General features: G+C 40.3%; 1 protein-coding gene across 1 annotated transcript; it reads left to right on the forward strand.

The window, feature by feature from the left end:
- Positions 1 to 12,412: 12,412 nt before the first annotated feature.
- On the forward strand, positions 12,413 to 14,741 carry LOC110500663 (alpha-2 adrenergic receptor-like). Its single transcript, XM_021578152.3, has one exon. The coding sequence runs from the start codon at positions 12,740 to 12,742 to the stop codon at positions 14,039 to 14,041; it is 1,302 nt and encodes a 433-aa protein (XP_021433827.3). The 5' UTR covers positions 12,413 to 12,739; the 3' UTR covers positions 14,042 to 14,741.
- The last annotated feature ends 57,348 nt before the right edge of the window (positions 14,742 to 72,089 follow it).

A 72,089-nucleotide genomic window follows, 5' to 3' on the forward strand; every position in this document is an offset into this window, starting at 1 on the left:
ACGATAGTCTGTTTCAGGCATGAAACACAACAAACAAGAATCCGACAAGGACAGGAACAAAAACAGAGAGAGATATAGGGACCTAATCAGAGGGAAAAGGGAACAGGTGGGAAACGGGGTGAATGGGTAGTTAGGAGGAGACAAGGAACAGCTGGGGGAAAGCGGGGGAGAAAAGGTAACCTAATACGACCAGCAGAGGGAGACAGGGTGAAAGGAAAGGACAGAAAGACACAACATGACAATACATGACACATGTTGGAAAGGTGGCATCCTATGACAGTGCCACGTTGAAAGTCACTGAGCTCTCCAGTACGGGCCATTCCACTGCCAATGTTTGTCTATGGAGATCGCATGGCTGTGCGCTCGATTCTATACACCTGTCAGCCACAGGTGTGCCTGAAATAGCCTAATCCACAAATTTTAAGGGGTGTCCACCGACTTTTGTGTAAATCTGAGGAACAGTGGAGACAGAGCATTCAGTTTGGTCCTTCATGCATGAAAGTTGCAAAATAACCACTAATAATACCCAGGAGTCAAAATGGAGTCCACTGACACTACTCCTAATATTGACACCCTGAGCGGAAATAATTTTGTCCTTCTCTCGTTTTACGGGTGTTAGAAATATTATGAATAAATGAATAAACAATATCCCCATTTCAAATAGAACTGTAACTAAGTAAACTTATACTCTGTTTTATTATATCTGATTAACAATATGAGTTCATAAGAAAGGATTGTGTGACACAGACAAGGAGTAATTAAAGTTAATGAACACCATTCCAACTAGGAAGAAAGAAATGGTTTGTGGATTAAGTAAACAGATAAGGTAGTTAACCTATGGTTGAACCGACGAAACTGAGCTCTGGGGTGTTTTAGATAAGGAAGTGAGTTTTCTGTTAATTAGAACTGTCAGCTAAGTGGTGATCGATAATGTTGAGGGGTCAAAAGTTAATTCAATTATGTTGTGTGACCTGGGAGTGTGTTAGTAAGTTAGAATGAACTTTTAACCTCACTTTGTCACGGTCGAGAGGAGGGGATTCTGTTAAGCAATGAAATGACGTCATGTCATTGTATATAAACTGTTGCTCGTGGTAACGTGGCAGCGCGCTCCGAGAATAAATTCTGTTACCTATTATTGAAATGGCTGGTCTCCGTCTATTTTATGCAAACAAGAATCTTACAAATTCTCATAAAATAGATTAAGGGTTTTCAATTAATGAAAACACATTGGCATAATTAAATTACAGTAACAACGGGTCAGAAAACCAAACCAATATTCAAAGAATAGCTCCCAGAAATGATTCAGGCAACCTGTAAAGACACTGAAGCAAATACCCTGTCTATCTTAATTGGGGGAACCCCTGTGGTTAAAAAAATACACCATGGCCCCAGAGCATTCACGTGGCACAAATGACCCATGCTGACAAACGGTCTTTAACCTCCAACCCAGAGTGATCGCCACTCTGCACGCACACACACACACACACACACACACACCCTGGGGTAGACCACTGCATCTGTCTGTTCCATGTTAAAACCTCTTAGATGTAAAGTCCCCTGGATTGCATTGAGCGATAGCCCTGGTTCCTAAGGACACAGTAGTATATTTTCTGAGCCTGTGTTACATAGGATGTGAAATCTGAAACCACTTGAAGCTGGAATGTCCCTCATACAATTTACAGTGCCTTGCAAAAGTATTCATCCCCCTTGGCGTTTTTCCTATTTTATTGCATTACAACCTGTAATTTGAATTGATTTTTATTTGGATTTCATGTAATGGACATACACAAAATATTCCAAAATGGTGAAATGAAATGAAAAAAATAGAAAACTGAAAAGTTGTGCAGGCATATGTATTCACCACCTTTGCTATGAAGCCCCTAAATAAGATCTGGAGCAACAAATTACCTTCAGAAGTCACATAATTAGTTAAATAAAGTCCACCTGTGTGCAATCTAAGTGTCACATGATCTCAGTATATATACACCTGTTCTGCAAGGCCCCAGAATATGCAACACCACTAAGCAAGGGGCACCACCAAGCAAGCGGCACCATGAAGACCAAGGAGCTCTCCAAACAGGTCAGGGACAAAGTTGTGGAGAAGTACAGATCAGGGTTGAGTTATAAGGACATCAAGAAAAACGCTATGTCTGGCGCAAATCAAACACCTCTCAACACCCCGAGAACATCGTCCCATCGGCAGGGACTGGGACACTGGTCAGAATTGAAGGAATGATGGATGGCGCTAAATACTGGGAAATTATTTTCCATTAATTTGTACCTGTTTCAGTGTTGACGCCACCTGGTAACTCACCTTGACGCCACCATTTCCGGTCACAACTTGTAGACTTGTTTACGTGCTGCTGTGCAGTTTGTTGTTAACCTTACTTTGCTACCTGCCAACTTTACGGATTTTACTTTTTAATTACCGTTTTAGATTTTAATTTTTTCCCAGCTTGACTTTTTCATTCAAGGACTTCAGGACCTCCACCAGCCGAATCTAAGTGGTAACATTAACATTATGCCTTGTAATTGCAGTCGCTCTACTAATAATATACAGGAGAACGATCACCTTATGGCGAGGATAGCCATGCTGCAAGCCCAGCTTCAGACGCAATCATTAGGCAAGTGTAATTTAAGTTTAGGAAAGGATGAAACTGCGTCTGTGCCACCAGTAAGTACAGATAGTAGTATAAATCCCCTCGCACAGTCCCCGAGCCGGACAATTTTCTCATGGCTTCTGGAAGGAAATGCTGTAGGAATGCTCAACCGGTGTCGCTCATTTAGTCGACAGAAACATTCAACCGGTTTTCCCCATTAAGCAGCGGGTCGGAGTCAGAGACCAAGCCTTCTCTGGTCTTTCCTCTTCCCGTTACGGGGTCTGAGATGTCGAAGCCTCCCACCATTAGCTTTGTCAAATTGAAAACCCTAGTCATTGGCGACTCAATTACCCGTAGTATTAGACTTAAAACGAATCATCCAGCGATCATACACTGTTTACCAGGGGGCAGGGCTACCAACGTTAAGGCTAATCTGAAGATGTTGCTGACTAAGGCTAAAACTGGCGAGTGTAGAGAGTATAGGGATATTGTTATCCACGTCGGCACCAACGATGTTAGGATGAAACAGTCAGAGGTCACCAAGCGCAACATAGCTTTAGCGTGTAAATCAGCTAGAAAGATGTGTCGGCATCAAGTAATTGTCTCTGGCCCCCTCCCAGTTAGGGGGAGTGATGAGCTCTACAGCAGTCTCACAACTCAATCGATGGTTGAAAACAGTTTTCTGCCCCTCCCAAAATATATAATTTTTTGATAATTGGCCCTCTTTCTGGGACTCACCCACAAACAGGACCAAGCCTGGCCTGCTGAGGAGTGACGGACTCCATCCTAGCTGGAGGGGTGCTCTCATCTTATTTACAAACATAGACAGGGCTCTAACTCCCGTAGCTCCACAATGAGATAGGGTGCAGGCCAGGCAGCAGGCTGTTAGCCAGCCTGCCAGCTTAGTGGAGTCTGCCATTAGCACAGTCAATGTAGTCAGCTCAGATATCCACATTGAGATCTTGTCTGTGCCTCGATCTAGGTTGGGAAAAACTAAACATGGCGGTGTTCGCCTTAGCAATCTCACTGGAATGAAGACCTTCTCCATTCCTGTCATTATTGAAAGAGATTGTAATATCTCACATCGCAAAATAGGGCTACTTAATGTTAGATCCCTCACTACTAAGGCAGTTATAGTCAATTAACTAATCACTGATCATAATCTTGATGTGATTGGCCTGACTGAAACATGGCTTAAGCCTGATGAATTTACTGTGTTAAATGAGGCCTCTCCTCCTGGTTACACGAGTGACCATATCCCCCGCGCAACCTGCAAAGGCAAAGGTGTTGCTAACATTTACGATAGCAAATTTCAATTTACACAAAAAAACAAGTGCGTTTTCGTCTTTTGAACTTCTAGTCATGAAATCTATGCAGCCTACACTTTTTATAGCTACTGTTTACAGGTCTCCTGGGCCGTGTACAGCGTTCCTCACTGAGTTTCCTGAATTCGTATCGGATCTTGTCGTCATGGCAGATAATTTTCTCATTTTTGGTGACTTTAATATTCACATGGAAAGGTCCACAGACCCACTCCAAAAGGCTTTCGGAGCCATCATCGACTCAGTGGGTTTTGTCCAACATGTCTCTGGACCTACTCACTGCCACAGTCCTACTCTGGACCTTGTTTTGTCCTGTAGAATAAATGTTGTGGATCTTAATGTTTTTCCTCATAATCCTGGACTATCGGACCACCATTTTATTACATTTGCAATCGCAACAACTAATCTGCTCAGACCCCAACCAAGGGTCATCGAAAGTCAGGCTATAAATTCTCAGACAACCCAAAGATTCCTTCCAGACTCCCTCCACCTACCCAAGGATGTCAGAGGACAAACATAAGTTAACCACCTAACTGAGGAACTCAATTTAACCTTGCGTGATACCCTAGATGTAATCACACCCCTAAAATCAAAAAACATTTGTCATAAGAAACTAGCTCCCTGGTGTACAGAAAATACTTGAGCCCTGAAACAAGCTTCCAGAAAATTGAAACGGAAATGGAGCTACACCAAACTGGAAGTCTTCCGACTAGCTTGGAAAGAGAGTACAGTGCAGTATCGAAGAGCCCTCACTGCTGCTCGGTCATCCTATTTTTCCAACTTAATTGAGGAAAATTAGAACAATCCAAAATACATTTTTGATACTGTTGCAAAGCTAACTAAAAAGCAGCATTCCCCAAGAGAGGATGGCTTTCACTTCAGCAGTGATAAATTCATGAACTTATTTGACGAAAAGATTATGATCATGAACATTATGATCAAATTACGGACTCCTCTTTAAATATGCATATTTTTCCAAAGCTCAGTTGTCCTGAGTCTGCACAACACTGCCAGGACCTAGGATCAAGAGAGACAGTACAGTTTTTTAATACTATATCTCTTGACACATTGATGAAAATAGTTATGTCCTCTAAACCTTCAAGTTGCATACTGGACCCTATTCCAACTAAACTACTGAAAGAGCTGCTTCCTGTGCTTGGCCCTCATATGTTGAAATTAATCCACCTATCCACCCTATCCACCGGATGTGTACCAAACTCACTACAAGTGGCAGTCATAAAGCCTCTCTTGAAATGCCAAACCTTGACCCAGAAAATATAAAAATCGGCCTATATCGAATCTCCCATTCCTCTCAAATGTTGGGGGGGGGGGGAAATGTTGCGCAGCAACTTCCTGCCTTCCTGAAGACAAACAATGTAAACAAAACACTTCAGTTTGGTTTTAGACCTTGTGAAGGTGGTAAATTACCTTTTAATGGCATCAGACCGAGACTCTGCATCTGTCCTCATGCTCCTAGACCTTAGTGCTATTTTTGATACCATCGATCACCACATTCTTTTGGAGAGATTGGAAATCCAAATTGGTCTACACTGACAAGTTCTGGCCTGGTTCAGATCTTATCAGTCGGAAAGATATCAGTTTGACTCTGTAGATGGTTTGTCCTCTGACATATCAACTGTAAATTTCAGTGCTCCGTTTTAGGACCACTATTGTTTTCACTATATATTTTACCTCTTGGTGATGTCATTCAGAAACATAACGTTAACATTCATTGCTATGCCTACGACACACAGCGGTACATTTCGATGAAACACGGTGAAGCTCCAAAAGTGCCCTCCCTGGAAGCCTGTGTTTCAGACATAAGGAAGTGGATGGCGGCAACTTATCTACTTTTAAACTTGGACAAAACAGAGATGCTAGTTCTAGGTCCCAAGAAACAAAGAGATCTTCTGTTGAATCTGACAATTAATCTTGATGGTTGTACAGTCATCTAAAAAAAAACTGTGAAGGACCTCGGCATTACTCTGGACTCTGATCTCTTTTTTGACAAATATATCAAAACTGTTTCATTGGACAGCTTTTTTCCATCTACGTAATATTGCAAAAATCTGAAACTTTCTGTCCAAAAATGTATCCATGCTTTTGTCACTTCTAGATTAGATTACTGCAATGCTCTACTTTCTGGCTACCCGGATAAAGCACTAAATAAACTTCAGTTAGTGCGAAACACTGCTACTAGAATCCTGACTAGAACCAAAAAATGTGGTCATATTACTCCAGTGCTAGCCTCTCTACACTGGCTTCCTGTTAAGGCTAGGGCTGATATCAAGGTTTTACTGCTAACCTACAAAGCATTACATGGGCTTGCTCCTGCCTATCTTTATGATTTGGTCCTGCCATACATACCTACAAGTACGCTACGGTCACAAGACGCAGGCTCCTTACTGTCCCTCAAATTTCTAAGCAAACAGCTGGAGGCAGGGCTTTTGCCTAAAGAGCTCAATTTTTATGGAATGGTCTGCCTGTCTATGTGAGAGACACAGACTCGGTCTCGACCTTTAAGTCCATTGAAGACTCATCTCTTCAGTAGGTCCTATGATTGAGTGTAGTCTGGCGCAGGAGGGAAGGGGAACGGAAAGGCACTGGAGGAACGAACTGCCCTTGCTGTCTCTGCCTGGCCGGTTCCCCTTTCTCCACTGGGAATCTCTGCCTCTAACCCTAAACAGGGGCTGAGTCACTGGCTTACTGGTCTTCTTCCATGCCGTCCCTGGGAGGGGTGCATCACTTGAGTGGGTTGAATCACTGACGTGATCTTCCTGTCCGGGTTGGCACCTGTCCGGGTGCTGCTGCTCCAGTTTCAATTGTTCTGCCTGCGGCTATGGAACCATTGCCTGTTCACCGAACGTGCTACCTTGTCCCTGACCTGCTGTTTTAAACTCTCTACAGAGAGCAGGTGCAGTAGAGATACTCTGAATGATTGGCTATGAAAAGCTATCTGACATCTACTCCTGATCTGCTGACCTGTTGCACCCTCTACAACCACTGTGAATATTATTATCAGACCCTGCTGGTCATCTATGAACATTTGAACATATTGGCCATGTTCTGTTATAATCTCCAACCAGCACAGCCAGAAGAGGACTGGCCACCCATCATAGCCTGGTTCCTCTCTAGGTTTCTTCCTAGGTTCCGGCCTTTCTAGGGAGTTTTTCCTAGCCACCGTGCTTCTACACCTGCATTGCTTGCTGTTTGGGGTTTTAGGCTGGGTTTCTGTACAGCACTTTGTGACACCTGAAGGAATTTCATCCCTTCTTAACCTGTTTGAGCCAATCAGTTGTGTTGTGACAAGATAGGAGTGGTATACAGAAGATAGCCCTGTTTGGTAAAAGACCAAGTCCATATTATGCCAAGAACAGCTCAAATAAGCAAAGAGAAAGGACAGTCCATCATTACTTTAAGACATTTCAAGAACTTTTAATGTTTACTTCAAGAGCAGTCGCAAATACATCCGTTCACCCACACCGCGTCTCACAAAGACATGCGGTTGAAACCAAAAATCTCCAATTTGGACTCCAGACTAAATGACACATTTCCACCGGAAGCAAGTTTCTTTCTTCTTCTTATTGGTAGTTACTCCATTTAGTATGATATGTTACATTTTGTATGATATGTATTCATTTGTGGATGTCCAACACCCATTTAATTTGATATGTTACGAAATACAATTGAAATTATATGTAACGAATTTGCAAAATGTACGATATGATACTAATTTGAAAAATGTACTATAAGTTACGAATTTGAAAATGTTATAATATTTTACGAATTCTAGCTAGATGGCTAGGTGGCTAATGTTAGCTAGCTGACTAATGTTAGCTAGACTAAGGGTTAGGATTAGGGGTTAGGGTTAAGGTTAGGGTTAAGTTTAGGAGTAAGGTTAAAGGGTTAAGGTTAGGGTTAGGAGAAGGGTTAACTAACATGCTAAGTAGTTGCAAAGTAGCTAGAAAGTAGTAAGTAGTTGAAAAGTTGCTAAAATGCTAAAGTTGACCCTGATGAGATTCGAGCTCGCAACGTTTTGCGGTATACGTCCACCCATCCACCCCAAACAACCACCCTACTTTCATTTTAACCATCTGTCTCACAAAGCATCTTTCACTCATGCTGGCAAACATACCCTCGTAAAACTGACCATCCTGCCGATCCTCGACTTCGGCGATGTCATTTACAAAATAGCCTCCAACACTCTACTCAAAAAATTGGATGCAGTCTATCACAATTACACCGTACCGTAGAACAAGCATGTCTTTCTAACACGTAGAAATAAAGAATTCTTAGGAGTCCTTCATCTTCCTCAAACCTCAAGACAGTAGCATCATCCTCATCAGGAACCTGCTTCCAATTGGCTCTGCAATGTTAAAAATCCAACAGGAAGGTGTGGCGACAAAAATTAAAATAAAATGATAATAATAATAATAACTTTAGAAGAAATTAGGAAACTATTTCAGAAAAGTGCAAGGGTGTCAATATATTTGTATGGCACTGTAAATTCACGATATCAGAATGGTCTGACTCCGCTAGTTTGTTGCAACATCAGGCAGACTCGTCTTAGTGAGCTCATGCAGTCCTCTTTTGTCGACACATCACACATCAGAACTGGGTTCAGTCCATATAATCAGTTGTGTTAATGCCATAATTCAAAGTGATAATTATGAATGTTATTGTTTTAGATGTCTGAAGCATTATAACAGATTATAACATGCATATGATAACAGGTGTTATACCATGGTTATTAAGATCAAGTAGGTTTCATGATAGTGCTCTTATGCTGTAGCAATTTCAAGACAGCACCTGGAACACAGTAACAATATGCTGACCTATACCCGTGTTGACAGGTACCTGACAGCAGCACATCGAAGTTGACTGAGGACAACATGACATCCAAACGTCAGCACGCGTTTCAAAGCTGAGCCCTCAGCTGAACTGAGGAACACGCAGGCTGACACCAAAACCTTGTGGAACAACCAGGTCATTCTCATCATCACAACAGGCTGATGCACTGTACTTTCAAAGCTGTCATCACTGTGCTATGGCAGTTAAGGCAAATAACTAAGTTGTATTGCTCCATTACCAGTAACAGAAGTCCTCACAAGAATTGGAAATCAACTAAAATTAAGAGAAGTTTTGACATTTTTCCATACCTCCCTTGTAAAAAATACTATTTTAGGCTGAGGGGTTAGGTTTAGGGTTAGAATTAAGGTTAGGGGTTAGGGGTTAGGGTTCGGGTTAAGGTTAGGGGTTAAGGTTAGGGGTTGAGGTTGAGCTTAAAGTTAGGGTAAGTGTTAGTGCTAGGGTTAGGTTGAGGGTTAATATGATTTTGAATGGGAATCAATTGTTGCTCCCTAAAAAGCACTCACAAGTATAGTAAGACGTGTGTGTGTGTGTGTGCGTGCGTGCGTGCGTGCGTGCGTGCGTGCGTGCGTGCGTGCGTGTGTGTGTGTGTGTGTGTGTGTGTGTGTGTGTGTGTGTGTGTGGAGAGGGAAAGGGATAAAAATGTTTATTCCTGCCATTAGTTGGAAACACTCTTCTGTTATAATGTGTGTCTGCTGTCTGCCTCTGCTCAGCTGATGAGCTCAACTCAAAACACCCAAAGGGCTCACAAAATTCCACCTTCCTCAATCTGCCATCAAAATGCTCTTATTGGGCTTCATTTGGTATGCAAATGAACACTTTCTCATTTTGTCTTTCTGTGGTTCTGACAATTTGACAAGCCCAAGCCCCAACTCTCTCTCTCTCTCTGTTTCTCTCTGTTTTTCTCCCTTTTTCTCTTTCTCTCTTTTTCTCTGTTGCTCTGTTTCTCTCTGTTTCTCTCTCTCTCTTTTTCTCTGTTTCTCTCTCTTTTTCTCTGTTTCTCTCTGTTTCTCCCTTTTTCTGTTTCTCTCTTTTTCTCTGTTTCTCTCTTTTTCTCTGTTTCTCTCTGTTTTTCTCCCTTTTTCTCTTTCTCTCTTTTTCTCTGTTTCTCTCTGTTTCTCTCTGTTTCTCTCTCTCTATCTCTCTTGCGCGCACACACACACAGGAACTTCCTAAAGGTAGGTGTCAAAGTAAATCAAGTGCTTTTGATTTAATCTTTATCCCTGGTATGTTTTTTTGTGTTTCAGTATTGTAATGCCGTAGATAAAAATGTTATATGGTAAGGAGTGATGATAGTCCGGTACAATAAATATTTTAAGTGACAATAAACATTTTCACATCCTGTCAAGGAAGGAATCCGCTAACAGGGCGTCTTGAGGGTATTCAGTGATGTTCCCATTAGGTCCCTTAAAGGGTAAACCCACCCAAAACCACTCATTCTTAATAATTTACAGAATTAAATAACACTAATATGTGAGAACAATATTTTTTGTGAACAAATGTTTCATTTTGTCTTATAATAAGGTTGGTGGCAACATGTGAACATTGTTGTGGAAATCTGTTGCAGCTCAAGTCGACTACCGGTGCATGGTAAAAAAAAAGCTAGCTTGGGTGCGTGAAACAAAAAATACTGAGTCACCCTACTTGTAGACTAGTTGAACGTCAAAGCCATCCTCCTCTCTTTCATGTTGGCAAAACGGTCTAAGGTTCTGTCATACAGTACACTTTTAGTTTTTAGCTAAAATGCTTGCTACTAGCCTAGGTTCCTTGCATGGGAAACAATGAACCAGCTAAGTTAGCTAGCTAGTTAACCTGAGCCTACAAGGCAACATATTGAACTTCAGAAGTCTCAGGCCAGTGGCACAACATGTTCATTTATGGTTAGATCAGACTTGCCATCATAATCATTGCCCTGTACAGATAATTAAGTCCAAATCCCCATCTCCATCAATGGTTTAGGAAAGGGCCAATTTAGCAAGCTAGCTACTGCAGGACAACAGCACAAGCTGACCAGAAACAGAAAATCATGTTTGTCTAAGGAAATTATTTGATTGGTATGCAGCCAAATCCAACCTGGCCTCGTTTGGGGGTTGTTTTGCTGCACCAGGACAACCCACAGCTCAGCTCAACGCAGATTGGCTAAATATTATAATTTATTTATCAAAGGAGGCCAAATTCTTGCTGGCGTCAATCAATGAAATTATACGGCGGCAACATGTTTTTTGGTCAAGACAGTATCCGATACGCGGTCTACACTTACTGAAACAGAGGGGCCCTGTTGCCCTTGCTCTGATGATTTCTCCGGTGAGATTCAGCCATCCGCGAATTGACTGAAAACTTCCTTGGGACGTTGTGTCATGATCCCGTGAAGGTTTTAGTCACTTGAGGTTCCCATGTGTCCCAAACCATTATAAGTAAAGTAATGAAATGGAGGTTTTAAAGTAGGTAGTACGCTGTTCAGCTGAAATAGTGTCCAAATCTTTCATCCATTTGACATGATCACTACTGACTACTCATTATGACCCTTCCTGGGATTTGAATTCACAACCTCTGGAGTATGCTGATCATTCTGCGGCGCCACAAATTCTGTCAAATGTATTAAGTCCCCTACACATTCATTACCTATAATGCATCTCTGCATTTAGCAAAAGAGTGCCATCTGCGTCGCTATTTTAGTTATGAGTTAATCTGACTATTTCTCTCATTGATTTCATTGACTTATTTCAGCAATTTGAGTTTGGGTTTTCAGTATAGTTGTCTAATGTAGGTGAGGCATATTATTCTGTTTTAATGTTACTCCTGAATCACTACAAGAAATATAATCATTTTTCTTCTGTGTATTTTTAACAGAGCTGAGATTTACTTTGAAGTGTAAAGGGTAGGAATGGTCCTACAGGTGAAACCCGGGAACTAGACTAAACCTCCAGTGGACCATGACACCATGAGTATAGCAGTATGTTTACATCTCATATGCTGCATTTCATTCTACTGTATTTCAGTCAATGCCACTCCGACATTGCTCGTCCTAATACTTACTTTAGATGTGTGTGTAGTGTTGTAAATTGTTAGATATTACTGCATTGTTGGCGCTAGGAACTCAAGCATTTCGCTACACCCGCAATAACATCTGCTAAATATGTGTATGTGACCAATAACATTTGATTTGATTTGACACAACGTCCTGATGACTTCAAGCGAACATTTCGTGAGGTCCCAAGGATGTCCTTAAGACTCATTGTTGTTTGCAGGAGATTACATTAGTAGATGCAGCAATACTGACCTCCAGCGTGTTGGAATAAAGGTGTGCCTAAATCACATTGACATTCAGGGCGCATCTCACATCTCTGAAATATTCGTGTGTTCGCAAATGTACTTTTCTCCCTAATTTAATATTTACATACTTTTTTTAAATCCAGTGTATCGGCGTGGTTGACATTCAACTTGTGTCATCAATACATCATATGATCAAAGCCTAATGACAGACAGCGTATTTCACTATAGTCGTCATTCACAAAATAGCCTATTGAACTGATATAACAAATAAAATAAATAAAACCATCGCATACTGTAATTCAATGAGATTCCAGAAAATAATGCACTCTGTCGGGGGCGGGGCAGAAATCAGTTAGTTGTATGTGAGCAACACATGAGCGCTGACTGAGACAGCTTTCTGATGTAGAGCTCAGCACGAGCGCTGAGAGAGAGCCAGCAGCAGCCGATATAGAAGGATTGCCTGTCATGCTATAACAGCATGCATGTACAAGGCAAGGTGGCATGATCGTTTAGTCAATTAACCAGATATATATTGGGTAATGATTTGCCGTCTAATCCACGAGACATGCATTCCGTCAACATTGTGCTCATTTTCATTTTGGCAATGAATGGACTCTACATGCATAAAGTGAATGTCTTTCCCTGAACCAACCATTCTGGAATAAAAAGAAATACATGGACGGGATGGATTCGTTTAACTCAAGCGGAGTTGACACGTTCCCCGTTGTCAACTTAAATTCCTCATCAGAAAGTCCATATTCTTCGGCTACAATAGCGAGTCTTGCAGCACTTGTAAGTTTTCTTATTTTGTTTACAGTGGTCGGGAACGTTCTGGTTGTAATTGCGGTATTAACAAGCCGGGCAATGAAAGCTCCCCAGAATCTGTTTTTGGTTTCGTTAGCCACCGCAGACATTCTGGTTGCCACTTTGGTGATGCCATTTTCTCTGGCAAACGAACTTATGGGCTACTGGTATTTCGGCAGAGTTTGGTGTGGAATTTACCTCGCTTTAGATGTATTATTTTGCACTTCGTCCATCGTCCATCTGTGCGCAATCAGTTTGGACCGCTACTGGTCCGTTACGCAAGCTGTTGAATATAATCTCAAACGGACTCCTAAACGAGTGAAGTGTATTATCGTCATTGTATGGCTTATATCTGCCATGATATCTTCTCCTCCGTTAATATCAATAGACAAAAACAATGATAACTCTCAGTACCCAGGGTGTGAGCTGAACAATGACACTTGGTACATCCTCTCCTCTAGCATTGCGTCATTCTTTGCGCCTTGCCTAATCATGATATTAGTGTATATTAGAATATACCAAGTGGCCAAGACCAGGACCAGGGGCATGTCGGAGAAAAAACATGGTCCAGGTGAACATACAATGACTGAGAATGGGCTAAGCAAAGCTGCCTTGTGCAAAATCAACGGGGACAGAGAGACCGGGCACTGCCAGTGCCCACCCACGCCCAGCATGATGACCACAGAGGTTCATGATGAGGGGGACCTGGAGGAGAGCTCCTCCTCAGAGGACAAAGGTCACACCAAACCTCAGGACCTGAACCATAAGAGGGTCAAGCGGGCCAGCCGGAAGAACAGTGCCATCTCCAAACACTCCAGCCGGATCTCTAGAGCCAGCAACAAATCCATGGACCTGTTCGCCTCCAGGAGGAAGAGGAGGAGGAGCTCTGTGTCCATGAAAAAGGTCTCCCAGGCCAGGGAGAAGAGGTTCACCTTTGTGCTGGCTGTAGTCATGGGGGTATTTGTGGTGTGCTGGTTCCCATTCTTCTTCAGCTACTGCCTGCACGGAGTGTGCGGGGACCCCTGTAAGATCCCCGATCCCCTCTTTAAATTCTTCTTCTGGATTGGTTACTGCAACAGCTCACTCAACCCCGCCATCTACACCATCTTCAACCAGGATTTCCGACGCGCCTTTCAGAAAATCCTTTGCAAGTCGTGGAAAAAATCCTTCTAGATATATGTGATAATGGGAGGGACAAGCCAGGACTAAATATGCCCTGAGATGACCATGACAATCTCAATATGGACATATGAAATCTACCATGGAATATTCATATGAAAGAAGCCTATTTTTTGTATTCAACCATATGAACAATGCAACGTGCACACTGTACTTACAGTGGTCATACACATTGTCATGCTGTAACTCAATTGAGAGAGCATCATTCTGAACTACGCCTTCATATTCCCTCACAGGCAACTCTTGTGCTCTCATTACCCAACATATTTATGTTACTGGCCTGCATATTTGCCATTCACGTTCAGTGTGTGCATAGTGGTTCCCAGAACAAGATGTTCTGAAGTGTATCGCAAGGCTTTAACTCAATGTCACATTAGATATCTGGTACTCCTGAGTCCTATACAACCAAAGTAACACAATTTCCAGGCTAATCATGCTAATGCGAAAACACAGGGGAACTAGCCGGGCGCATCAGCAGTCTAATCCACTATGTTGACTTGTCATGGGTAATGATTTCCAAGTGGACCCTAGGGATTACAGACAAATGGTTGAGGTGTTGAGGGCTGAGTATATGTTTTTAAAACGTGGGCTACGGTTGTTCCTTTTATTTATAATCGTAAGAAAGATCTGTATTTTTCACCCTGGATGCTGATGAATATATACCTAAGAATAAAACATAAAGTATTTATTTGAAGTACCTCTCTTGTGGACTGTTTCTGTTCAATTATTTTGCATATTTAACAGTTTTGCAAGTGGTGCTTTTTCTTATGCTTAAAGTAGTGGGCTATCATGCAAAATAAACGCTGAAGAAATCTTATCTGAGCTCTACTGTGATGTTGGACTTCTGTCATATGTATATACACACTGGAGCACTCTGACAATGATGCACATGTGTTTTGACATGCTTGAGTGATTGAGAGATACTGGGGTTGCCAAGTGTTGTCTTATGCAAGGGATTCTGAGATAGTGTGCTCTGCCAGCATCAATCACTGTCTAACGTGCACTCTCTAAGATGTCTGGCAACCCATTTGTCCCTCAGATGGTATACAAATAAGCTTTTTATGTTTAGACACTATAAACATGTTAACAGAACAGCTCCAGGACAACAATGCATTTACGTAATCCTTTCTATTCATAGACATTCGCTTGCACTGTCAAACAATTTAAAATGCAGGTCAAATATAATTAGGGAATGCTAAAGGGAGAGGGTTAAAATGTCACTGCAACAGCTTCCTGAAAAAAAAAATCTGTAATTAGCTGCCTAAATCATTATTTAGGGTAAAAACAATTCCTTTTTGGCAAACCTAATCAATACTCTATTATCACACTATTGATATCATGTCTAATATCCCACCCATCCCATTGACTGGCTTGGGGGTGTTCTCACCATGGCTGCTTACAGATTCTCCTCCCACCTCCCAAAGTGTGCACTTGCACATTCCCAGTCATGGATCTACAATCCAGTAGAAGGAGTGTGCAGGTGCACACTTTGGGAGAAGTGTGAAGAATTGGTATGCAGCCCATTTTTCCCTCACCAATCCATAACATTCAGATTAGTGTCCATTCACAAAGGGAATGAAACAAGGAAGTATTCCAGAGTATTGGGACGTAGCCTGTGTTTTTTACTAAGTAGCCTCATAGATCCCTAGTGTAATGTAATGGCAACATTTTCTGAAGTTAACTGTGAAAATGATAGAAGCTGCAGTAATGGGGTCAACCAAAGTTCTCGTCCCCCTGACACAGATTGGCCATGTCAATACCAGGGTGTTGGTGACCTTTTAGCACAACAGGTTGGCTGAGAGGAGATAATCCAATATTCCCCACTGCCCTGTGGACATCAGCAAGGTGGAACTGAATCTTTCCTCCACTTTAAACTGCTGCTGTGTTTGGGGTGCCAATGTAACAGCTCTTTGTAATGGTCTTTTGTGTTTGTTCAAATGCAGTTCAGGATCTTAAGGATATAACGTATCATACAAAATGGATGACGTAGTACACAATTGGATGACGTAGTACACAGAAAAGAGGGACCGTTTTGGTTCATGAGCACCACTTTCAAAACTACTAGCTGAAATGATACAAACATTCTGGAGCATCACTTAAACTGCTGTTATGGTGTCAGTAAATGTAGACATGTAGACAGAGGTTGGTTTGTTTTATTCACCAGTAAAAAATAAATTGATGTAGGCTTTCTAAATGAATTATGTTAACCTTTTAACCTAACTAAATCTAACTAATTGAATTTGTATGTTTTATGATTTTCCATTGAGATCAGTTTAGCATTGACTGCATTGGACACATTACCTGCATTGACTTCCTGTGTAAAGGATAGGGTTTCCCCATACAAACATGAGGGAAGCTACTAGGCAACACGCAGCCCATCTATGACACAGAGGACTGTTAAAAGGGAATACATACAACATTATCCACAAAGTTCAGTTCATGATTGATCCCAAATGTCTTACAAAACTTGCTTTGTCATTTTATCTCACTTTGTCAAATACTAGTGCTGAGCGATTGTTAACCCCCCTCAAGTAATTGAACATCGGTTCAATTACTTGAATTCCATTTAGTTCTGTTTTTTTGTGAGCTCAATGTGCCATTTATCTAGAGAGAAATCATATCAAGAAGGAACTGTGGAACGCTGTTGGGAGTTTTTAATAGGCAAATATTCAACCTGGTTCAGCCAGAAAACGTGGTAATTAACTGCAATGACTAGAATGAATTGTGCCTATTCTGCTCCGGCTGAGACGCATACCGAGTGAGAGAAGAACGTCAACAAAACAGCGATGAGAGGGATACAGACTTTTCAGGACTCGGGGTACCAGATTGATAGTTGTAGCAGTCTTGAAATCTTTATCTACTTTGAAGAACTACTAAAATAGTGATTTCATTAGACAGCTCTGCAGCATGAGCAGCTGTGGCAACCCAACAATCACGGGCTACCATTTTCACTAGCCAACTAGGAAAATAGTATGACTCATTTGGGAGTACAGAGATAACGTTACATGGTTGTCTGGCTGCTACTGTGTGAGCAGAGAGGAGATAATGGCTTTAAGAAATTAAATAATAAAGTAATCAAACAAAAAATAAGTAAAGTACACAACTGAAATATTTTATTTAAGTAAAGTAATGTGAATAAATTATGGTTAATCAGTAATTAAGCAGTAATGGGCCATCATGGGGCTATTTTTAATTGATTTATTCTGTGTGATTTATTCTGTGTTGTTAGAGACAATGGAATGTTATCTATTATCTATTGTCTTTATATATATATATATATATATATATATATATATATGGGTTTTTTTGAAAAATATTGAAAAAAAAAAACTGAAATCGAAAACCGTGATTATTTTTTTCAAACCGAACTGAAACTGTACCGTCCTCAAAAAGCACTAATCGCTCAGCACTATCAAATACTAAAGTGGCATTTCATGCTACAGTTGTATTGAATCTCTTTCTTTATAATGTCAGACAGATTTTTTGCTTTATCATAGTTTACCATGCCACCATCCATGTTCTTCTGGCAATTTAATGGCAGATTTTGGTAAGACCAGTACTATCATAGTGTCAAATAAAAGGGAGCAAGTACTTAAAACATGGACCGAGACGGTGTGATTGTAATTCTTTGTGATTCATCCTTGTGTATTTCATCTTACTCAGCTCAAGCAATTGAGGTTAGTATTAAAAATGTATCACTGAAAGCTTTATATAACAATATAGCGTTGATTCTTATATGAAAACACAGTGCATATTTGCTTTCAATTCCAGGTAAATCTACCTGGTAGTTAGAATCTCTGTGTTGGTATGATACAGATATGACACATGGTTCCTCAAGTGGGAGCATTAAGAGGAAATGACATCCGGATCGATATTGTACATAGGCCTACTGTGCTGTATAGTACTACTAATGGAGTATGCTCCTACCAAAGTAAAGCCTCCGAGAAGACCTTGAAGGCAAACTTCCATGGAGAGAAAAGCTTGTTATCAAGGGAACATTTCCCAATGATTTGTTTCATTCATTCTGTGAATCTAACAGGTTTGAGAGGTTGGATTTCTGCTGCAACAGATACCAACAGGTTATGAAATAGGTTCGGATGCCTGTCTTTGTTTGAATCTTTCCTGTTTGCTTTCCTGAAAATGCAGCAGTGTTATAAACAAGAGCATTGTAACAGTGTAGTCAGTCCTTGCTGATTTGTATGTTTATTTTGGCTTGTGACTGTCATGGTTAACAGCCTGGAAAATCCTGCTGATTAAAATGGGATAGAATGGTCTATACGATGTCTCATTGGAGAGGGAAACAGCATTCCTGCTCTGTAATGGGTATTTACGGTAAATGCAGGTTTTTATGCTGTTTCCGTTTGTCACGTAACTGAGTTGTACCCAGGTTTAATTCACTGTGCTCGTGTGGTTTTTTGCTAGTTAAGATTGAACAGGACTTAGAAATGTTGTAACATGTTGTAAAAATTGGAATTGGTAACATATAATACAGATTTTTGCAAGACGTAACATATCATACGAAATGGATGACGTTGTACACAATGGTGCACAATTGTCGGGGACTCATTTTGGCTCATGAGCTCTACTTTCAAAACTACTGGCTGAAATTATCCAAAACCTTCATAACACATCTTTAACTGTGATATGACATGACTCTCATGAGAATCTGCTAAGAAATTGAACATTTGTAGTGGGCCAAGCATCAAGCCCTGAGGTACTCCCAGTGAGATCGAAAGGAATTCACTCGAAATCCATCTTAAGAACACTCTACCAAAGTACAAATGAGGAAGAGTTCCACTTGAACGTGACTAATCTCACTGTGACATAACAGGCCATTTCCTAAAGGAACTTAATATGAGGGATATCAAGTGGCTAACAAGGTCTGAGTTTATCAGCCTTGGACCACGAGCAAAATGGATTTGGGCTTTATTGGAATGGTTGAGACTCTTTTGTCTTGATAAAAGAAATGGATGAAAAGATCAAGCCTCTGCTCACAGCAGAAATAAACAATTATGCTCAAGTGCCTGAGACCTGATGAGAGCTAGCTCTCCAAAACCTGAATATTTATTCTAAAGAGTGGATGGTATTGCAGACAGTATTGCGGCCGTTTCAGTCACTCGTAATTACTGTGAAAGTTCTCCTTAAGCACCGCCTCATTCAGACAATTGTAATTGTTTCTCCTCATCTGGGTCAATGGGCCCACTGTCTGCTTCTATTATAAATTAGTCTCTAGTTGAGGTACGATCAGTTTTCATAATACCACTAGATGAACCACCTGCAGAAGTTCAGTTACAGCATTACAGAATGTCAGTATGTAAATAAGCCTGTCAATACTAAAAATATAAAATCAATGCAATGATCAGCTTGATAATTTGTGAAAGGGAGCTAACTGGATGCATACAGAGAATGTGTCCTCCACTAGGTTCATTTTACAGACAGCAGTCAGGCCTGAGGGAAATGTGGCGGTGACCAGAAGGTGGCTAGAGCAATCCCAGGTGGGCTGTTCTGCCATTGAGCCCTTCTTCAAAACTCTTCAACCCAAAGACTATCCATCTGTATAAAATGTATAAAGTTGAGCTTTGCTTTGGCAACATTTTCAGGAGTTTCACCCTTTCTTTGATGCCATAAGGATAGGGGGAGGTACTACTGCCCACTGAAAATATTGCTATCTCCGATAACATCACCATTCAGTACTTTTACCAATCAGTACAATTTCATTCATACAAGTTGCTCGTATACCTTTGTAATTACACAGTAACAACATTGTAATGACTTGTTGTTACATAGTATAGTAACAGCTTATTTTCTTACAGTGTGCGTTTCATTGAATTCCAGTCCTGTGTAGATGTACAGTACTCAACGTGCTGAATGAAGAAACACTAATTCCCCATTTGTTCATTGCACTACAGTGTACTGTTTTATGCACTATGAATTAGTGACCTCAATTTATCTTCTCGCCCATACATCAATGCGTACTTGTCAGGACTAATGATGGAGGGCAGCTCAGATGGTATCCCACACACTCGTTAACACTCTCCTAGCTGAGCTCACAGCTTTCTGCTAGATTCTGCAGCAGTGCCTCAGTGCGTTGGCACCTTTTCACTCCCCCGTCAAATAGCTCAAGAGAAAAACTGAGTTAGAAACTCTTAACTCTTCGTGTGTGGTTGTTCTTCGTAGCTTTCCTGTCCACTCCTTTGTTCTCTACCTCAACAACAAATCGTTATGGCACATGCTGCATAGCTGCTCCAACTCTGGAATGGCCGTCATAGCAACAGTTATGGGTGAGGAGATAAGTCGGAAAACGAGTCAAGAGACAGAAAGGGGACATTCCTTTTGTGGCTCACTGAGTACAGAAGATACTTGTTTTCACTGTAAAAAGGACGTAGCCTATACAGTGGCTTGCAAAAGTATTCACCCCCTTGGCATTTTTCCTATTTTGTTACCTTACAACCTGGAATTAAAATAGATTTTTTGGGGGGTTTGTATCGTTTGATTTACACAACATGCCTACCACTTTGAAGATGCAAAATATTTTTTATTGTGACACAAACAGGAAATAACACAAAAAAACCAGAAAACTTCAGCGTGCATAACTATTCACACCCCCAAAGTCAATACTTTGTAGAGCCACCTTTTGCAGCAATTACAGCTGCAAGTCTCTTGGGTTATGTCTCTATGAGCTTGGCACATCTAGCCACTGGGACTTTTGTCCATTCTTCAAGGCAAAACTGCTCCAGCACCTTCAAGTTGAATGGGTCCCGCTGGTGTACAGCAATCTTTAAGTCATACCACAGATTCTCAATTGGATTGAGGTCTGGGCTTTGATTAGGCCATTCCAAGACATTTAAATGTTTCCACTTAAACCACTCGAGTGTTGCTTTAGCAGTATGCTTAGGGTCATTGTCCTGCTGGAAGGTGAACCTCTGTCCCAGTCTCAAATCTCTGGAAGACTGACACTGGTTCCCCTCAAAAATGTCCCTCTATTTAGTGCGATCCATCATTCCTGACCAGTTTCCCAGTCTCTGCCAATGAAAATCATCCCCACAGCATGAGACTGCCACCACCATGCTTCACTGTGCGTTTTCGGTAATGGCCAAAAAGCTCAAATTTAGTCTCAACTGTCCAGAGTATCTTCTTCCATATGTTTTTGGTGAACACCAAATGTGTTTGCTTATTTTTTTCCTTAAGCAATGGCTTTTTTCTGGCAACTCTTCCATAAAGCCCAGCTTTGTGAAGTGTATGGCTTATAAAGTGGTCTTATGGACAGATACTCCAATCTGCTTTGCAGCTCCTTCAGGGTTATCTTTTATCCTTCAGGGTTATCTTTGGTCTCTTTGTTGCCTCTCTGATTGATGCCCTCCTGGCCTGGTCCGTGAGTTTTGGTGGGCGGCCCTCTCTTGGCAGGTTTGTTGTGGTGCCGTATTCTTTCTATTTTTAATAATGGATTTAATGGTGCTCCGTGAAATGTTCAAAGTTTCTGATATATTTTTTTATAACCCAACCCTGATCTGTCCTTCTCCACAACTTTGTCCCTGACTTGTTTGGAGAGCTCCTTGGTCTTCATGGTGCCGCTTGCTTGGTGGTGCCCTTTGCTTAGTGGTGTTGCAGACTCTGGGGCCTTTCAGAACAGGTGTATATATACTGAGATCATGTGACAGATCATGTGACACTTAGATTGCACACAGGTGGACTTTAGTTAACTAATTATGTGACTTCTGAAGGTAATTGAATGCACCAGATCTTATTTAGGGGCTTCATAGCAAAGGGGTGAATACATATGCACGCACCACTTTTCCGTTTTTTATTTTTCAGAATTTTTTTAAGCAATTTTTTTTTTACATTTCACTTCACCAATTTGGATTATTTTGTGTATGTCCATTACATGAAATCCAAATAAAAATACATTTTAAATTTCAGGTTGTAATGCAATAAAATAGGAAAAACGCCAAAGGGGGATGAATACTTTTGCAAGGCACTGTACAATAATCCGATTGTCACATTGAGCCATAGTTCAAATCATAAGTAAGTGGACGAGACAGGCACAGGTTTTAGATCCCAGCTCACATAGTGATGCCCAGCAGTTAGTGACTCGGAGTGTGTTTAGCCCTCTTGCCGAATAACTCTGTTAAGTTGCACACGGTACTGCAGATTTAACGTGACTACATTGTAATGAAAACATTGGAGGCCTTGAGGTGTTTTCTGCACAGTGGTTTATTATATTTGGTGCCTTGTGTTCTGACTAAAAGAGAAAGCCAGGTGTGTAATGTTACATTCCATTTGGTCCTTCTTTCCATATCCTGTTTCTTTCATTCTTAGCCCCAACGCCTGGGGTGTTTTTCACTAGGAACAAAACGGTAGAAAACGGGCCGAAATTAATTCTTCCAATAAGAAATCTTGTTTTTTTGTTGCAAAACATTTCCTCACTAGCCAGCTACCACCCAGTACTCTACACTGCACCTTAGAGACTGCTGCTCTATGTACTGTACATAGAGTCATTGAACACTGGTCACTTTAATAATGTTTACATACTGTTTTACCCACTTCATGTTTATATACTGTGTTCTGGTCATGGCTCATGCTATATAACTATTGCTCTACACACCTTTTCTATTCATATACTGTCCATACTGTCTATACACACCATCATATACATATATATTTATTTGTATTTCCGGACTCTGATATTAGTTCTTCTGATATTGCTCTTTCTGATATGTCTTAATATTTTGATCATTAGTTTTGTTTAACTTTTGGATTATGTGTTTATTGTTATTGAATTGCTAGATATCTGCACAACTGTGTACGCAACCAATAAACTTTGATTTCATTTGAAAACGTTTTGAAAAGATTTCCTATGGTGTGCACTAGTGACGTCACCGCTCTGCACTCCTAAAGGTGTATAAGTCATTTCACATGAACATCACACCAGGTTTGGCTCAGGCATTGGGAGCAGTCACCCTTCAAACACCCTTAAGTCACCTTTATCGTTCCGTTTTCTTCACAGCGATGTGGTTCAAATGCCCGAGGGGAGGTCATGTTGTGAAAAACAATTAACATGGAGGCTATGACCGACTGCTTTGCATCACAAATCCCTTCCAAAACAGGTAAAAGCTGGAAGGCCAAATCCAATCCGGCAGCCATTGAACAGAAAATTGTAATGGGTTATTTGCCACGGCAACAATGCTGTAAACGTTAGGTACAATCTAATTGGAGATCAAGTTGATATCTTAGATCGTATAGATGCTAGATTCAACCAGTGTATGTTCAGTATGTCTGTGGTAGACAGTGATTTTCAGGTCAGTTTAAAGTGTGATTTCCTGAGATTAAGTTGGATTTGACAAAATAACACACAAATGTGCCAACCTGCTGCATTAGCAATGTATTTTGTAGCTATGGATGACTGATGGCTAATAACTTCAGAGTCTGTAGTACATTACTCACAACTCTCTACCTACACAGACATTTCCTTTTTGCCGGTTTTCAATCGTGATCTCCGTGTCTATAATTCCAAACCACCTGCTATGCTGTTATTCCTCAGCCCATCCATGAACAATGGGCTTGCTACCGAGAGCGTAGACGTGCTTCCTATCATAGAGCTCCTACTCTTTAATTGGCTTGTCATTGTGAAAGGGAAGGATGAGGTGGGCGTGGGGTATAGGACATTCCATTACCATCTCCTGCTGTTGAGAAGCTTTTAGACACTGAGGATTCGGCATGAGGTCAATCACTGGCATCGCTGGCACAGAGGTGCTTTCAAAGCCACAACCGCCTCCACCTGTGGGGCCGCATCATACCCTTGTGGTCCTAGCCACCTAGTCACCCTCATAGGTCAGCTTGAAAGACCTTTTTAATTCCAGATGTTAATTTTTCAACATGGATGGCGTATTTGAATCCATCTCACATGTGCAGTTTACCTGTTTGCTTCTCACACCTGCTAAGATTCCGGTTCTGATATGCCGACTCTCCTGTCGATCCACAAAAACATTACAACCTACCCCTCCTTGTTACTCTTCTCCACATAAGACTCATCTGCGCCCAGAGGAGGTCTTGGCGTTTGGATGAAAGGGGCTCTGGGGCATCGCGGTTTATGAGATGAATTAAGTTTTCCACAGGGACATGTGGCTAGAGGCATCAGAAATCAATGTGAATGTGAGATGAGCTAGGATGTTCATTAGATGGGTCCAGTGCAGTCAAGCATCGATTGTGTGAGGCAAACATTTTAAAGTGCAAAGTAAAAGTACTGTCCCAACTTAAACTTCCCCATTCCCCTCTCCCTAAAATAATAGATGGCTAAGAGGGTTGGATCCAGTTTGGCCCTGGTTCAAGGAACCAATTCTTAAAAAATTGTCCTATTTAATTTCTATACAACAAACAGGAGTGATGTGCTGGCTGGGGAAAGTGCCAGCTAATTTACTGACCATGTACTCGACTATAGTGCTCTAAGATATTAAAAACCCAGCTGTCTCCACTGGAATCATCGCACTGCATTGACAGTCAATTAGTTGGTATGACTGGTTTTCGCTTCCATGGTTAATTATTTAGGCTTTAAATAAAAGTGTGTGGTTCCTTTAAAAATACTCAACCATAAGTGATGTTCCTCCTAAAACAATGAATATCTGTCTTTGTAGAAGAAAATGTTTGTCACTGTAAAAATCTTGCAGATCTTGAGCATTAATTTATGTGGTAATATAATATAATCACATGTAATGCTTCGGAAGCTTCAAAATAAAACTGCATTTCTATGAAGCTCCTTCCCCCTGAAATGTCTTTTTCACACATTTTTATATTGACAAACCGCAGCATCCTTGCAACTGAATCCGAAAGCGGATGATAATAGCCTACAGCATTCTGTGGATTCAGGTTTCAATTAACATCCAGATAGACTCGGTGTGACTGTTTTGAAGACTGTAAACAGCGTGAAGCACTGGGAGACCTTTCTTTCAGGTAAACAATGACCTGAGTGACATCCCAGGGCACACTATTCAACTCGAATGGCAGTCCGTTGATTCGGGAAAACATCCAAGGCTATGGATGACATCATCTCTAATGGACAGTAGCTCAAGCAGTTGAATACCCTGATCAACTGTATCCATTACAGTCCCCACTCTCTTCCCTCTTATAAGAGGAGAAAGTGATATTCCGCCAGGACAGACTGAATCTTAGATGTGGAAGGCGAGATAAGACAAGCTCCCTCTGTGACTTACGTGTCACGACCCTTTGCATCTCCAATTTGGCCCTCTAAAATTATTCTTTGTCGTTCACTTGCCGTGCCTGCAGAGTTGGAACAATGTATCTACTTGAGAAGTAGCATACATGCAGACATGTATTAAAATGTTTATATCAAATTAAAACAAGCTTTTGTAGGTATGTTTGACTGGAATTTAGAAAGCTTCCGAGTACCACAGTTTTGCTACAAATGAAGATGTCTGAATATTTTTCACACGCCAGTGGTTATAGTCTAGCTTTTACTAAACAGGACATTTTTTCTTTCATTCTAAAAGCATGCTCTCATCTGCACTTTTGTCTCTATAGTCTTGCAGGACGCAAGCTGCTCCGGCAAATGTTTTCCTTCATCTCTTCTAAATGACATTTCAGTGATTGCAAGTTAAATGTCATTTGTTGCCTTTTTTCCCCCTATTCTATAATGTTGACCTTTTATGCACCTGGTGTTAATTCTTCTTCTCCAATATTGCTTTTTCAATTTGAATTCCCTCATAATACCATTGAGATAAGGCTAAATGAACTGCTGATGAATTGGAGAGCAGAGGGGTCACGTGGGAATCTAGCAAAATGTAGCAGAGTTATTGATTGTTGCCGATTCATTGCAGGGATTTTTGGTTAATGGAGTGCCTCTCATCCAGCAGCACACAGCTTCTAAGTCTTAGTATTCCATGAGGAATTGTTGCCACACTGAAACAACTGTTCTGGGGCAAATGTAATATTATATGTTGCAGTCCAGGCGACAGGGAAATCAGTGGGGCACAGCATGATATTACTTGCGTGTAGGTTTTGCAGTTAGAAAATATGCCCAACATAAACTCTACCTATATATAGAGAAATACTGCCCTGGGGAACAGTGAAGAGACTTGAAGGGCTGGGAACTTGATAGGCATGAATCAAATATGTTTTGTTGAAGCTTGTTTGTGTGAGAATTGAATTATGATATAGACTAATGAGTGCGAAAATATTGTAACGTTTCACCTGAATGCCTTCCTGACAAGCTCCCAAGAAGCTATTTGACACATTTCCCAAGTATACATATTACTTCAGTGATACAGGTATAATAAAGCTATAATAAATCAATCAATCAATGTCTTGGCCTACATTTGAGCTCTAGTTATTTCATCAGTGAAAGGAAAAAGCTGTTGGCTCACTTTGCATTGCACTATTCCAGTTTGGATACATTCATTCCATGAGGGCTTTTTTTTGTCTTTCAACTATATGCAGAAATCCTAACCCTCTCTATTTATTTTACCTTTATTTAACTAGGCAAGTCAGTTAAGAACAAATTCTTATTTTCAATCACGGCCTAGGTTAACTGCATGTTCAGGGGCAGAAGGACAGATTTGTACTTTGTCAGCTCGGGGGTTTGAACTTGCAACCTTGTGGTTACTAGTCCAACACTCTAACCACTAAGCTACCCTGCCGCAGCATACTCTCATTCCACCCCTACCAGGCAGACATCAAATAATTAACATTCTGAATTTAAAAAAATTAAGAATAATAATTTTACTTCTGAAATGAGTTGCTTTACCAATTCCGTTGGCCATGGGACACCATGGGATGATGAAACTATGACCCCCACCTCTGAGGATTTCCTTTGTGTTCTCTTCCTTTGTGTCCTCATTCATACATTTCGGTGGCATCGAGCTACCACCTGATTTTGGTATAGTCACACTGCTAGTTCCACCTGCACACTAAGCTGCTGATGAATGAATAAATGAAAAGATGAATTCCTCTGTTCATGCCTGAGATTACATCTGTGATTCTGACTGGGGTTTTTGATGTCTGACGCTCCAGTTTTTAACAAATCCTTTTAAGGTTTAAAGTCCTTCTCCAGTCTCCTTTTCACCTAATTTAACACCTGATTTACGCAGGCTCGTTAGAAAGTAGATGTGTCCGGTCAAGGTATGACATGACATGGCATACGTGTGTGTGCGTGTGTGTGTTTATGTGTTTGCATTTGTATCTAAAACATGTAAATGTTTCTCAAAACATATTAATTTGACCCTTTAGTGTGTGTACTTGACTTTATTTATACTTGGGATATCGCTTCAACAGGAAAAGTTCAAAAATCACTGGAGGACATATTTAACCTTTTACTGCAGTGGGCTAAATCAGGGTAGTCTTAAACAAATCTATTTTGAAACCAAAGTACAGTGGGGCAAAAAAGTATTTAGTCAGCTACCAATTGTGCAAGTTCTCCCACTTAAAAATATGAGAGGCCTGTAATTTTCATCATAGGTACACTTCAACTATGAACTATAACTTTTTTTTCTCCAGAAAATCACATTGTGGGATTTTTTATGAATTTATTTGCAAATTATGGTGGAAAATAAGTATTTGGTCACCTACAAACAAGCAAGATTTCTGGCTCTCACAGACCTGTAACTTCTTCTTTAAGAGGCTCCTTTGTCCTCCACTTGTTACCTGTATTAATGGCACCTGTTTGAACTTGTTATCAGTATAAAAGACACCTGTCCGCAACCTCAAACAGTCACACTCCAAACTTCACTATGGCCAAGACCAAAGAGCTGTCAAAGGACACCAGAAACAAAATTGTAGACCTGCACCAGGCTGGGAAGACTGAATCTGCAATAGGTAAGCAGCTTGGTTTGAAGAAATCAACTGTGGGAGCAATTATTAGGAAATGGAAGACATACAAGACCACTGATAATCTCCCATAATCTGGGGCTCCACGCAAGATCTCACTCCATGGGATCAAAATGATCACAAAAAGGGCGAGCAAAAATCCCAGAACCACACGGTGGGACCTAGTGAATGACCTGCAGGACAAAGAATGCTGAGTTGCATCCAAAGAACACCACACCTACTGTGAAGCATGGGGGTGGAAACGTCATGCTTTGGAGCTGTTTTTCTGGAAAGGGACCAGGACGACTGATCCGTGTAAATGAAAGAATGAATGGGGCCATGTATCGTGAGATTTTGAGTGAAAACCTCCTTCCATCAGCAAGGGCATTGAAGATGAAATGTGGCTGGGTCTTTCAGCATGACAATGATCCCGAACACACCGCCCGGGCAACGAAGGAGTGGCTTCGTAAGAAGCATTTCAAGGTCCTGGAGTGGCCTAGCCAGTCTCCAGATCTCAACCCCATAGAAAATCTTTGGAGGGAGTTGAAAGTCTGTTGCCCAGCAACAGCCCCAAAACATCACTGCTCTAGAGAAGATCTGCATGGAGGAATGGGCCAAAATACCAGCAACAGTGTGTGAAAACCTTGTGAAGACTTACAGAAAACGTTTGACCTCTGTCAAAGGGTATATAACAAAGTATTGAGATAAACTTTTTGTTATTGACCAAATACTTGTTTTCCACCATAATTTGCAAATAAATTCATTAAAAATCCTACAATGTGATTTTCTGGATTTTTTTTCTTCTCATTTTGTCTGTCATAGTTGAAGTGTACCTATGATGAAATTACAGGCCTCTCTCATCTTTTTAAGTGGGAGAACTTGCACAATTGGTGGCTGACTAAGCAGTTAATTAGCATTTCATTTTGGAGGGGGTAAATAGAGGAAAGTATATTGATACAAGTCAACTTGTCCTAGAGAGACTTACATGGTTTTAAAAATGTCACACCAGGGTAAGCTTTCACGAAACACAGCCCTTATTTGAAGTGTTTCTAAAATCCCCTCTATGGGCAAAATTAATGGTGGAAAAACTATTGGAACCATTTCCCTGTTTGACCGCTAGGTTTAATGGGTATTATAACTCATACTGTGGTACTTTATAGTTGATATTTTGGTTGTGTTTGCACCCCATTATTACACTTAATATACATCCCAGGAGACTGAAATATAACAAAACCGTTTGACATAGAAACACCAGATTTTCGGCTGTTTAAAAAAAAAAAAGTTCATTAATTATGAAATTATTAAAGTATATTAAGAACATTCCACACATTAGGCCACTAGTCATTTGACTGCAGGAAGGGGCTACAGTAGAGAGCTGTAGATGAGTATCTTTGTTTTCAACAGCTCGCTATCTAGGATAAAGAGCATTGCCAGCCGTATCACCACACCATGAATGGAGATTCATTTCCCCTCTTCTTTATGCCATGATATGCTCCTTTTTGGGCAATTGAATGTACATAATATGTCTATATATCTTGATATAAATGGCTCATCGTAAAACACAGTACCATTGCAACATCTAGCAAGCATGAAACGTGTAAATAGCCATCAAGAGACATTGAACTTCAGGTCGATGGCGCTTAATTATACCGATTTGTTTTTCAAGCTACAGTATATAAGCTATAAGAAACCTATCTCACAAGTCTATGTGGTTATTCCTGTAGAACTTACATGTAATGCACAACACATTCATTACACGTGGAAAGCATTGCCGGGGGTAGCTAATAGGTGCATGAAAGTGAACATGAAACCTCCCTGAGGCCATCTAACATTTAGGTCTGCATCCCAAATGGTGCCCTTTTCCCTATGTAGTGCACTACTTTTGACCAGGGCCCAAAAGTAATGCACTACATAGGGAAAAGTTTGTGATTTGGGAGACTCCCTAATTACTTGTTCGGTTGAAGCTAAGAAGACGGCTTGGGAAAGACAAATGGGTCTCTTAACCATTACCTACAATGTATCTTATTTACCAGCAGGAAGGTCTTGTAGACATGCCGTGGCAGTTTTAGAAAATGGTAAAGAAACCCAGCATGTGGGGGTTATGTATCGCAAAGCATTCACATCAGACAGTTCTAGTGACATATTGTAAATGTTTTTAGAGTGAGCCCTGGGAAATGGAATTGGAAGGAATATAGGAGATCTACAATTTGTTTAATATACAGTGCATTAAGAAAGTTTGCAGACCCCTTGACCTTTTCCACATTTTGTAACATGACAGCCTTATTTAAAAAAAAATATTACATTGTTTTGTTTCTCTCATCAATCTACACACAAAACCCCATAATGCAAAGCAAAAACAGTTTTTTAGAAATGTTAGCAAAGAACAACAACAAAAAACATATTTACGTAAGTATTTAGACCCGTTGCTATGATACTCGAAATTGAGCTCACGTGCATCCTGTTTCCTTTGATCGTCCTTGAGAAGTTTCTGCAACTTGATTGGAGTCCACCTATAGTAAATTCGATTGATTGGACATGATTTGGAAAGGCACACACCTGTCTATATAAGGTCCCACAGTTGACAGTGCATGGTCCCCAAGAACACAGTGGCCATCATTCTTAAATGGAAAAAGTTTGGAACTACCAAGACTCTTCCTAGAGCTGGCCGCCTGGTCAAACTGAGCAATTGAGGTAGAAGGGCCTTAGTCAGGGAGGTGACCAAGAACCCAATGGTCACTCTGACAGAGCTCCAGTGGAGATGGGATAACCTTCCAGAAGGACAACCATCAGGTCTTTATGGTAGAGTGGCCAGACAGAAGCCACTTCTCAGTAAAAGGCACATGACAGTCCTCTTGGTGTTTGCCAAAAGGCACCAAAATAATTATCAGACCATGAGAAACAAGATTCTCTGGTCTGATGAAACCAAGATGGAACTCTTTGGCCTGAATGCCAAGCATCACATCCAGAGGAAACCAGGCACCGCTCATCACCTGGCCAATACCATGCCTACGGTGAAGCATGGTGGTGGCAGGGACTGGATTGAGGCAAATATGAACAGAGCAAAGTACAGAGATATCTTTGATGAAACCTGTTCCAGAGTGCTCAGGACCTCAGACTGGAGCGAACGTTCACCTTCCAACAGGACAAAGACCCTAAGAACACAGCCAAAACAATGCAAGAGTGACTTTGGGAAAAGTCTCTGAATGTCCTTGAGTGGTCCAGCCAGAGCCCGGACTTGAATCCAATCGAACATTTCTGGACAGACTTGAAAATGTCTGTGCAGCAACGCTCCCCATCAAACCTGACAGAGAGGATCTGCAGAGAATAATGGGAGAAACTCCCCAAATACAGGTGTGCCAAGCTTGTAGCGTCATACCCAAGAATACTCGAGGCTGTAATCTCTGCCAAAGGTGCTTCAACAAAGTACTGAGTAAAGGGTCTGAATACTTATGTAAATGTGGTATTTAAGTTTTTTTTAAGTATATTTGCAAACATTATGGGGTATTGTGTGTAGATTTATGAGGAGGTCAAAAACAATGGAATCCATTTTAGAATAAGGCTGTAACTTAACAAAATGTGGAAAAAGTGAAGGGGTCTGAATACTTTCCGAATGCACTGTAATCACATAATGTTCAGGAACCTGCCAGAAAGTTGCTGCAAGATCTTTAATCATTTGTATTGCACTCCTGATATGACCCATTTACCTCAGATGTTAGGGATGCAATGTCTACTTATGCTGAGAGAACAATTTTTGTCAGCAAGAAATCCAAGAATCTGATGCTAAATACCACAGCTGACACCAAAAACAAATTATAGAATCTAATGAAAAATCCCACCGGTGACACCACTTGACCTGCAAGCCTTGTGTGAAGTCTTGGAAATGCAGTATGATTATTTTATATAAAAAATACATATATAATGTATATAATACCTTTTTTTCAACAGGGAGTCCCATTGAGACCAAAGTCCCTTTCAGATGGGAGCCCTGCATTTTACAATTTCACTCATTTTACTAAATACAAGCGAATACAAAATGCAACAATACAGACACATTGGTCAACAATAACTGCCTGAGAGGTACCAATGTATCTAGTTCAAGGGAACTCTGAAGACTTTGATCCATAGATGGGATACATAGAAACTAAAGTCTGTATCAACAGATATTTCCAGATATTTCCAGAGTTAACCATCCCTGTCGTCGGGTATGGTCCCACTGGGCACAAACTGGATATATCAATGTTGTTTCCATGTCAAGGAATTTCTGTTTTTCACCTAACCTTTAACCTAAATCCACTGACACGGTTCAAATTCTTATTGATTTCATGTTAAAGTCAGGTTAGTTGACAACTCAATGAAATGTAAATCTAAACTAGACATTTTTTGAAATAGGACTTTATAAACAAATCAGAGGCAAACCTACTTTCCAATAGAGCACGCAGTGATGAGTGCAAAACCTGTCACCTGTAATAAAACTAAGTGCACTATGGAAAACTGTATCTAACAGCTTCAATGACATGGCAGCTGCATTCATTCAATTAAAATGGTATCACCATAATCTAAGACCAAATGAAACATCGACTGAAGCATCTGCATTCTATTATCTAATGATGGGCATGACCTATTTCTATAGAAGAAGCCCATTGTTATTCTCAGCTTCTTAACTAACTCATCAATATGCTTTTAAAAAGACAGCTTATCGTCTATCCAGATGCCCAGATGTTTGTAAGCAGGAACACGATCAACGTGGGCACCATCCAAAGTGCATCAAGTAGTACAAGTCCTTCTCCTTTCCTTTCTGCCCTGTGAAAGGCTTGGCTGGGTCGCAGTGGGAACAGCAGTGATATTTCACAGAGACTGAAATGACATTTACTCGGTTAAAACCTCTCTGAAAGCATCTCTAGCCAGATAGAAACCATTACAAAGGTATAATCAACATGAAAATGGGCAGATCCATAAAGGGAGTGAAAGCAGTCGGTATTATATTACATGCTGAGTGCACCGTATGGAAGAAACCAGTCATGGCGGTAATTTCCCAGTCAAAGAGCTTATCAATCAGAGCCATCCCATTCCTCCGCACTTTTGAAACCAATGATACAATTACCCATTGATAGAAATTAAATCATTTCTGAGCATCACGGACGATATCGTATTTTGATAATTGCAGCTATGATGGCGGATCATCTTTGCAGCTTTAAACCAATTACACTTTACATTTTGAAAGGAAAGTATACAATTATGCCGTTTCCATTCATAGAGAGTTTTATTGAAATGCATCACTTTCCCTCTGATGGTCTTCTTTGAACTTCTTAGAATAAATACAGAATATTCAATCATCTCTACATTCAATTCAAGTAGCATTCCATTTCCACTGCACTACTTTTAAACAAGTATGTCAGCAATCACTGTATTGGAAAATCCTTTTGATTTATTTTTTAAAATAGATTGTAATTTGATACATTGTTAATCCCACTTGCACCGGCTAATGTTCAGAGGTCTGATTGATGCTCTTGTCAATGACAACACCACGTCACTCTTATCAATGAGTGTCCTCTCTTCCATGTCAATGAAGTGAATGTCATGTAAGAACAAAGTTTGTTCTAGTGTTTGTTCAAGCGTTTAAAACCTTTCTTCCGCTAGCTGAACCCCTCGACAACATTCCGTAGAAAAGTCAGTGCGCAAAATTCAAAAAACATTTTTTTAAATATGTAACTTTCACACATCAACAAGTCCAATACAACAAATGAAAGATAAACATCTTGTTAATCTACCCATCGTGTCCGATTTAAAAAATGCTTTACAGCTAAAGCACAACATATGATTATGGTAGATCACCTCCAAGTCGAAAAAACACACAGCCATTTTTCCAGCCAAAGATAGGAGTCACAAAAAGCAGAAATATAGATACAATTAATCACTAACGTTTGATGATCTTCATAAGATGATACTCATAGGACATCATGTTACACAATACATGTATGTTTTGTTCGATAATATGCATATTTATATCCAAAAATCTCAGTTTACATTGGCGCCTTAAGTGCAGTAATGTTTTGATTCCAAAACATCCGGTGATTTTGCAGAAATACTCATAATAAACATTGATAAAATATACTAGTGTTATTCACAGAATTAAAGATAGACTTCTCCTTAATGCAACCGCTGTGTCAGATTTAAAAAAACTTTACGGAAAAAGCATAATCTGAGAACGGCGCTCAGAACCCAAAACAGCCAGAGGAATATCCGCCATTTTGGAATCAACAAAGTTAGAAACAACACCATAAATATTCACTTACCTTTGATGATCTTCATCAGAAGGCACTCCCCGGGAATCCCAGTTCGACAATAAATGACTGATTTGTTCCATAAAGTTCCATCATTTATTTCCAAATAGCCACTTATTGTTAGCATGTTCAGCCCAGTAATCCATCTTCATGAGGCGCAGGCACTTCATCCAGACAAAAAGTCTAAAAGTTCCGTTACAGTCCTTTAGAAACATGTTAAACAATGTATGGAATCAATCGTTAGGATGTTTTTAACATCAATAATGTTCCAACCGGCGTATTCCTTTGTCTTCAGAAAAGCACTGGAACAAGAGGTAACTCTGTCGGGAGCGCGCTTCATGAGACCAAGGCTCTCTGCCAGACCACTGACTAAAAGAGGTCTCATGAGCCTTTCCTTTATAGCAGAATCCTGAAACCAGTTTCTAAAGACGGTTGACATCTAGTGGAAGCTCTAGGAAGGGCAACCTCATCCATATCTCAATGTGTATTCAGTAGGCCAAGCTTGAAAAACTACAAACCTCAGATGTCCCACTTCCTGGTTGGATTTTTCTCAGGTTTTCGCCTGCCATATGAGCTCTGTTATACTCATAGACATCATTCAAACAGTTTTAGAAACGTCAGCGTGTTTTCTATCCAATACTAATAATAATATGCATATGTTATCATCTGGGACAGAGTAGGAGGCAGTTCACTCTGGGCATGCTATTCATCCAAAACTTAAAATGCTGCCCCCTATCCCAAAAAGGTTAGGTCAAATAGGGGGTGCTTATATTTGTGCAAAAAAACACATTTCCATTTCAAACCTCACACTCGTATAGGTTCCCCACTTGTACATGCTGACCTGAAGCTAACTGTGCTAAGGGAGTACATGGACAAGATATTCATGATTGGCTATCTCCTGATGATGTATCATTAGGTTACTATAAACTAAAGAGTAGACAACACAATCAGACTTCGGCCCAAGACTCATCTCTGGTCAGAACCGATGATGACTTTACTCAATGCTAGATAGTTTGTAGATGACCAATCAGTGACATAAGGAATAGATGTTTAGTGAACCAATGTAGTCTGATGGAATAGGGATTCTGGGCAAGCATGTTTAACAGATAATCCTTTGACTCTCTGATCCATTCGTATCATCAGCGTCAGTCTGATGCACCTCTTTTAAGCCAAGGGGACAAGATGTTATACTCTTTGCTCCAAAATTACCACTTATTCCTCAAGACCAGACTGCTGTGCGCTTTAGCGTGTGTGGGTGAACTAATTTTGTCGTCTGGTTTGATATTGCTTGTCATACCCTCTGGGGAAGAGCTATTAGTAGTGTAAACACAATGGATTCGGTGTTGTTATCTCTACAAAATCCTCAGTTCGTTCAGGATTCCCCACAGATGTTGACTTAGAAAAGGTGACGTGGGTTTTAGAAGCGTGGTGAGACAAAGGGAAATTGAGAGTTTAGATTTTCAGTTAAGATATTATTTGACAAGCAAATACAAAGGATTTGGCCTTCGCATATCTCTTCAAAGATGGACATGGCATGATTTACAGAGCGTGTGACTGCATGTTGTTTAACCTGTCATCTTTTTTTGCAGCGAAGTAACAACGTGTGTCTGCGAGTGGGTGAGTGTGTGTCTGTGTGTGTGTGTATTTGCGTGTGCGTGTGTGTGGGTGTGTGTGTGTGTGTGTCAGGCCAGTCTTCTTTACCTCATACAAAATATAATGGCCTCACCGACACAACTGTTACATTGGTAAATAATGCAGTAGGGAGGAAAAGAATGTCTCAAGGTCTAGTTGGGGCAACGGTAATGATGGTCATGGACTGTTCAGTGTAGTTAAATACCTACTATTGTACTGTTCAATGTAGTTAAATATCTGCTATTGTACTGTTCACTGTAGTTTAATATCTGCTATTGTACTGTTCACTGTAGTTAAGTACCTGCTATTGTACTGTTCATGCTATTGTACTGTTTATTGTTTGAGGAAATCAGGACAAACAGGGTCAATGATTTTCCTAGATATTTTATCAATATTAGGCTAGAAGAAGGCTATAACATAACAAAATGTGGAAAAAGTCAAGAGGTCGGAATACTTTCCCAATGCACTGTATTTATATAGTGGGGCAAAAGAGTATTTAGTCAGCCACCAATTGTGCAAGTTCTCCCACTTAAAAAGATGAGAGAGGCCTGTAATGTTCATCATAGGTACACGTCAACTATGACAGACAAAATTAGAAAAACAATCCAGAAAATCACATTGTAGGATTTTTAATGAATTTATTTGCAAATTATGGTGGAAAATAAGTATTTGGTCACCTACAAACAAGCAAGATTTCTGGCTCTCACAGACCTGTAACTTCTTCTTTAAGAGGCTCCTCTGTCCTCCACTCGTTACCTGTATTAATGGCACCTGTTTGAACTTGTTATCAGTATAAAACACACCTGTCCACAACCTCAAACAGTCACACTCCAAACTCCACTATGGCCAAGACCAAAGAGCTGTCAAAGGACACCAGAAACAAAATTGTAGACCTGCACCAGGCTGGGAAGACTGCATCTGGAATAGGTAAGCAACTTGGTTTGAAGAAATCAACTGTGGGAGCAATTATTAGGAAATGGAAGACATACAAGACCACTGATAATCTCCCTCGATCTGGGGCTCCACGCAATATCTCACCCCCGTGGGGTCAAAATGATCACAAGAACGGTGAGCAAAAGTACCAGAACCACAGGGTGGGACCTAGTGAATGACCTGCAGAGAGCTGGGACCAAAGTAACAAAGCCTACCATCAGCAAGGGCATTGAAGATGAAATGTGGCTGGGTCTTTCAGCATGACAATGATCCCAAACACACCGCCCGGGCAATGAAGGAGTGGCTTCGTAAGAAGCATTTCAAGGTCCCGGAGTGGCCTAGCCAGTCTCCAGATCTCAACCCCATAGAAAATCTTTGGAGGGAGTTGAAAGTCCGTGTTGCCCAGCAAAAGCCCCCAAACATCACTGCTCTAGAGGAGATCTGAATGGAGGAATGGGCCAAAATACCAGTAACAGTGTGTGAAAACCTTGTGAAGACTTACAGAAAACGTTTGACCTCTGTCATTGCCAACAAAGGGTATATAACCAAGTATTGAGATAAACTTTTGTTATTGACCAAATACTTATTTTCCACCATAATTTGCAAATAAATTCATAAAAAATCCTACAATGTGATTTTCTGGATTTTTTTCCTTCTCATTTTGTCTGTCATAGTTGAAGTGTACCTATGATGAAAATTACAGGCCTCTCATATTTTTAAGTGGAAGAACTTGCACAATTGGTGGCTGACTAAATACTTTTTTGCCCCACTGTATATAGTACGTGTCAAAAGTTGACACAAGGTTTTTTCTTAATTTTTACACATTGTAGAATAATAGTGAAGACATCAAAACTATGAAAAAACACATATGGAATCATGTAGCAACAAAAAAATGGGTTAAACAAATCAAAATATATATTCTATTCGATATTCTTCAAAGTAGCCACCCTTTGCACACTTGGCATTCTCTCAAGCTTCATGAGGTAGTCACCTAGAATGCATTTCAATTAACAGGTGTGCCTTGTTAAAAGTTAGTTTGTGGAATTGTGTTCCTTCTCAATGCGTTTGAGACAGTCAGTTGTGTTGTGAGAAGATAGGGGTTGTATACAGAAGATAGCCCTATTTGGTAAAAGTCCATATTATGTAGATAACAGCTCAAATAAGCAAAGAGAAACAGTCTATTACTTTAAGAACTTTGAAAGTTGAATCAAGTGCTGTCTCAAACCATCAAGCGATGAAACTGGCTCTCATGAGCACCACCACAGGAAAAGACTAAGAGCTAACTTGCAGAGGATAAGTTCAGAGTTAGACTCAGAAATTGCAGCCCAAATAAATACTTCACTGAGTTCAAGTAACGGACACATCTCATCAACTGTTCAGAGGAGACTGCGTGAATCAGGCCTTCATGGTCAAATTGCTGCCAAGAAACCACTAAAGGACACCAATAAGACTTACTTGAACCAAGAAACATGAGTAATGGATATTAGACCAGTGGAAATCTGTCCTTTGGTCTGATGAGTCCAAATGTTTGTCTTTGTGAGATGCAGAGTAGGTTAACGGATGATCATGGAAGAGGAGGTGTTGGGGTGCTTTGCTGGTGACACGGTCTGTGATTTATTTATAAGTCAAGGCACACTTAATCAGCAGGGCTACCACAGCATTCTGCAGCAATACGCCATCCTATCTGGGGGACAACGATTTGTTTTTCAACAGGACAATGACCCAACACACCTCAAGGCTGTGTAAGGGCTATTTGACCAAGGAGAGTGACGAAGTGCTGCGTCAGATGACTTGGCCTCCACAATCACCCGTCAATGCAGAGATGGTTTGGATCGCAGAGTGAAAGAAAAGCAGCCAACAAGTGCTCAGCATACGTGGGGACTCAAGACTCCAAATGTTTATTGAAAATATAAATACATAGCCTCCCGGGTGGCGCAGTGGTTAAGGGCTGTGCCATCGGAGTCCCTGGGTTCGCGCCCAGGCTCTGTCGTAACCGGCCGCGACCGGGAGGTCCGTGGGGCGACGCGCAATTGGCCTAGCGTCGTCCGGGTTAGGGAGGGCTTGGTCGGTAGGGATGTCCTTGTCTCATTGCACACCAGTGACTCCTGTGGCGGGCCGGGCACAGTGTGCGCTAGCCAAGGTTGCCAGGTGCACAGTGTATCCTCCGACACATTGGTGCAGCTGGCTTCCGGGTTGGATGCCAGTGACGCATAACTTTCAACCTTCGTCTCTTCCGAGCCCGTACGGGAGTTGTAGCGATGATACAAGATAGTAGCTACTACAACAATTGGATACCATGAAATTGTGGTTTCAAATACATTACAGTTGTTGGCCAGATACCTTGCAAATCTTAGACATTGACATGAAAGTCAAAACAGGACATGGTATCAAGAACTAGATAAAACTAACTGAAACGATCCACCTACAAGTCCCCACATTGCGTCTTGTCACTGTTGCTAGCTATCGGACCAGTCAGAATCACTACAAAGCAAGGCTTCCGCCCCATCAAATGGCACGCATCATTTTTGTGACATTGTCAGCCAACCCATCTATGAAACAAAAATGTTCCTTCAATGCAAGCTGTCTCAAAAAGCTGTCTCAAAAACCATCAAGCGATGAAACTGGCTCTCATGAGCACCGCCACAGGAAAAGACTGAGGAGGATAAGTTCAGAGGATAAGTTCAATAATATTTTCAGGTGATTTGGTGATTCTAGCAGTAACCTCAAGGTTGGTGGTGAGGAATTTATTTAAATTTGGGGTAAAGGGGCTGGACGGAACCAAAGAAAATAAAGTAAATGTCAAAGCCCCCTCTCCTACCTTACCTGCCTACCCACTACTTATCTAATTTAGCACCAGCTGGTGCGCTAACCAAAATACAGGGAGTGGTCCGCCCAGGTCTTACCTAGTGTGCATAGACAGTAAATACTACGGGTTATGTATGCCCGCAGGCCTCTTGCCTAAACACTCTAGGTGCCTCACCCTTCCCCCCTGGGAACAGATGAAACAATAATCCAAGCCTAAGTAAACAATTTCAATAATCAAAACAGTCCTTAGGACATAAATATACCTGCGCAGGACCGGCTACAAACTACTTCACAAAAAAAACCTAACACAGGACATCAAAGAAGCTCTCGCTGTCTGAGAAATAAACTAACACAGAACATAACAATCAGCTCTATCTGATAAACACCCAACACAGGATAACCATCAGCTCTCTAAGAACAAAGGAACACTGGCTTTTCTAGCTTCAGAAGGAGTCTGTAATGGGATACAGCTGTATCCTCTGACGAGAGGGCGGGGTCAGCTCCAATTAGCAATGGGGCCGACCAATCAGCTGCTTGGGGGAATTTCAGGAATCCATCCTGAAACACACACATACACACAAAACCACAACACAGAAACTGGGGAATGTAACAGTGGGGGTGAGGTTAACAGCACTAATCTGGAGGAAGTGGGGGTGAGGTTAACCGTACTAATCTGGAGGAAGTGGGGATGACGTTAATTGTACTAATCTGGAGGAAGTGGGAGTGAGGTTAATCGTACTAATCTGGAGGAAGTGGGGGTGAAGTTAACAGCACTGATCTGGAGGAAGTGGGGGTGAGGTTAACAGCACTAATCTGGAGGAAGTGGGAGTGAGGTTAACAGCACTAATCTGGAGGAAGTGGGAGTGAGGTTAACAGCCCTAATCTGGAGGAAGTGGGGGTGAGGTTAACAGCACTAATCTGGAGGAAGTGGGAGTGAGGTTAACAGCACTAATCTGGAGGAAGTGGGGGTGAGATTAACAGCACAAATATGGAGGAAGTGGGGGTGAGGTTCACCGTACTAATATGGAGGAAGTGGGGGTGATGTTAACCGCACTAATCTGGAGGAAGTGGGGGTGAGGTTAACCGTACTAATATGGAGGAAGTGGGGTGAGGTTAACCGTACTAATATGGAGGAAGTGGGGGTGAGGTTAACCGTACTAATATGGAGGAAGTGGGGTGAGGTTAACAGTGCTAATCTGGAGGAAGTGGGGTTCTCCTAGATCTAAGATTAAAGGGGCAGTTCAGTATTTTACAACATATAATGTTAGATGGTTCCTCAACCTGAACGTAGTTTAACATTATTACATTTTCGGTGAGTCACTACTACTTCACTGACTCACATCAATGTGGTTTGAATGATTGAGCCAGTGCAAAACCCACTACTGTGAGGACAGAGAGAGGAGCCTCATGGGGATTATGAGTCTGTGATCCTGATTAAATTACCTGACAGACAGGTAGGTGACCTGCAGACTGCATCACCACGGCCGTTTTCTAGTTCTATCGATGCTATGAGATGAAGACACACACGCATACTCATACACACACACTCTCTGCGTGGCAATTCAGTTTGGCCATTACTGGGGGGATGAAGGCTGAATATAGACGGGGGGCTAAGTGTCATGTGCCGTCTGTGAAACTGATAAGAAAGTAAAGGAAAAGGGGGATACCTCGTCAGTTGTACAACAGAATGCATTCAACTAAAATGTGTCTTCCGCAAAATTACGGTAACTTTACCAGAAAACCTGGTTGAATGATTCTCGGATTTCCTGCTTATTCCCTCCTGATTCTGTGAATCTTCCAACTGTGATTTCTGGAAAACTAGGGAATTTAGGGAAAGTTACTGGAATTTTGCAAACCTAGGCATGGGGCATTGTGCCGCCAGAAGACCTATGGTGGCAAAGCCTCAGTTGGCTGTGATCTACTGCAACGTGTCTTCAATTTACCTGCACGGGAGACAAGTCATCTTCAGAGGGGAGTAGGGGATTTTGAATATCAAACGGCCAGCGAGGTTGGGATTGGTTGGGGACTGAATGGAAGACCTTTGAAGGAGGAAATACGCTACTGTTCAGGAAGAATGTTGATAGACCTTTGTTGTTTGGGGAGGATGCGATGCTCTATACATTGAATCATAGTCAATGGCATTGCATATTTGATGAACCTAAAATACTGTACTCTATGTTAACAAGCTCCAAAGCAGTAGTAATCACGTATTTAAACAAGACAACTGATGTTTCCCGTTAACTTGAAAAACATTTTAAAAACAATAACGAGCATGTTGGTGACATATCTGGTTACATATCATACATTCCTTAACAGTAATTATAAACTGAGTGGTTCGAGCCCTGAATGCTTATTGGCTGACAGCCATGGTATATCAGACCGTATACCACGAGTATGATAAAATATAGATTTTTACTGCTGTAATTACGTTGGTAACCAGTTTGTAATAGCAATAAGGCACCTCAGGGGTTTATGGTATATGGTCAATATACCACGGCTAAGGGCTGTGTTCAGCCACTCCACGATGAGTCGTGCGTAAGAACAGCCCTTAGCCGTGGTATATTGGCCATGTACCACACCCCTCGTGCCGTATTGCTTAACGATAACACATTCTTCTGTTTATATTTGAGAACCAGGTACAAGGTCAATAAATACTGCGTATGATACAGTACACCGTACCTTCTCGCTTATTACATAGGCCTTTTAGTGAATGCCACTGTAGTTGGAATATAAAACAAAGTATTTGACTTTACTCATACAGGGGGTTAAGTCCAATAAGACTGACAGTTGGAGTTTATGTAAATGACTGTACTCTAACTGAGCTCCCAGGAGCTGGCTGCCAACAGAACATATGCCAACCGCACATTGATTTTCTAAATCCAATTGAAGTGAAAGCCCAGCATCACTCATTAGCATTATACTAGAAGTGTTTGCCTTATGGAAGCAGGATTGATTCTCACAACAATATATATGAGTACAATATCAGTCAAAAGTTTGGAGAAACCTACTAATTCAAGGGTTTTTCTTAATTTGTACTATTTTCTAAATTGTAAAAGTAGTGAAGACATCAAAACTATATAATAACTCATATGGAACCATCTAGAAAACCAAAAAGGGTTAAACAAATGCAAATATATTTGAGATTCTTCAAAATAGCCACCTGTTGCCTTGATGACAGCTTTTCACACTAGGCATTCTCTCAACCAGCTTCATGAGGAATGCTTTTCCAACAGTCTTGAAATAGTTCCCACATATGCTGAGCACTTGTTGGCTGCTTTTCCTTCACTCTGCAGTTCAACTCATCCCAAACCATCTCTGGGTTGAAGTCGGGTGATTGTGGAAGCCAAGTCATCTGATGCAGCGCTCCATCACTCTCCTTGGTCAGATAGCCCTTACACAGCCTGGAGGTGTGTTGGGTCATTGTCCTGTTGAAAAACAAATAATTGTCCCCCAGATGGGATGGCGTATTGCTGCAGAATGCTGTGGTAGCCCTGCTGATTAAGTGTGCCTTGAATTATAAATAAATCACAGACAGTGTCACCAGCAAAGCACCCCAACACCTCCTCTTCCATGCTTCATGGTGGGAACCACACATGCGGAGATAATCCGTTCACTTACTCTGCGTCTCACAAAGACACGGCTGTTCGAACCAAAAAATCTCAAATTTGTACTCATCAGACCAAAGGACAGATTTCCACCGGTCTAATGTCCATTACTTGTGTTTCTTGCCCCAAGCAAGTCTCTTCTTCTTATTGGTGTCCTTTAGTAGTGGTTTCTTTGCAGCAATTCGACCATGAAGGCCTGATTCACGCAGTCTCCTCTGAACAGTTGATGATGAGATGTGTCTGTTACTTGAACTCTGTGAAGTATTTATTTTGGCTGCAATTTCTGAGGCTGGTAACTCTAATGAACTTATCCTCTGCAGCAGAGGTAGCTCTGGGTCTTCCTTTCCTGTGGTTGTCCTCATGAGAGCCAGTTTCATCATAGCGCTTGATGGTTTTTGCGACCGCACTAGAAGAAACTGTCAAAGTTCTTGAAATTTTCCGGATTGACTGACCTTCATGTCTTAAAGTAATGATGGTCTGTCGTTTCTCTTTGCTTGTTTGAGCTGGTATTCCCATAATAAGGACTTTGTCTTTTACCAAATAGGGCTATCTTCTGTATACCACCCCTACCTTGTCACATCACAACTGATTGTCTCAAACGCATTAAGAAGGAAAGAAATTCCACAAATTAACTTTTAACAAGGGTCACCTGTTAACTGAAATGCATTCCAGGTGACTTCCTCATGAAGCTGGTTGAGAGAATGCCAAGAGTGTGCAAATCTGTCATCAAGGCAAAGGGTGGCTACTTTGAAGAATCTCAAATAGAAAATATATTTGGATTTGTTTAACACTTTTTTGATTACTACATGATTCCATATGTGTTATTTCATAGTTTTGACGTCTTCACTATTATTCTACAAAGTAGAAAATAGTCCAATAAAGAAAAACCCTTGAATGAGTAGGTGTGTCCAAACTTTTGACGGGTACTGTATATTATTATTATTGTAACAGCTTTCTTCCTGGGAAAGAGAGGACCAAAGCGCAGCGTGCTGAGTGTTCATCTTCTTTAATAATAAATCCCAACTGAACACTTCAAATGACAAAACAACAAATGTGAAAACCGAAACCAGTCCTATCTAGTGCATAGACACAAAGACAGGAAACAATCACCCACAAATCCCAACACAAAACAGGCTACCTAAATATGGTTCCCAATCAGAGACAATGACTAACACCTGCCTCTGATTGAGAATCATATCAGGCCAAAAATAGAAGTAGACAAACTAGACACACAACATAGAATGCCCACCCAGCTCACATCCTGACCAACACTAAAACAAGGAAAACACACAAGAACCATGGTCAGAACGTGACAATTATTATTTATTTAATCTTATTTCTTAACAGACCAGAGCCCAAATTCACAAAACACTTCTCACAAACATTTATTTTTAAGAATGACATTTCTTCTTAACTTTTTGCTTAAGGAGAAACATAAGAAATAGTGCAAGAACATTTCAAATAACCTTTTTGAGGAATAGCAACTTTGCTTAATGTTCTTCATAAGTCTATAGTTAATGGAAAAAATGACAGTTAAGATGAAATGTTTTCTTAAGGTTTTGTGAATCCGGGCACAAGTTCTTCTAATTGATTTAATTCATTAAATAGGCAGAGGAGAGGAGACGGCGTGTGGGGTGCATGAGAACAAGCCTTCATAGTCTCTGTCCAATGAATTAAGCTGTACAGTATTTATGGTGAATTCGAATGGGATTGTGTTAACTGCACTCTGCAGCCAGGGCTCCTCCCTAGCCACAGACGTCTAGACGTGGTGTGCACAAGACAGGACCCCGACAGCCATGTGTAATTACAAAGAGATGCTGGGGTTTGATTCAACATCAGGTTACTAGTCAGATCTTTCATTATCATACTCCCAAGTTACGTTCAGCACTAGGCTGTTGGTGTGAGGAAGCATGGAAATCAAAGCTAGCAGTAGGATGGTGGGAATTCAATGCAGCAATTAGGGCAAATCTGTTAAACAGTAGACATGGACGGACAAATCAGGTTGAGAGAATGGGGATTCCAAAGTAACCATATAGACTCTTCTTAGAGAGACAGCTGAATTGGACTTCAGACCCAACCACTTGGATACCGGCTGTATTTATACCATTGGCCATATTCTTTCTAGGGGTGCAGTTGCTTTAGTAGTCTACAATGAATTGAAGTTATTTAGTCAGTCTCAGGTCAGGCCCTCTCTTCGATAATCCTTCTCCCGCTGTCTGAAGTGATGATCTTGACCCTTGACCCAATGGCCCATGTCTTGTGTTTATCTAGTGCAGTGTTTCCCAACTCCAGTCCTACAGTATCTCCAACAGCATACATTTCTGTTGTAGCTCCGGACAATAAAACACCTGATTTAACTCATTGAGGGCCTGATGATTGGATGACAAGTTGAATCAGGTCTCCTTGTCCAGGGCTACAATAAAAAATGTGTACTGGGGTACTGGAGGACTGGAGTTGGCAACCACTGACGTAGTGAACTTGTCCTATGAGAACAAAATATACTGTGATGCTACCAGACTGCCCTGGTGTGAGGTGGAGTAGAATGAACTGAGATAGCACAAGGCTTCCTGTACTAAAATGGTTTTGCTAGCCTCTTTCAGCAGACAGGAAACGTGGGGGTTTATTTACAAATTATTAGGTGGATGACAACTGTGGTGATCTATTCTAAGTGCTGATATTACACTCAGACATAAGGGATGATTATCGCTGCCACAGCAATATCATAATACATAGTCATTATCTTCTACAAATTGTGTCAATGTTGTATTGCAACAGCTTCAGAGTTCTGACAGTACAAACTAGTGCAAGCTCAGTGCACTGTTCATTTCCAACCTCCCTAGAATTGACTGAGAGACAGCCTTCGGAGGAATGCAATTTTCAAAGGGCACTCCATCCCTCTCTGGCTAATTGGGCTCATATTGATAATGAAGTGTAATTATAAAGTGTTCATAGTATTACCAATGTTCCATTGATACAGTGTACGTGTGAAACTTTCAACTAGGCGACAGTGATTTTTACATTTAGTTCACAGTAAAGGCAAGCAACCGTACTGTATCTCTACAACACAAAATGACTGAGATCACATTTCTGTGTAAGCTCTCTCTCAACATAGCAATTAAGCCTGGGGACAAGGTTAACGTTTGAGAGACGCACTGAGATGTTTCTGAGGTTGGGGTCTGGAAGAATGTTAAACTCATCCTACTAGTAAAGGATACTGATTATCTCAAATAAGCAGTGTTTCTCATTCATAGCAGGGAGGAAAACACACTAATCAAAGATGGAGATATCCACATTTCAAGATTGCAGCAATTATGCCAGTGTGTTATTTGCATAAAAATACCTTGATGACATGCTCTGAGTCTTTCTCTCTCCCCCACCAGCCCCGCTTTTGTGCAAATATAATTTTCTCAATTTTAGTGCAGTGTGATGTCATTTACAGCAAAGAAATATTATTTGATCATCTTGGGTGACATATGATAATGTGATTTTGCTCTCATGCAATTCACAATGCCTCATTGATAAATGAGCCCTACGTGGTTTCCTGGACTGAATTATCTATTAATGAGCTTCATATCGGTGGCTGCAGAGATTATACTGAGGCCCAGTGGCTTCTGGGCCTCAGTATAGAGAGAAGAAATGTCAACATGATGAGATGGGACAAAGCTAGCTTCACATGTTAACAGCCATCGTTAAATCACCTCTTGTATTCTGCATCCGTCTCTCTCACAGGGAAACCCTGTGCTACCATTTCTACAGTGGGGAGAACAAGTATTTGATACACTGCCGATTTTACAGGTTTTCCTACTTACAAAGCATGTAGAGGTCTGTAGTTTTTATCATAGGTACACTTCAACTGTGAGAGACGGAATCCAAAACAAAAATCCATAGAATCACATTGTATGATTTTTAAGTAATTAATTAGCATTTTATTGCATGACATAAGTATTTGATCACCTACCAACCAATAAGAAATCTGTCTCTCACAGACCTGTTAGTTTTTCTTTAAGAAGCCCTCCTGTTCTCCACTCATTACCTGTATTAACTGCACCTGTTTGAACTCGTTACCTGTATAAAAGACACCTGTCCACACACTCAATCAAACAGACTCCAACCTTTCCACAATGGCCAAGACCAGACAGCTGTGTAAGGACATCAGGGATAAAATTGTAGACCTGCACAAGGCTGGGATGGGCTACAGGACAATAGGCAAGCAGCTTGGTGAGAAGGCAACAACTGTTGGCGCAATTATTAGAAAATGGAAGAAGTTCAAGATGACGGTCAATCACCCTCGGTCTGGGGCTCCATGCAAGATCTCACCTCGTGGGACATCAATGATCATGAGGAAGGTGAGGGATCAGCCCAGAACTACATGGCAGGACCTGGTCAATGACCTGAAGAGAGCTGGGACCACAGTCTCAAAGAAAACCATTAGTAAAACACTACACCGTCATGGATTAAAATCCTGCAGCACATGCAAGGTCCCCCTGCTCAAGCCAGCGCATGTCCAGGCCCGTCTGAAGTTTGCCAATGACCATCTGGATGATCCAGAGGAGGAATGGGAGAAGGTCATGTGGTCTGATGAGACAAAAATAGAGCTTTTTGGTCTAAACTCCACTTGCTGTGTTTGGAGGAAGAAGAAGGATGAGTACAACCCCAAGAGCACTATCCCAACCGTGAAGCATGGAGGTGGAAACATCATTCTTTGGGGATGCTTTTCTGCCAAGGGGACAGGATGACTGCACCGTATTGAGGGGAGGATGGATGGGGCCATGTATTGCGAGATCTTGGCCAACAACCTTCTTCCCTCAGTAAGAGCATTGAAGATGGGTCGTGGCTGGGTCTTCCAGCATGACAACGACCCGAAACACACAGCCAGGGCAACTAAGGAGTGGCTCCATAAGAAGCATTTCAAGGTCCTGGGGTGGCCTAGCCAGTCTCCAGACCTGAACCCAATAGAAAATCGTTGGAGGGAACTGAAAGTCCGTATTGCCCAGCGACAGCCCCGAAACCTGAAGGATCTGGAGAAGGTCTGTATGGAGGAGTGGACCAAAATCCCTGCTGCAGTGTGTGCAAACCTGGTCAAGAACTACAGGAAATGTATGATCTCTGTAATTGCAAAGAAAGGTTTCTGTACCAAATATTAAGTTCTGCTTTTCTGATGTATCAATAAAATAAAATGAAAATTAATTACTTAAAAATCATACAATGTGATTCTCCGGATTTTTGTTTTAGATTCCGTCTCTCACAGTTGAAGTGTACCTATGATAAAAAACTACAGACCTCTACATGCTTTGTAGGTAGGAAAACCTGTAAAATCGGCAGTGTATCAAATACTTGTTCTCCCCACTGTATGTCTATCTTGTACGACGTCAACTTGTACCATTTGACATTTTTGCTAATGATACTCACTTGTGTAGACAGTACACCTGTTCTATAGTATGCTATGGAAAAACTATAGTTATTATGCAATCCCATATAGCTTAAACTGTTACAGTGCTAATGGTATGAAACGTACATGATTTGGAATAGTGACATACTGCCATCCAGTGACAAAAGAGGGACATTGTAAACAGGGCCAGTAAATTGTGCCTTTATAATTGTGCATAGAATCCCTCTACTGGACAAACTCAAATGATGTACCATTAAGTACAATGTCTGTGTGAGGGCCCCACTTTAAAATAAGTGTCACTGATACTTATGGTAGTTACTTAGGCACACTATGTACAGTGTTAGCACAATTTACACTGATTTATTATAAGTATTATGTAACACTGTAATTACACTGTGCCTGCCTATGGTAATGGGACTGAAGTGTATATCTTTAGGGATGTATAAATGTGCTAGCCTCGTAATCACAAGACAGATGCACCGACCATTCACGAGGCATAAAAGTGCATGTAAGTTACTTGTGGAGCAGCAGTCACCTGCAGCTTTTGGAGACTAAGGGATTGTCGTCTTTTGTTTCAGCCCAACACTGATTCCTTTCATCATCAAAACCATGATTAGCTGGATCAAGGTGTTCATGTCTGAGCTGGGTCAAATGCCTGAACACCCTGCAGTGGCGCAGCGGTCTAAGGCATTGCATCTCAGTACTAGATGTGTCACTAGAGACCCTGGTTCGGTCCTGGGCTGTATCACAACTGGCCATGATCAGGAGTCCCATGTGGTGGTGCACAATTGGTCCAGCATCGTCCAGGTTAGGGGAGGGTTAGGCCGGGGTAGGCCATCATTGTAAAATAAGAATTTGTTCTTAACTGACATACCTAATTAAATAATGGCTAAATAAAATGCAAAAATTAAAAAGACATGCTCTATGCAGAATGGTTGTGGAACTTACATTGCTGCCCTCTTCTGGTAAAACCCCCCAGATATTATTTAGTTTCAAGTCATTCTCTCTGCTGGGACCTCTACTCCCACATGAAAAAAATACTATAGGAACATTTGCACAACTGAATTCATTCAACCGAAATGTGTCTTCCACATTTAACCCAAACCCTCTGAATCAGTACACTATGGTATAAATACTGTAGTATTACTATATTTATATTCTATAGTATTCACTGTAGTGTTTTTGCAGACTTTACTGAGGTATACTGTTGTATATACAGTTTACAATAGTAGAACTACTGTAGTATTACTATAGTTAAAAACTATTATATATACTTTAGCAATCACTATAGTGTTTGTGTAGATGTTACTGTAGTATTTACTATAGTGTTTTTATGTTGCTATCTTTGACAGAGAAGTGGGGGCTTATCCGTCTGAACGGATAATTCAGAGCTTCTGCTCTTTTCTATAACCTGTATTGAACACAATATATGGTCTATACTTGGCATGTTGGTTTCTTACTCATGGGTGGCACATATTGAGATAATCGGGATGGAAATTAATGGAGTTAATGCAAATGAAATACTGTAGTATTACTATAGTTAAAAACCTGTAGTGTTTTTGCGGACTGTAATATTTTTGTGGACTCTGTAGTATTTACTACATTGTTTTTTTTTTGTGGATAATACTCTAGTATTCTACAGTGTACTATGAAATTCTATAGTTAAATACTACACGTGATCAAGGGATACTAGTGTAATATTCTACAGTATACTACAAATGCTATAGTAAGTACTACAGATGATCCAGGGATACTACAGTGTGTAGGATAGTATTCTACAGTATACTATAGTAAGTACTACACATGATCAAGTGATTCGGGTGGCAGGTAGCCTAGTGGTTAAAGCTTTGGGCCAGTAACCGAAAGGTTGCTAGATTGAATCCCCGAGCTGACAAGGTCAAAATCAGTCGTTCTGCCCCTGAACAAGGCAGTTAACCCACTGTTCCTAGGCTGTCATTGTAAATAAGAATTTGTTCTTAACTTACTTGCCTAGTTAAATAAAGGTAAAAAATACTACAGTGTGGAATATAGTATTCTACAGTGTACTACAATATGCTATAGTAATAACTACATGATTGAGGGATACTATAGTGTGGAGTATAGTATTCTACAGTATAGTAAACTAAATATTTTGGCTGGTCTTTGAGATCTAGTTATAATTAGTTCCAACAGCATACTCTAACTCTCAGGTCCCTGAGCCATAATAGATGACTGGGACCTCTATTGGTCTCTGAGATCTAGCTATAGTTAGTTCCAACAGCATATACATGTAGCACTCTGGGCTTTGAGCCATAATGGATGAACAGCCCGGTTGAACATGACATCAGGCTTGTAGTATTTTCTTTCAAATTATGTGTATTCTCCTTCAGGCTCCAGGTGAGTCTAACAGTGTGACTCTTTTAACAGTGGCAACACTGACACACTGTTAACAATAAACAGATAGGTTCCCTCATTATGAACCCCAGCCATATGTGGCTATAGGTCTATCCCGATGGTGTCCTGACTGTATCCATGCGAGTTGTTGGGCTTTAGATACAGAAAAGCTGGGTTACATGTCCTTTGACCTGGGTACTTGATGTCATAATAACAAGCCAACCTGTTAATCTGCAGCATTATAACTTCTGACACCACCAGCTGTCACTCGACGGTGCCCTTCAGTCTCGCCCCTATACCATTACCTATGATTTAACGATTTAAAGGAAAGAGGGCATAGGCTACAAATGCATAATTCTATGCATTATATACTTTTCATAAGAATTACTGTGCTATTAATGTAATGTACCCTGTCCCTGTGGACAGTAAAGACTTTCTTCGATTAATTTCAAACGTGGAACTTTTTCTAACAGTAAAATTGGAGTTTTCTGCAATTCAATGCCTGTCACTTTTAACTTATTTCTTAATTCTTTATATATATACATTTAACCATAATAATGCTACATTTTTAGCACGTTGCTTGGTAGACCTACATGCCGCGTAGAGAATTGACCCCAATATTACACAAGTTACTTATTTGAGTGAAGTTAAACACATTACTCGAAGTATAATTAAAATAGGCCATTTCAATAACAAGAGAATCGACGTCATTTGCACATTGAATCCCAGTAATTTGTTATAGGTCCTTACAATAGGTCCTTACATTTAATTCATTAGAGAGCATGCCCTTTACATCCGATATCTTATTACTTTGAAAAGAGGCTTTAGGAAACCATTTGCAGTTTCCTTTTGTCGCAGTGTCAAAGTAAGTGGGGATGACACCCTTGTTTTTGATCACGCAGCATGAAACGCGCTTGCTTGGTCGAAAAGAACTTCGCTCAGGTGAGCAAGAAAATCAGAGCTGACAACTGAGTTTCCTCTAAAGCCTCTCAGTTTAAAAAACAAGAAGCAGTCCTGTAATTAAAGAATGACCTCTGCATCTATAGGCTACTGCTACGCCATTTGTTTGGGTATGCAACCCTTTTACGTTATTCTCTGCTGACTCACTCATTTTAAGATATAGCCTACGTGTAGGAGAAAATTGGCTATACTGAGATTATGTAGGTTTATGCTAAAATTATTTGACACATAAAGAGGTAAGTTAATAATGATTTTAACTGAATGATGTTCGGTGAGAATGACCTATACGACAGGGTGTATGTAGGCCTTTCGGTTCAGCCCTTTTCTTGGATGAAACCACTCAGTACAAGCCTCATTACACTACCTGAATTCAGAAGAGATTTTAATGGAATATGTTGTCTTCATTTGCTTGTATGAGCCGACGTGTAGGCTAATAGAAAATACAATCCATCGAACTAATGGAATAGCCTCCATTTTAGTTAACAAACAAATACATTAACATGTTTCAGTTGAATACAATACGCTAGATATAGATAATAATGGCTGTTGTTGCCGAAAAGGCTTCTGACCATCTTGAATGGCCTTTGCTATTCAAAACTTTGGCAGCTTCCAACTTTACAGCTGAAATAATATATTTGTTTGAATCTGAGTTCTCCAAAATAGTTTGCTTATTTTTCTCTTGTATACACTCAATAATGGTGTTATGCATTAGTTTATCATAATTGTAGATATATTTAGCTGCTATTACGTGGTAGAGAGAAACAGTTTCATTTCAATGGTTACTGTTAAAGCTGGTTCAATAACAACGAGAAATAGTAAGACACATAATAGATTTTCTCTATCTTTCTCTTGTCCTGTCTTAGCTACATTATCTTTGAACCAGAACGTCATGGATCAGTCACCCCTCTGTACCCAGTTATTGTGGCCACACAAGGGTTATTTCCTGTTTTGAAATTGTACCAAAAACATGTTTCTCTTTTCGCATTGTAAATTAACCGTGACAAACCAGACAATGGTATTTCAGGAAGTGTTATTATTATATATGATACATGTGTTTGTTATTGTTGTTATTATTCACAACGTTGTGTATACTCTATTTCACACACTAATTCCACACGGGTTTAGTCTACGAGGAAATTAGTCTTTCGATTGGGAGGCTACAGGGTTCCACTTTGCAAGTCATTCCGATGTAATTCAGGTATAATTATATGAATATATTAGTCTATGGTACAGCAACATAGGGCTATGTGGCACAAGCACTTTGGATTGTAACGGGACACAATAGTATCCTTGAATAAAGTTAATACCAACTTTGCTGAAAACGTTAAATTACATTTCATTAGACTATTAGTAGTTTATAACTAGTGTTGGGGAGTAGTGAACTACTTGTAGTTCAACTGGTAGGCCTAATTAAACTACATTTTGCAGTAGCGTGGTGGTGGTTGAACTCATTTCAAATCTTGGAAGTGTTTTCAGTAGTTAATAACTTTTTTTGTCCTTGTATCGGTGTAGCTAACTTTACACACATTTTTTGTTGTTGCAAAAATATAGAAAATATGGGGGAAATAGGCAATAACTGCCTCTTTCTTTCGGGATTAGACCTGCCCAATTCGCACTTAAAACATAGTTTTTTTTCTGTTAACACCTGACCCCGGAGTGATCTGTCTTGCAATTTGTAGTCCATGACCTTTCAGATTTAGTTCTGATATGTTTTTACCGAAGTAACTTGTATGTCGTGAACTACTTTGAAAAAGTAGTTTCAGTTCAGTGAACTATTTTTCTTAACGGTAGCTTTAGTGTAACTTAACTTCTTCTAGTGATAAATAATTTGTATTTTGGTAAACTATGATTTCAGAGTAGCTTGCCCAACACTGTTTATAACTAGACTTATGCTTCTGGCATAAACGCAAAACAATATCAGAACAACTCGCAATGAAATTCGGGGAAATTGTGGAAAATTATCGAAACCGTCCCAATTCTTCAGCAATACAGTTGAGAAAATAAGTTACAGAGAAATGCAATTACATTTGACTTTATTATTTTCCAATTGAATCCAAAATTCTGTGAATATATTGTATACAAATTAACTGTAGGCATAGGTCGTAGTAGCCCAATGATAAACAATAAAATAGGTTTCCCCCTCTTTCCTGACATAATTTTGTTAGGCTTCTGTTTATCTACTCGATTTTTCTTTTAAGTTTAGGCCTAGTCCCTGTATGTGGCCATCAAAGTCAATACCAAGTCACCTGAGATTGCAAATGCAAACATGTTTAGGCCTGCAATAGCACATAGCTTTGGGATCGTTTTAAATATATGTTGACTCTTAACCTCTAGGCTATTAACTTATTCACGAAATATGTTTTTCTTTATAGACTACAAGTTTGCGCATTTCATAATATCCTTGCTTTTGAGGCCGAAATATTTCAAGTTAATTACAGTCATAGTTTAAGTATCTAGGCCACCATTCTCTCTTAGCCTATAGGCCACTTCTGCTCTTGGCAGTCTCTTATTATTATTTTTTAAACGCACCTTAAATGTTATGAAATCTAGGGCAGTTTTCATTGCTATCCTTAAATAGATTCGGGAGCGATAAAAAAACACTTTCACCTTGTCAAAAGAGGTAGATTCGGGTCAGACGTGCGTAATATTCCGAGGACGGTTGAGGCAGGAGGAATAAGGACTCGCGTGACAAGCAGAGGGAAAACAAGACTTTCTCTGGCAATCGGGTATCCTCGAGGCACACATTAAAAGTAGACTCTTTCATCTTTCATGTCGCTTCTGGTTATCTTGGCCTGCCCTTTGCTCATGTAGGCTATGTTTAATCATATCAGATATTCCTCCATTGAGTGTAGCCTCCGTGAGGAGAATCCACAGATTCTCCCAAATTGATTGAAAGAAGAAGGTAGGCCACAATGTGGGCATCTTCTTTCAGCTTTTTAAAGACTTGCTTTATTTCGATTGTTGGATGGGGGAGAGACAGAGAGAGAGAGACAGAGAGAGAGACAGAGAGAGAGATAGAGAGAGAGGGAGAGATGGGGAGTATGGGGATGTTGATATGTTTAATGTTTTTCTAATGATAATAAAACTACTAATGCTACTACTAATAAGAGTATTATTATTATTAGATTATTATTATTATTTTTATGATGATAATAGAATCCACTAGTATCCTAATATAATATTTAAAAGTTGTTTTAAAACCATGATAAATGTTTATGTTCAGTTAAACCAAACCACAAGTCAAGTGTGCAAGAACAAGTACGGTACTTTTTCATTCTTATTTGAGGAAACTATGATTGCCTCAAAGGTATAATAGTATCAGGCTGTTTGAATATTTATGCAACCCAATATCTTGTGATGTAACTTGATATAAATAGACTGATCTTGGTTCATTTCAAGGTAAGGCCCACGCTGCAACAAACTATCCCGCCATACTCGATCAATATTGACCTTTATTAGTCGAGTGAGATTGATTAAATGAAGCGCCCAAACATAAACAATAAAGTGGTGCACCCAGTAAAAAATCTAACGTTTAGGCTTTTTAAAACGTTTTTCTTTCACAAACGTTTAAGGAAGAAATACCTGCTTAACTGAACATCGAACGTGTTTATTTTATCCTTGTTTTCTCTAACCTGGGTGTTTTGCCATCAATCTGCTAATGTGACCAAAATATATTGCAGCATCAATTTCTGTCAGCATGGGGGTGCCAAGATAGTGTGACAGTGTTGCCCACGGCACAAATACTTCTCAGTTCAGATTAGATTTCTTGGGGTCAAATGATGTACACTAATTTGGGTATTATATTGCAGTCCTATCAATAACTGTTAGGCCTATTCAATGAATCTAAGAAAACTGTTTTATCACATTATGTCACAAGGTGTAAAGTTGCATTATTCGAATTTAATAGGAAAAAATACGGTGTAGGCTTGCTCCTTATCGAAAACCAAATGTGGTAATAGCTTATCACATGTAAAACTCTATCACTATAAGGAAGCCTCAACCATATAGGCTTCACTCTCCCAAAGAATGTATGTATTATGACTTAAAATCCCATTGAAGGAAACATACATGCCGGCTAATAGTCTACACTCTCAGCGATGGCTTCATGGCATTATTTATTGAAAAATATGGACCTTGTGTATAAGCTAATATGACAGAAGTGCTATGACCTTGGGGGCAGTGTACTTCCGCGTCAACTGCCTTTTTTTCCATGCTACCTTGAGAGTGTGCTCTCCTCCTTTCTCACGCGATTCCTGCATTTTCAGAGGAGTTCGGCACGTAGTTGAGTAGCTTTCCCCAACCAAGCAGGGTCATTTCTAGTACTCACAAATATAAGCTGAACCACAACGCCTACAGGTTCAGTTTGAACGGGATGTTGGGTAAGCTGTCCGAGTTAAGATGCTTGATGCTACCAATCCAAATGAAAAGCTCCTTTTGTGGCCTATAAATCGTCCATTAGATTAGTGTTGACAATCTACAGGGTTTGTTTTCAACACATATAAACCTTAATCGAACACAATAATGCAGTCCCCCACATTCGTTAGTGCTGCAATTATCTACTCGCAAGTGGTGTCAACCACATGAGGAGTGCCGTGTTAATTAACATTTGACCAGTTCCTGGCACTGCTGAAGGCATTAGTGGAATTATGGCGAGGCAAATATGCTTTGGAACTAACTCTTATATACATACGCACATTGATCTAATGTCCCATAAGCCTATTTATTTCTAGTGGAATACATAACCCATCAGAAGTGCACCTTTGTTCTAGTCCTGAGGGATAAAACATGCTTCCTGTGTACCTGCTCTTCTCTCATACAGCGTAATTAACCTTGCTTTGAGTTGACCATTTGGACGTAATGCAGGCCTATACGGTAAGGAATTCAAAGATTAGGCTGATGTTGTTTCCTTCCATGCACTGAGAGTTCATGGAGGGACAGGTTAGGATTAAAACGGAATGCAGGAGCCCAATAACTAACTAAATAAAGCCTTCAATTGTAGGGGGCATCTATGTGAATAGTTAAGTTCTATTTGGTCAATGATCATTATCAGGAGACCATCTTTTTCCCCTTCATTCCTCCTTTTTTCATGACAACTGACCCCTTGATGTAGCCACAGACCTTCATTGGGAAAATACCATGCATTTGTGTGTCCTTTTAGTAAAGGCGTTGATACATATTTGACTTCTCGGAACTTGGTATTTGGTCTTGCCATCTCCCCAACCACAGACTCCACACACACATGATCTGTGGGAGAGAGCAGTTCTTGGCACTAAGCTGTGATGTGCTTAAAATGTCAACCCCTTTCCTCTATTGAGCTGGCCCTAACAGGGGTTAATTTGCAGCTAAAGGGTTAAACAAACAGTCATTTGTAGTTTGCGCCTCTGTAAAAAGTCCCCCTTTGTAGATGCGAAACGTGTTTCATAAAAACTAGAAGCTCAAATTCTCACCTAATAACATGAAACAACTGTGTGGTAATATTATTTTTGGCAAGAAGGTTTTGTGTCCAGACTAAACCAAACAAATCCCAGAATGCCTTTTGGCCTGTCCTGCTGAATAGCGTCCTGGTTGCAGTGAGGTGAAAGGTAATGGGGATTAGACTGGGAAAAGTATGTGCCAGTTTCAATGGGGCTGATCTGGAGTGGTCTTTGGAGTACTTGAAGAGGGGATACAGACTAAGGAACACTTTGATAAATTAGAGGGAACTTCGGTCCCTTTTACCCTGTGAGGTCGTCCAACTTATGAAATAACATTTCTCCATTTGATATAAACTGCCTTGGAGGTAAAATGTGTAAAGAGCTATGTGTCAAAAAAAGAGATGGAGATGGCACAGAACAAAGCTATAAACCATGATGTAAAAATAATGTCCTGACCCAACACTTGCACTTGACCCACCCCCCTTTCTACCTCTGACTCTGCTGATAGCAACTTTATTGTGGAAAAATGTACTTACTATGCCCATGATAAGAGTGAGACACAAAGAGATATGTAGACATCTCCCTGAGCATACTGCTAAATAAGACAAGTTCGTCAAAAGAGCCAAGCTCGAGACATTTCTAAAAGCCAGGGCGTTCTGGATGACTGCCCCTCTGAAGGCAGATACATCCAAGATGTCCGGACCTCCGTGACCTCATATACACTGCTGCATTCTGGGCCTTAACCTCAGCAGAGTGCACTATAACAGTGACCTATTATTGTCTCTTCTGCTGCGGTAATGATAGATGAGGCTTCCCCCGAAAGGCAGGCCCCTAACACAGCCCTCCTAATCCTCTGGAATCTGTAATGCAGATGGGGAGAAGACAAGAAAAACATATAAATTGCTAATGATATGGGATTGGAATTCGTGGGATTATTAATGGGTTCAGTATATGGATGAGCAATATCAAGACTGAACCTGGGAATCAGAATAATCATCAGTGTATACGTCAAACGAGTTATGGATTGATAACCCTCGTCTAGTCTAATTGAAATAGGGGGTTGAAGTTAGTGTTTGCTGTAGTCCTGTCTAGCCTGTATATTTGTAGACTCGATAGTACGATATTCCTATCTCTATAGTCTGTATGCATTTGTGGGGGATTATTTTGACAAGTATTTATGTAAGATTAACACTGAGCAATCTGTTTCCGGGGGGCGGGGGGGGGGAGTAAATAATAATGCCAGTAAGCACATAGACTAAATAGATCTCAGACAGTGGGACTATAGCTGATGAAACTAAATGTAATGAAATATTGTACATACTCACAAAAGAGCAAGAGTTAATCAATTGCCATTCTTTTGGTGTTGTTTCACAAGCAAGACAGTACAGTATTTGCATATACTGTAAGTAAGGGATGCAAAGAAAATGTATTACAAAGATACAGGACTGTGTCCCCGTTTGCACTTTTCTCTTCCCACAGTGTTGCAAGGGAGAAGGAGAGTTTTTCATTATTGAAAGTGGTGCCACCTCGAATAACGTTAATTCAAAGATGGCTGCCATTCTTGAAAATAAAGCAAGAAAGACAACGTCCCATTCAATTGGCTGCTCACTGAGTGGAATGAGATAATTTCAAGGATACCTTGAATCAAAACAAAAATATGTCTCCCGAAATTAATGTTTGGGCTGAAATCCTATAAAACACTATTTTGATACAACAAGAGATTTTCTTTGTCAAAAAAGTTGATTTTATGAAGTGATTCAGTTCAAATAATCTTGGGCCATGCATGTCTGTTGAAGCCCTTTACACTTTTATAGAAATTTTACATTTGATCATTTACACAGCTGTATTGGTATTTTGTGCAAATTGCCCAAAAAAAAGCTAATTTACAAGTCGACCAACAGTATGAGCAGGATAACTTCACTGACTGGGGACCAAATAAACATATCTTTAGCTTCTTATCAGAGCATGAAGCAGGTGTGTGTACTGACAGTTCTTCAAGCCAATTAGTGCTGGAAAATATCTCTGTGTCATAGTGATATTTTGCTTAAATTCTTTGAGCAATTCTCACTTCATGAGTATAGGGAATTACCTGTGTAGGAACCCCTTCAGTCTCAAACTATTGCTCCCCACCACTAAATTGCAATAGAAAAACCTAGTTTTTCTGGTGTGTGTGTGTGTGTGTGTGTGTGTGTGTGTGTGTGTGTGTGTGTGTGTGTGCCTGTGTGTTGGCTTGCGTGCCAATGTGTTTTTTGTATACCAGGGGTCATACTGTATGTCATATTACAAACTGGGTGGCTCGAGCACTGAATGCTGATTGGCTGACAGCCGTGGTATATCAGACCATATACCACGGGTATATTTTTACTGCTTTAATTATGTTGGTAACCAGTTTATAATAGCAATAAGGTACCTCAGAGGTTTGTGGTATATTGCGTATATCGCGTTGCGTCGTGCCCCAGAACAGCTCTTCGCCGTGGTATATTGGCCATATACCAAACCTCCTCGTGCCTTATTGCTTAATTAGGCCATAGTCCAGGAGTGCATCCAGGAGTGCCATGATATATTGGCCATATACCAAACCTCCTCGTGCCTTATTGCTTAATTAGGCCATAGTCCAGGAGTGCATCCAGGAGTGCCATGATATATTGGCCATATACCAAACCTCCTCGTGCCTTATTGCTTAATTAGGCCATAGTCCAGGAGTGCATCCAGGAGTGCCATGATATATTGGCCATATACCAAACCTCCTCGTGCCTTATTGCTTAATTAGGCCATAGTCCAGGAGTGCATCTGAGTGGTGGACCTCAAACTTTTAGGCTTGGTGGGCCAAAATATAATCTGAATGGTGGCCTGTGGGCCAAACAAATAGACATAATTTAGAAAAATAAAAGGTAAACAATAGCTTTTTTAGGGTCTTGTAACAACAGCTTTTTTGAAAGAAATCATAAAATTACACTTCAAACATGAATGAAATCATAGCCGTATTACTTGACAGCTAACAACACATTCTGATGACCAGTATTAAATAGGTATTAAACATGTTACCATTGTAGCATAGAAACTGCAACCACGTTTCTATGTTCTTAATGCTAATAACCTGAATATCTGCATTTTGGGGGGGCCCATTTTGGGGTATGCAATTCTATACATTTTGCCATGGGGCATGGAGAAAATGTTGCAGTTTTTAAGCAGATTTTCTGCAATTCTACAAATTGTTTCATAGGGAGGAGAGAACATCTTGCAGTTATACAATTAATTTAATGGAATTCTACTCAGTTTGCCATGGGATAGAAAGAACATGCTAATGCTAATTCCCTGCAGTTCTACACATTTTGCCGTGACTTACTCCATGTTCATATGATATCTGATAGAGTGACAGGTTCCCGGTCAGTAATTCGGCCATGGTTTAGATAGCTGGCTAGAATAACTTATCTAGCAATCTATAACATGTTAGTTGACATGAGCTAATTGATTGACTGTCAGTGACTGACATAACAAGAGGATAACTGCTGATACACTACTACATTTCTAAATTGCACGTTGGGCTAATTGACAAGGGTTAATTGATTGACTGTCAGTGACTGACATAACAGGAGGAAACAGCAGGAAAACTGCTGATGCACTACCAGATATCGAAATTGCATGTTGTGTGCCTTCTTGTGTAACTTCTCCCTGACCCAGTATGTTTCAAGCAGACCACCATAGTCCCTGTGCTGAAGAACGCCAAGGTAAGCTGTCTAAATGACTATTGACTCCGTAGCAGTTACATCTGTAGCCATGAAATGCTTTGAAAGGCTGGTCTTAGCTTGTATCGACACCCTCATCCCAGATACCCTGGAGCCACTCTAATTCGCATACTTCCCCAAAAGATCTGCAGATGATGCAATTTTCATTGCACTCCACACTGCCCATTCCCACCTGGACAAGAGGAACACCTGTGTGAGAATGCTGTTCATTGGTTACGGCTCAGCGTTCAACACCATAGTCACCCACGATTGCGTGGCCACGCACGACTCCAATACCATCATTACGTTTGCAGATGGTGGTAGCCCTGATCATCGACTTCAATGAGACAGCCTATAGGGAAGAGGTCAGAGACCTAGCAAGTGTGGTGGCAGTATAACAACCTCTCCCCCAACGTCAGCAACACAAAGGAGCCGACTACAGTAAACGGAGGGCCGAGCACGCCACCATTCACATTGACAGGGCTGTAGTGGAGTGGGTCGGGAGCTTTAAGTTCCTCTGTGTCCTCCTCACTAACAATCTATCATGGCCCACACACACCAATACAGTCGTGAAGAGGGCACAACAATGCACCTTTCCCCTTAAGAGGCTAAAAAGATTTGTCATGGGCCTTCAGATCCTCAAAAAGTTACACAGCTGCACCATTGAGAGCAGCTTGACTGGCTGCATCATCACTTGGTATGGCAACTGCTTGGCATCCGACCGCAAGGCGCTACAGAGGGTAGTGCGTATGGCCCAGTACATCACTGGGGCCGAGCTCCCTGCCATCCAGGACCTCTATACCAGCCTCTATACCAGTGTCACCCAAGCAGTACAGATGCGCCACATCTGGAACCAACAGGACCCTAAGCCTAAGACTGTTAAATAGTTATTTAAATAGTTAACCAAATAGCTACCCAGACTTTCAGCATGCTTATTTTTATATTTTTATTGTATTTTTTAATTTAACCTTTATTTAACTAGGCAAGTCAATTAAGAACACATTCTTATAGAGAAGGGCTCTCAACATGTACTGCACTGACACAAATGTCTGATGACTGGTTGAAAGATATTGATAATAAGATGATTGTGGGTGCCGTACTGTTAGATTTCAGTGCAGCCTTTGGCATTATTAACCATTAACCATTATGGCTTTTCAACCTCTGCCATATTGTGGATTCAGAGCTATCTATCTAATAGAACTCAGAGGGTTTTCTTTAATGGAAGCTTCTCTAATGTTAAACATGTAAAGTGTGGTGTACTGCAGGGCAGCTCTCTAGGCCCTCTACTCTTTTCTATTTTTACCAATGACCTGCCACTGGCATTAAACAAAGCATGTGTGTCCATGAATGCTGATGATTCAACCATATATGTATTAGCAACCTGTCACCCTGACCTTAGATATCTCTGTTTTCTATATATTTTGGTTAGGTCAGGGTGGGACTAGGGTGTGTACTCTAGGGTTTTTTGTATGTCTAGGGTTTTTGTAGGTCTAGGGGTTTTGTAGGTTATGGGGTTTTTGTATATCTATGTTGGCCTGATATGGTTCCCAATCAGAGACAGCTGTTTATTGTTGTCTCTGATTGGGGATCATATTTAGGCATGCCTTTTTCCCACTTTCTGTTGTGGGATCTTGACTATGTGTAGTTGCCTGTCAGCGCTATAGTGTATAGCTTCACATTTAGTTTGGTATTTTGTTAGTTTGTTCGGTTATACCCACGTGGGTGACTGAAAGACGAACTGCTTTGCCAGTAGTTGTGGTAATACAATGAAAGTTTAGATGCGATCACCATATAAGTTAAACATGAAAAAGCCTGGAAGGAGGAGAGATGACTAGAAACGATTCGGTTGGCCGTTTTATGTGTGGATTAATTGTCGGAGTAGAGGTCCTTGAGCATTTCAGGTAAAATATCCCAGGACAAATTAGCTAGCAACAGCAAGCTAGCTAAATCGGACAAATTAACGTTAGCTAGCAAGTGCAAGCTAACTCGCTAAATTGCCATACATGTTTAATTATTTTCGACCTGTACACAAATTAATGTCATTGGTTCAGAGTTTGTTTTGATATTTGAACCTGCGAGTCGTGATCGCGTTTGGTGTGGGGGCAAAATAAATGTACGCACGATAGCGCACGATGGCGCATGCGCGCAGCCGGTTTGGGTTTCGTGTTACACCACCAGACATGCCAACAGGGGTCTTTTCCCAGTCCCAAAATCCAGAACAAATTCAAGAACGTGTACAGTATTATATAGAGCCATTATTGCATGGAATTCTTTAGATACACTTCTCCTTAAACCTTTTTGGGATAGGGGGCAGCATTTTCACTTTTGGATGAATAGCGTGCCCAGAGTGAACTGCTTCCTACTCTGTCCCAGATGCTAATATATACATATTATTAGTAGTATTGGATAGAAAACACTCTGAAGTTTTTAAAACTGTTTGAATGATGTCTGTGAGTATAACAGAACTCATTTGGCAGGCAAACCTGAGAAAAATCCAACCAGGAAGTGGGACATCTAAGGTTTGTAGTTTTTCAAAGCTTGGCCTACCGAGTACACATTGAGCTATGGATGAGGTGTGCAACCTGGGATTCCTGGAAGTGCCTTCTAATGAACTGGGATTCCTGGAAGTGCCTTCTGATGAAGATCATCAAAGGTAAGTGAATGGTTTATGGTGTTGTTTCTAACTTTGTTGATTCCAAAATGCCGGATATTCCCCTGGCAGTTTTGGGTTCTGAGCGCCGTTCTCAGATTATGCTTTTTCCGTAAAGTTTAAAAAAAATCTGACACAGCGGTTGCATTAAGGGGAAGTTTAATTATTTTATTAGTATTTCTGCAAAATCACCGGATTTTACTGCACACAAACTGAGATTTTTGGATATAAATATGCATATTATCGAACAAAACATACTTTGTGTAACATGATGTCCTATGAGTGTCATCTGATGAAGATCATCAGTTTAGTTTTTTTTATTTTATTTTTTTTGAATTTTACCCCCTTTTTCTCCCCAATTTCATAGTATCCAATTGTTGTAGTAGCTACTATCTTGTCTCATCGCTACAACTCCCGTACGGGCTCGGGAGAGACAAAGGTTGAAAGTCATGCGTCCTCCGATACACAACCAACCAAGCCGCTGCTTCTTCTTCTTTAACACAGCGCACATCCAACCCGGAAGCCAGCCGCACCAATGCACCGTGCACCTGGCCACCTTGGCTAGCGTACACTGCGCCCAGCCCGCCACAGGAGTCGCTGGTGCGCGATGAGACAAGGACACCCCTACCGACCAAGCCCTCCCTAACCCGGGCGACGCTAGGCCAATTGTGCGTCGCCCCACGGACCTCCCGGTCGCGGCCGGTTACGACAGAGCCTGGGCGCGAACCCAGGACTCTGATGGCACAGCTGGCGCTGCAGTACAGCGCCCTTAACCACTGCGCCGCCCGGGAGGCCCCGTTAGTGATTAGTTTTATATATATTTCTGCTTTTTGTGACTCCTATCTTTGGCTGGAAAAATGGCTGTGTTTTTTCGACTTGGTGGTGATCTAACATAATCATATGTTATGCTTTAGCTGTAAAGCATTTTTTAAATCAGATACGATGGTTAGATTAACAAGATGTTTATCTTTAATTTCCTGTATTGAACTTGTTAATGTGTGAAAGTTGAATTTCGGAATGTTGTCGAGCTGTTCCGCTAGCGGAACCCCTGCGTTAGAAGGGTTAATGCAACTGCTGTGTCAGATTTAAAAAAAACTTTACGGAAAAAGGATAATCTGAGTACGGCGCTCAGAGCCCAAACCAGCCAAAATAAATATCCGCCATGTTGCTCAGTCAACATTAGTCAAAAATAGCATTATAAATATTCACTTACCTTTGATGATCTTCATCAGAATGCACTCCCAGGAATTGTAGTTCCACAATAAATATTTATTTTGTTCGATAATGTCCATAATTTATGTCCATTTATGTCCAAATAGCTTCTTTTGTTAGGGCGTTTGGTAAACAAATCCAAAAGCGCGTTCAGGTCCAGTCGGACAAAAAAATCAAAAAGTTATATTACAGGTTGAAGAAACTTGTCAAACTAAGTATAGAATCAATCTTTAGGATGTTTTTATCATAAATGCTCAATAATGTTACAACAGGAGAATTCCATTGTCTGTAGAAAAGCAATGGAACGAGAGATACCTCTCATGTGAAATGCGTGTGACTGAGAACAAGGCCGCTGCCTGACCTCTGACTCAATCCCCTCTCATCCAGCCCCTCTTCACAGTAGAAACCTGAAACAATGTTCTAAACACGGTTGACATCTAGTGGAAGCCTTAGGATGTGCAAAATAACCCATATCCCACTGTGAATTCGATAGGGACTGAGTTCAAAAACTACAAACCTCAGATTTCCCACTTCCTGTTTGGATTTTTTCTCAGGTTTTTGCCTGCCATATGAGTTATGTTATACTCACAGACATCATTCAAACAGTTTTAGAAAATTATATTCTGGGACACAGTAGGAGGCAGTTTACTCTGGGCACGCTATTCATCCAAAAGTGAAAATGCTGCCCCCTATCCCAAAGAAGTTAAAGAGTTACCATCTCCTGAATTAAACTCTAAAAGGTATTTATCTATCACTTTGATAAACAGTCAACTTATTAATCACAACCTCGTATCATATCATAATTCTGAACAGTCATAACCTCCTTGCATCTGCAGAAACCTGAGCCTTACTAATGATTCAGGACTACACAAATTGGTTTAATTATTTATTTACAAGCTAATTAAAGGGTAACACAGGATAAACATACAAACTTAATACATTAAAAACAGGTCCCTAGCGGAATGTCACAACATAGCTGCTTGTAACAAAAGAGATGTAGAGGGGGGGCAGAGAGGGACAGAGACACCTAACATTGGTACATTTAGAAACTACTTTCACTTACTGTAATCATATACTTTGCACACGAACCCCTGCTCTCTTTGAGTAAGAAATCATGAATGTATATACATGAAATACTGGGTTTGCACGCTTTGTAAGGCTCAGATTGTCCAAAAAGGGATCCAACAAGTCTTCTACTGTTGTTCTCCTCTGTGGTTGTCCAGTATCCAGTGACTTGCTGTGTAGTCCTGAACAGAATTACAGAGTTTATTTTCCTTCCATTAGCTCTCGAAGATGCTTCTTTGAAGATAGCCAGCCGGGTCGATGGTGTAACGAGATTCGTCTTCCTCTGATGAGGAGTATGAAAGATCGGACCAATGTGCAGCGTGGTAAGTGTTCGTCATTTATAATGAAAAGTCACTGAACACGAAAATACAAAATAACAACGTGAAAGACAGAAACGAAAAAACAAAACAGTTCTGTATGGAGGAAACACAGACACAGAAAACAATCATCCACAACTCAAGTGGGAAAAACATGCTGCCTAAGTATGGTTCTCAATCAGAGACAACGATTGACAGCTGCCTCTGATTGAGAACCATACCAGGCCAAACACATAGAAAACCAAATCTAGAACAACACATAGAATGCCCACCCCAACTCATGCCCTGACCAACCTAAAATAGAAACAAAAACAAGGAACTAAGGTCAGGACGTGACAGATGGTTCCGGTGATGAGAGTAGCGTAATACGTGTGTTTGAGCAGAGTAGTAAAATAGTCACACTTAAAATCGCTTTTGAAGATACTTTACTTAGGACAGTTTTTAAAGTTACGACCACTTTAACCTGTTGAGTGTAGGGGGCAGTATTTTGATGTTTGGATGAAAAACGTACCCAAATGAAACTGCCTATTTCTCAGGCCCAGAATCTAGAATATGCATATAATTGTCAGTTTCCAAAACTGTCAAAATATTGTCTGTGAGTATATCAGAACTGATATTGCAAGCGAAAACCTGAGGAAAATCCAACCAGGAAGTGCCTAAAATAAACAAATCTCCCTGTTGCATTGCATGCCTTCCCTCCATTTAAAGGGATATCAACCAGATTCCTTTCCCTATGGCTTCCACATGGTGTGAACAGTCTTTAGACATAGTTTCAGGCTTTTATTCTGAAAAATGAGCGAGAATGATCACATTGCGTCAGTGGTTGGCTGGGTGCCAACAGAGTTTTGCATGCGCAACAGCTTGGCGAAGACATTTTCTCTCTCTCTCTTATTGAAAAAGCTACGGTTGAAATATTATTGATTATTTATTGTAAAAACAACCCGAGGATTGATTATAAAAAACGTTTGACATGTTTCTACGAACTTTAAGGATACTATTTGGAGTTTTCGTCTGCCCGTCATGACCTGCACGAGCCTGTGGATTTCTGAACAAAACGTGCCAACCAAATGGAGGTTTTTGGATATAAAAATAATCTTTATCGATCAAAAGGAACATTTATTGTGTAACTGGGAGTCTCGTGAGTGCAAACATCCCAAGATCATCAAAGGTAAGCTTTTCTGACTTTCGTGACCAATCTACTTTGCTGCTAGCTGTTTGTAATGTTTTGTCTGCTGAGAGAGATGTCCTAACATAAACGCTTGGATAGCTTTTGCTGTAAAGCTTTTTTGAAATCTGACACGCCAGATGGATTAACAACAAGCTACGCTGTGTTTTGCTATATTGCACTTGTGATTTCATGAAAATTTAATATTTTCAGTAATTTATTTTGAATTTGGCGCTCTGCAATTCAGCGGATGTTGACAAAAATGATCCCGCTAATGGGATGGGTGCGCCAAGAAGTTAAACGTGCAGCAGCAGCTTGACGTCTTTCTGGTCTGCTATGTTAATTTTTTAATACATAATTTATACAGTTTGTTCAAAAAGGGCGGTTCTGTCAGGCTGACATGCTCACTGACCTCACTCGGGGGTGTGACTTGTCACTAGTACAAAGTTATGTAAAACAATTATCTCTTATAGTTTCTCAAATCACATCCCTCTCTCAACTAAAATACTTTCATCCTTTTTCATATTACATGCACAATGCAAAGTATGGAAACTTCATACATGTAGTGGGTATACTTTCCAAGTTACAGTATTTCCTTCATAACATTTTTAATGACATCACAAAATAACAAATTACATTAGTGTTCTATAGATTGCCTCTTACCATTCTCCACGTTCTTTGTTAGAAATATTGTTCCAGTAGTTGCTTTTGAATGTATTAGAGATTACGGCGGGAAAACATATCTTGAAACAAAGGACATTCCTTTGGTGAATATTGGAGATGGAGACTTGTATCTTCCCTCTTGATTTATGACAGGATGTGAGTTGTTAATCCCATCTAGTACGTTCCTCCCCCCTCTGCGGGTGAGAAGGGGTCTGAGTGAAGTTATTAATTGCAAACCTGATCTAACCTTTTTGGATTCTCGTGGACAGTCATGACAATTGCTATGTAAATGACAAAGCTTTATTTACTAATCAGACCCAGTGACCAAGCTAGCATAGCTTCCCTTCAAATGTACCTTGCTAACATTAAATGTTGGATGTCTGACTATTTTCTCCAACTCAATGATAAGAAATCAGAGGTTGTTTTATTTGGCCCCCACCTTGCTAGAACCCAGATTGTAGGTAACCTTGGTCATTTGTCCACAAATGTAAAGCCTACGGCCAGAAACCTTGGTGTCTTCTTTGACCTTGACCCAAACCTCTTTGACCTGCCTTTATCAGCTAAGAAATATAGCTAAAATCAATCATTTTATTTCAGTCACTGAGCTGGAGAAAGTTATACATGCTTTTATTTCCTCACGCCTAGATAACTGTACCTCTTTGTATACCTATCTCAGTCAGAAATCACTCCATCAACTACAGTTAGTTCGAAATGCTGCAGCTCAGCCTTTAACAGGCACCATACAATGTAACCATATTACAACTATTTTAGCTTCTCTACACTGGCTACCAGTCACTTTTAGAATATATTTTAAAATGTTATTAATCATGTTTAAGGCTAGTCTTGGTTTAGCCCCATTCTATATCTCTGATATTTTATCTCCCTACGAGCCAGGATGCAGCCTGAGATCCTCTGGCAAGGCACTGTTTACCATTCCAAAGTCTAGGTTGAAAATGAAAGGAGACCAGGCATTTGCCATTAGGGCAGCTAGACTTTGGAATGGTCTGCCAGAGGTGATCATGGTCTGCCAGAGGAGATCATGGTCTGCCAGGGGAAATCACGCTTGAAGATTCAGTGGCTCTTTTTAAATCTCTGCTGAAGACACACTTTTATAAAGATGCTTTTAATGTATGATCTCAATGTATCCTCCTGTCTTTGTTTATTTGTTAGTACTTTTATTTTATTACATGTTTTTATTTTTTATTGGATTTTATTGGCTGTCGAAACATTGTTATTAAATTATTGCATCTGAGCTCCTAGAGTGTGCGGCTCTCCTTTTATTTTTTAAGTGAAGCACTTTGTTAGCTGTAATGAAAAGCACTATACAAATAAAGTTATTATTATAGAGTGAGGTTAGATTTAACCACAATTATTAGACTACAAACCTAATGCATATAAATTGTACAATGTGTTATTACACAAACTGCAAATGAGCATCACTGTTCTAAGTAGAAAAGTGTGCTTACATGCCTGCCTACTAGGTTTTAGACCCAGTTAAAGTAACTGTCCAGTGTTTCCAGATTTCGTTTAAATATGACCTATAATTAATTACAATAATGAGTTCAATAGTTTTCCTTCCAAAAATAGGTTTTAATTAAGTTGAAATGCAACTTTTCTGTTTTGGAATGGGAGACAACTGCGTACCCTAACAACAGAATGGTGTATACCGGTCATTAAAAATATTTATGAGAGTAGACTGCTGATTGGTCAGCTCAGCCAATGAGCTAACATGACATCATGTTCTATGAGGAAATAGCAAGTATTTCTTAAACGGTCTGAGGTGGGGGTTTTTAAGTGGTTTTTTTCACCAATGTATGCTTTAACCACAAATACCAGTGTAGGATGAGTCAACAACATTATTTTGGGATGAGTTAACAGAATATTCACTTTTAAAAGTGAGATTTTCACTGGATAGTTACTTTAATGTAAAGTGCCAATGTATTTTTCACCTGTGTTTTTCTCTCAGTAATATATACAGTGAAGACACTGTATAAAGTTATAGTTGAGGTATTTTCACGCTGTATGATGATAGATTCCGCTGAAAGGCTATGCCGCCCTAATCACACAGTCTCTAGGATGACCAACACAAGACGTCATGCAAAGAGCTGCAGACCCTGAAATATTATATATGCCATAAGAGCCCTTCTTAGAAATGAGTCATATGTTCTCAAGTCCAGCACGGGTGAATTGCACAATTAGTCACATCATATGTTTATCTTGAGACAATTATGAAAAAATTGGTGATGCGTGACGCCTGTAGGGTTATCACAGATCATATCACACTTAAAAACAAAACAAAAAGAATCTGTCAACTGACCTAATAGATGTTAATCCTACAAAGCACAGGAAATAAAGAAGATTCTGTTTTCAGAATTAGGTGGACAGAACTTGGTGGACCATCAACAATCCTAAATTCAACCAAAAAAATGACTGACACTTAGTAAGAAAGTACCCAATAAAACAAAAATACATATCAAGTCAATCTAAAATAACAAATTGGGAAAATATTTAATCTATGCATTGTATGGTGTCCAAAATGAAATTATAAACTAAGTGGTTCAAGCCCTGAATGCTGATTGGCTGAAAGCCGTGGTATATCAGACCATATACCAGGGGTATGACAAAACATGTATTTGTATTGTTCTAATTACGTTTGTAACCAGTTTATAATAGCAATAAGGCACCTCTGGGTTTTGTGGTATATGAACAATATACCAGGGCTAAGGGATGTATCTAGCCTTGCGTTTGAAAAGAACAGTCCTTAGCGGTGGTATATTGGCCATATACCACACACCCTCCTGCCTAATGCTTAATTATTATTATTTTTAAACACATATCTGGCCATATGATAACACCCCATTCTCTACGAGGCAAATGTGATGTTAATCTGCATTTTTTCCATAATAAAGAGATGATTAAAACAAAATATTGATTAGTAATGCACTTCATTAAAGGTTATAACATTCAATAAACATTTCGAACATTAATGGTGGGTTAGTTTTACTAAATTGTGTTTGCAAAATTGTTTGGTGTTTTACTGGCCAAGTGTAAATAAAAATTAAAAGTTATAAGCAATAGCAGAGTTTATGCAATTTTTATAATAATAATAATACTATACACAACTTTCCTAAACTGAATTTCATTGTTTTCCTAAAGACTTCAATTAAACATTAACACATACTTTTTTATTTAACTACGCAAGTCAGTTAAGAACAAATTCTTATTTACAATGACGAGCTAGAAACAATGCCTTGTTCAGGGGCAGAACGAGAGATTTCTATCTTGTCAGCTCGGGGATTCGATCTGGCAACCTTTCGGTTACTGGTCCCAACGGTCTAACCACTAGGCTACCTGCCGCCCCGATATTAATACAACATACAATAAAACATACTATACAATACACAACTTTTTTGAATTTTAGGCCCAATAAGAGATGATACTTCACATGCAGATTTGCATTATTTCTGTTCGTTTATTATATTAAAAAACGACTACGCAGGAAACCACTTGAATGTAGGCTACCCTGTCATAATAACCCTGCATTTACTATTAGTTTGGCTAAACAACTTGAAAGTTGATAGCCCTACAATAACTGCACAACTTGAAAATTGATAGCCCTACAATAACTGCGATATCATTATTTGACTGAGATAACTTGGGACACATATTGGAAACCAAAGTAGGCCTAACTGTTAAACGTAGGCCAAATAAAAAACTAAAACATGTTGACTAAACATTACAACATAATAAGCCTTTTCAAATAGAGGAAAACTAGTCCCAGATCAATTGCTTCCATTTCCTGCTAAATAATGCCAAGTTATCATTGGCCATTATTACAAATAATGCTAAATTAATTCCTGCAATATCGAAATCATATACCTGTATTTCCTATTACCTTTTAGAGAATGGGTTTAAAAAATGCTTAGCTAAACTGAATTGATTGTGAAATGCTGTTGATATTCTATTGATATTCAATGAAATGCACGTGTCCACCCTCCTATCAATTGAATAATTATTGCACGAGAACGAATGCATGCATGG

The sequence above is a fragment of the Oncorhynchus mykiss genome, chromosome 21 (genome assembly GCF_057628025.1).
Source record: "Oncorhynchus mykiss isolate SJ-2025 chromosome 21, ASM5762802v1, whole genome shotgun sequence".
In the NCBI taxonomy this organism is placed as follows: Eukaryota; Metazoa; Chordata; class Actinopteri; order Salmoniformes; family Salmonidae; genus Oncorhynchus; species Oncorhynchus mykiss.

What these genes read in the sequence shown, in the direction of transcription:
- LOC110500663 (XM_021578152.3), top strand. Translation starts at nt 12,740, where the DNA reads ATGGACGGGATGGATTCGTTTAACTCAAGCGGAGTTGACACGTTCCCC.